At 38.4% G+C, this 72,089-nt stretch overlaps 1 protein-coding gene across 1 annotated transcript; it reads left to right on the top strand.

The window, feature by feature from the left end:
• Positions 1-43,438: 43,438 nt before the first annotated feature.
• Positions 43,439-43,948, top strand: LOC149250417 (uncharacterized). Its single transcript, XM_089453642.1, has one exon. The coding sequence runs from the start codon at positions 43,439-43,441 to the stop codon at positions 43,946-43,948; it is 510 nt and encodes a 169-aa protein (XP_089309768.1).
• Positions 43,949-72,089: the final 28,141 nt, after the last annotated feature.

The raw sequence follows: 72,089 nt of genomic DNA, 5'->3' as shown, positions 1-72,089 counted from the left end.
TATTGTGAAGAGGACTGTTTGGTTGGGAGACATCACGGCTCTGTGGTTGGGATCATAATTTGCATGGCACTGATGTATTATGTCAGGGAAAACATGAATAGAGGGGAGAAAGTATATTGGGAGATTGGATTCCCACAGTCCTATGGCATCATAGCCATTCAAGTGGTTATCTCATCATTGGCAAAAAACTTTCAAATGGTCTTTATCAGTGATTAGGTCTTTTATTTCAAAATCCTTATTTGCCAGGGGCAGATAGTCTAAATCACGGTGAGGGGTGGTAATGGGTGCAATATAAGGGCTACCAGGGTTTCCATACTGGTTCTCATGGATTCAGAAAGGAAACTGAGGTTTATTAGGTGAAAATGATGAAATGACAGGTCCGGGAACTTGAATTTCAAGTATGGCCACTGGATTATGGTGAATTTCAATTAAATCTGCGGTGAAAGCAAGTATTCAGAGGGTTTCTTGACGGGAATTGGTAAATACCTGCTTTAGGGATGGGCAACGGTATGTAGGTACACTGGGTGTGAATGGAGGACTTTGAGCAGTGTCGACTGCAAATTTTGAAGTAGGTTGGCTACTGGGATCATGAGCTGGTTGACCTCATTGTTCTATTTGCAAGGATGTACAGGTTCACAGAAAACAACGACGAAATGGTTTGTTTTTTTTTTATACAAAGTCAAGAATTTGGCGGGTTTCAGTATTTGGACGGGTAGGGTCAGTGGAAGGAATCGATGTTTTTTCATTTAGTGGGAGGTGGTAAGCAGTTTTTATCGCACCGCTTATGGTGGGGGGTATTTGAGCTCATTTGCGCGATACCATAGGATGAATGACGCGTGGCAAGGGCACTGTTCACAAAACCGCTCCATGATCACACGCTAACATTCGGTCACGAAGGGCCGTGTGATATGCATGACAGTCGTCGGATCTAGGAGGGTTGATCGAACGGTTTTCGAGGATGCGAGGTGACGGGAATTTAAGGAGGGCAGGCTCGATGTAATTAAAGGTTTTTTAATCACAATGGGAGCAACAGGATTGGTTATTGAAGTTGTTAATTAACCATGAAGGTTAATCAATCCTTTTTAATGCAGTGAGGGGTCAGGTTTCTTCATAAGTTATGGATTAACTAATTAATTCCCATTATTAATGTATTATGGTTATATTTTAACCAAAGGGGTGGGATATTAAGATTTCGGGGTTTTTACATAGTTAAAGTAATACGGGAATGGGTACATTTTGATAGGGGATTTATATAATATAGGTTAGTAGTTAATATGACATAATGCAATGAAAAGCGCTAAGTCTAAAACATTTTGATGTGTGTATTTAAGACTTAGGCTAAAGTGAAAATGAGGGTTTTATGGAAAATGTTGTAATTTTCCTAAGTAAAATAGGATTAGGAAAAACTTTATGAAGGGAATGGATGTTTCATGAAGCGGTGTGGTTATTTTTATGAATGGGCTTAAATACTTAGAAATTATAAACTATTGGGTCGAGGGTCCGGTCCCTCCAAAAGTCAGAGAAATACTCTGAGCCCCTCTAATTTGATAGATACCTTGGCACTTAGGGAAAATTAGTGAATTTTTAGGGGAAATGAGTAGGGAAGTTAATTATTTTGACTTTGCTTGCTTTATTTGTCTTCCATGTGATGTATGCCTTTGTATTGTGATGAAAATAAAATATTTACACATTTAAACTTATTCATTCACCACATATTATTCTGAAACCATCATCTACCTACCCTAACTACTTAACCTAGCATTTTTACTTCTTTATTAGAGAGCACTTAGACTGGAAAACCCTTATCAATCTTTCTTTTCTTTTACATGATAATGCCTATTTAAGTCTACACTTATTACATCCAAGGGCTCAGATTAAATTGTTGAGCTCCTTTTATTCACTCTACCTATCTACTTATCTGCCAAGATTAAACTGATTGGTCAGATCTTTATTCTCTATTTCTACAACATGAAATTGAAAATATGAACTAGTCAAGTTTAAATTGTTTTGACTATTCATGAATTGTGGCATAAGTGACAGGCTACACACAATTGTTTATTATACAAAAGTGAAAAAGTAGTGGCATTTAGACTTGCCCACTTTCTTGGTCTTTCTTTTTGTTGGGGTTCATTTTCTTTCATTTTTTGACCATCCTTTTATTCTTTTTACCCTTTGATTTTTCTTTTAGAGTATACCCTCTTCACATTTTTTTAAATTTTTTTGATTTTTCACAAATATGGAAAACCTTTGTAACAAGTAAAGGTATGAACATATTACATATCTCATTAATTAATCATGATATATGACACCTATTGGTATAGGGGCATAACACCAACATCCATGACTTAGCTTCAAAAGACCCTGATGCATTTTATTTATTTATTTTATGCTTTGTGCCGAGGATATGAATACACCATTGATCCATAGAAACTAAATTTGTTTCATTCTACCTTAAAGGGAGCATCTTTATGATGTTGTATGGGACTAGGAGGTGGCACTATTAATTCTTAGGATGAGATGAAGGAAGCCTTCTTAAAGAAATTCTAGTATTATTATTGATCCAGGGACTTAAAAGAAGAAATATTTAAAATGACATACAAAGAGGACGAAACTTTAGAAGAATATATAGAGAGATTTCAATATAATATGTAAGGGTCACCATACATTATTCTTCCTAAATAAGTATTAAAAATTTCTCTCATTAGAGGTATGAAAGATGAATTGATAGAAATACTTAATTTAATGGAGTAGGGAGATATTTCTAATAAAGCATATGATTATATTGTAAAATTGTTTATCAGGTGCTCCCATGGAAGTGCAAGGACTAAGCATATGATACGAGACCCCCTGAACAAATCTACTAAGACCACAAGCAGAGGAGTCACTCGAGAAGAAATCGGGAATCTGTTAGAGAATTTCAAAACTAATATCTTGAGTACCTTGACTACACAACTTGATGCTTTGCAGATAAAATAGAAACAAGTAGAACAAGAACATGCATTGGAAATTTTTTGTCCAAGTTGCCATCGGAAACATGGCCATTGGTATAGACCATTTTTTCACACTTGCCGCATGTGTCACACTTGTCGCACTTTTTCTATTATTTCACACTTGGGTTACTTGGCATACTTGAGTTATACTATTATGTTGGACCTAATGGCCTATAAACTAGGTTAATTGTCATCCTTTATCAGCTTGCAATCATCCCCACAAAGCTTTAATCATTCTCTTTCTAGATGTACAAGACAAAATGGAAAATGAGGTCAAAATCCTTGGTTCTGGGGCCATCATAGGTACCATCATTGTGCCCCTTCACCCCAAAGAATTTGGAGAACTAAGAAAAGGCATTGCTAGCAGAATATCCTTGTTACTGCATGTGTGATGCTTCTGGATTTTCAGGAAAGGTGATATTTTATCTTGAAGATTCCACTTATAGAATCTTCTATAGCAGTTTCAACAATTTACAATAAAAAATGACCTCGAACTCCTATGATCATGGGATTACCTTCATCTCTTAAGCATTCTGTAAATTTATGCTCTTCTAAGAGCTCAGGGTTGGCTTTGGAGGACCTTACTTGCATCCTTATGTTGTTGGATTGAGCTTAAAGACATATCACTTACTTTCTTTGGGTGGAGGATTGGAGATTTCCTTCAAACAAATGGAGGAATACATTAACTTGGGGAGACATCTACAATTCAATGATCAATGGGTTGTAACTTCTCCTAATCTGTTTAATGCAACGTTATCTTGTTTCCTTATACACTTCTACCATATATGATTACAATTTCATTTCAATGTTTATGATTCAATGAATGGAGGAATTGGCATAAATCTACTTGTTTGTGTAGTGTTTTCTTGTCTTGCTTATCTTGTAGGTGTAGATCAAAGCACTTGGAGTGGGAGGAAAAGAGTTCAAGTGAGGAGAAAAAAAACTTTGAAATCCAAGTCCTCCTTATTCTTCATGTTAATTTCTCTAAAGGAATACAAGTGTGCTTTTCCTCCTTATTATTACTAGGCTAGCCACTAGGTCTAGGGTGTTTTCCTCTGTCCACAGAGGAGAATCTTCGGTATAACAACTTGGCAACCATACTGGGGATCATAAGCTCTATTAGTGGTTTCCTTTGTTTTTCTTATTTTCTCTGCAATTCTCTACTCATTAGTATTGTTCATACAATCATTGGATATTGGTAGATGTGTGTCAAAGCTTGGAAGGCCCTCTTGTTTGTGTTTTCATCCATTTCAAGCCCAATGTACTTTCTGTAACTAACAACAGTTTCTCCATTAGCAACTTGTGATTTCATTTCTTTTTCTACCTTTATAACCTTCACCTCATCGCTCTATCTCTCTTTCATATCCTATGTTGATCCTTGTTTGAGTGCTAATCATTGTATTTTTGTGTTGTTTTGACTTTTTGCTTTGTTTTCAATCCCTCCTTTGACCTTGTAAACATACTAGTGTGTCTTTGAAGCAAATACAACACTTGATTTTGTGTGAAATTGAGTGAATTTTCCTTTGGTCATTACCTAGAGGTTTGCTTCATTTTCTTAACAATTTTTTAGTGTTTTTTCTTTGAGTGTCATCATCTTTTTGATAAGATTTTGTTTCGTTATTTCTTTCCTCTTGTAAATTAGGGTTTGTATGCATAGATTGATTGTTGAATTTGAAAAGTAACTTTTACATTACAGTTAAAGTTTGTTTTGTTTATTTTCATCAGCAATCAAGTTCCATTCATATGTTTCTTTTTATTTGAAACATTAAAATAAAAGAAAAGAAAAACCATTATTTGCATTGCATATAAGGCTTTGATTTTGATTGGAATAGTGAAGTTGAGGAGATCGATTATTGCATCACTTGTTTGTTGCATTGTTGATTGATTTCTTCTTCCCCTACTTAGTTAGGCCTTTCATTGTTAAAAGGAAACAAAAAGAGTTACTTTTTGCATATTAGTTTCATCATAGGTTTGTTCAGGTGACATCAAGTTTTGAGCCTTGAAATTGAAACATAATTCAAGATAAAATCTAGAATTCACTCAATTAACCTAAGGAGAATTTGAAACTTAACGACACACATAGAGCTCTATGCTAGAGAAATGTTCCGATATCTTTAAACGTAGGAGTTGACGTTACTTGTTAATTTTACATTCCATGGGTGATATCATGTTCCACGTACATCAAGTATATCAGATCATTCTCCACGTACCTTCTGGTATATTGGACAATGCTCCATGTACTCTGAGTATGATTCGAACTTAAATAGGAACACAAAAAATTACCAATATAACCATAAATACAGAGATGCAACAGAAATAACACTTCATTTCATTAATATCAAATATTGAAATATGCTTACAAACAGACTGGAAATAAAACTAGCTCGGGAAATGGTAGGTTATCTGTTAGCACCTAAATCTACCCTAGGCTGAAGGAAGGCAAAATTCAGGGTAACCACAAACCACGCTCAGTCTAGTAGCTAGCCCTACCAGAATAGGAGAGGGCTCTCTCCGAGTCACGCTCAGTGAATGGATAAACGAAACGGTCTGAGATGACTTACAGTGAAATATTTATCTTAGGCTAGTAAGTGAATATGGATACAAGAAACAATTTTTATGAATGACTGAGCTTCTGGGATGTTATGGGACCAACAGACAACAATGAACAGAGAATTTAATACAAAGGCACAGATTACTCCGTGAGGCAAGATAGGCGGAAAGTGTAGCAATTTAGTTCGAAATAACGCAGAATGGAGAGATTGCTTAGGAGAGTGAAAAGGGCATAAGTACATGAATCCTTTTCAATAGAAGAAGAACACTGAACATAAAATTTTCCCACAGGCAGGGAAATAAAATTGAATTCTACCTTATCTAACTCAGAAAATTTCACTGGAAATGAATATGAATTGAACTATGAACATCAAAAAATACATATGAAACATAAGAGACACATTTACTACACTCACAACCACATGAATCTCATGAAACAGAGCCGCTGCCTTTCATTAATTCTCTGTCAAAAATATATAGTGAAGAAACAGAGTTTCTTTCCCATAGTCTCCCAGAAGTTACAAGCCAACCAACCCTTCGCAAATAGTTTTCATACAATATATAGAATGTTCCATGAAGAGATAGAACGCCCAGGGTTTGGGGAGTTACTCGAATCATTACAAAATGGAGGTGGAAAGCCGACCATTAGCTACAGGTGCAGCGTTACAAACATGACAAATGGCTTGGGTAACTATTTGCCTTCCTTTGCCACTTGGATAGAAACCAATCTCAAGTGAAAATACTTTAAATGCCACCTTAGGTGCCAAAAAACTGAAATGTAGATGAGCGGGCCCACTTGGAGAAGTCGCGAATCGAAATTTTGCGAAACAGAGGTAAAATTGGGCTTTTTTCCTATATGCGCCGCCCCACTTTGGAGCCTATTTTGAGGCAGTTGCAGGAGTCCAAAAGGTGCCCAAGTGTGATTTTTGGAAATCCTATCCTATCTATTTTCTAACCCAAGTGGAATTTCTGAATTTGGTGCTCATTTGTCCCTCCAAATCTTCATTCTCCCAAGACTACTTCCTGTGTGTCAAAATAGGGGCAGAGAGGTCATTTTTTGGGTGTTTTTGACCTCCTGGAGACTCATATCTTGCCCAAATTTGTTGTCCAAGAACCAGTAGTCGTGATTTTTCATTCTGAATCCAAAAATGCAAACCATTCTTCATTTTGAGATTCCAATTTTTAGCGCTGCACCACTGGGAGAAAAAACCTATGTTTTGCCCAAAAATTTGTCATGTGACCAAAATTTCCCAAAATTTCTTGAAATTTGGGCTGTAGGTCCTCTATGAAGTGCTATGCTGTGCCAAGGAAGCTTCAGCCAAGATTCAAAGCTGATCTTGCTCTTTTGCCTCTTTTGCTCTTTTGTTGCTTTGCTCAATTTTGCCTTCAAGCTCTTTATCAGGGCCCTTGCACTCATGTTTCGTGCCCTATAATGGAAAGTCATGTGTCTCAGTAAGGCATGGTCCTTGTTGGCCTTGTCCAGCAGCCTCTCCAAGTGCATGTTAACTCTCTCTAGATTGGCCTCCCAATCCTCATTGATCTCTTGCTCCAATGACGTGAGCTCAACTCTTCTTCTTTGTGCAGCTTGGCAATGCTCACAAATGTTTTGTAGCTCCATGATCGCCCACTGATCCTCCAGCTATTTGTTCCTCTGCTCCAGGTATTTCATGTTCCACTTAGCCCTCTCCAAGTCAAGGGATAAGGCCTCAATCACTGATTGTTGTTCCTCGAGGATCTCTCTAAGCTGTGCATTTGTCGGTTCTGGATTTGTCTCATCATCATGAAGGAGAACAAATTATGTCTCTCGTTCACCTGAAGGCCCCTCATCATGCATTGGCTCCTTACCTCTATCCTATTCCTGTGTTGTCGATGTAGGAAGCAAGGCCCCTTCCACCCCGGGTGGAGATAACACTCGCTTTGCCGCTGCAAACAAATGTCTATTGCCTCTCTGATAGGTGATGAATATTAGCATAGTAGCGGTCTCATGGCACTCATACTAATGAGAAGGACCACCTACCTCATGCTCTGCCTCTGATACTACCTGTGGATTGCTGAAGAAGTCACGGGAGATGAAGTCCTCCCAAGCAATGCCCTGCAATCCCAACTGATGATCCACCAAAATCTGGATAAGAGCAAAGTGATAAACATTGTTAAGTTGCTGCTGAGGGGTCGTATGCTGCATGAAATTGTTCATCCTCTCTATGTTCCTGTAAATGAAAAATGGGAGATTCATCATCCGCACCGTGGTAAAGTGCATGAGCAACTTGATGTGATAGGCATATAGGCGAGAGAATCTCCCCTCACAACTGAAGTACTTCATGATAAACCTCATGAGTGGAGCATATTCATCTTTCAAATATCTGAATAAGAAGACTCTTGCGAGGTGCCTCAAACAACTGACCTTAATGTAAGGCTCATAGTATTTCCTACCACCTTCTTCTTCTTATGCCACTATTCTCCAACATTTGGTATGCCTGTTGCCACTGAGATAGTTTCGGGTGTCAATGTGAAGATGACCCCGGCCAAGATAGACTGACCTCCATGTAGGTGAAGCACAAAAAGACTGGCCAACTCATCATGAACTCTAACATTAGCCACCCTTTGACAAAATTCAAAACATCCTAGGTGCTGGAAACATGACATAGCAAGAGGGCATGCCTGCAATTCAGTGAGGGTGTTTGGCTCATCCCTAACATGTTTGCCACTCTTGTGATGTATCCTGGGAGCCTGTTCTCCTGAAGCTGTATCACTGTGAGTTTCCACCTCATACTCCGATGAACCCTTAGATGCCATGATTGTTGTTTATGTACTGTAATTAGGCTGCCCTTTGATGATGGTGAAGCTGGTTGTTGTTTTTGTGATATCTGCCACCAAGGGGAACAATGAAACAAAGGGAGTATTAGGAGGGGAGTAATGTGATGGGAATAGGGTTGGGAGAAATTGTTTAGGGATATGTAGGGGATTTGGGTATTTGATAGGTAGGTTTTTTGGGGTTTTAATGAGGTAGGGTTTGGTGTTTGTATTGACCAAATAGTGGAGGGATAAGGAATAGGAGTTTGGTAATATTTTATGGTAGTGATAATAGGAAAAATGGCATAGGGGGATAAGGAAAAATGGTAAGGAAGGAAAATGGAACCTTGGCATATACAACCCTAGCAATAATGACTTTTTGGCATTTTCTTGTGGTTGGTTGTATGAAATTTTTTGCATTCAATCATGGGCATAAACCACCATATCACTCATAAAATTTGATGAACAAGTGATGTTACAGAGCCTACCTGCCGATTTGATGAGCTTCACAAAAATTTTGAGGAAGTTTGGTAGTGTTTTGGCGTCCTGTTTGTGTGCGCCACGCGTAAAACCCAGTTCGTCGCGCCCTGGGTTTGCGTCACGCCCATTGGAAAATTGCACTGGGGGCCGACTCTGTGTGCACCGCGCCCCTGTTTATATGCGCCAAGCCCTGTAAACCACCTCCAACTTTGCTCCAAACACCACGATGCACACTCAAACAGTTTGCAATGTCTCCCTACGCACTTGATTTGTAAAATGACTTTGATTTTGGTTGGAACTTGTATTTAAAGACTTGAAAGTCATGGGTTAAATCTTTGCTTTTCAAAAACCCATTTTTCTAATGTTATGTTTTGAGACTTTTTCACTGACTTAAAACAACCCTGATTTTCACTTTCCCTTTGAAATTTTAGCTCAAATGATGAAATTTTCAGCACCTTTTCTAGGGATTGCATGATAGGACATTTGGCCACGGAAACCATGACTGCATCTGAAGAAATCAATTGGCGACCTTTTGAAAATTTTATCACAAATGACATTGCTTGACTTTTCTTCAAAACAGAGTTTTGAAGAACAGTCGAAGTTTATCAATATGATGATGAAACTTTGTGAATCATAACTGTGTAAGGGCCTCACTCTGGCGTGCATGGCTTTACTGGACATATTTAAAGACCAAACTGATAAATCCCTAGACCTAATGATCGAAAATGACCTTTGTCCATTAAAGGACCAGACCTTGACTGTCATGGACTTTGGTGATCATTGAAAAAATACCTAAGCCAGTAGGAGCCTGACATGAGGGGAAATGACTAGCATGACCTTTCTCTGTCAGGTTATGGCATGCCCCTAGCAGAATGCAGTTGAGTGAATGGAGCGGGACACCTAAAAATGAAATTCATAAAGAGTTTTGATCTCTGACGGAGGACTGACCAGACCGACTCTAACATTGGCTCCAATGGGGGATGGTAGCTCCTTGGAGGTGCCAAGAACAGCAAATCTCTGGAAGAGATAGGCAGTGCCTTCGTCCATTAGGCTATGGAGTCATTATTTCGACAAAAAACACAAGACTTCGACTCATTTATTGACTGAAACTTGACTTAAACCAACTTAATTATGAAACCAACATGACTGAAAAACTGACTCAATGCAAAATGAAATGACTCATGACTGACTTAACTAAAACAAGAACTGACAAAACTTATTCAATGGCAACAGTCCATCAAGATTCGATGGTTTAAAATCATGATGACAGCCACCTGTGTACTAATGCAATATGTACAATCATGTGTAATGTGTCTTCCAGTGTAACCAATCAAGTAGATGCCTCCTTGATTTATTCTTCGGATCAGATCTTTTGGTCAACAACAGATACTGGTAACTGGGCCTCCAAAATCATAATTGACCATGATCCCCTTCATCACTGAATACTGCAATAATCACCTTCACTGCTGACTGCAACAAATCTGCCATTGGATCCTAAAAAACATGAAGTCTTTCCTCCTACTGAAAAAACAAGGTATCTTTTTGTCTTGATTCTGGTCTTTCTTCATAAATAAGAGTATGCTCCTGGTCTTCAAAAAATTTTGAACAAATAGGTGAGCAGATTTCCTCTTCAAAGAACATTTCAAAACATGAGACATATGAGGAAGAGTCTGAAAGGGAATCATGAATGGTCTGGTTTGCTGAAGTCTGAATATATTGTAGGTCATCTTCATATGATATGACAGCCAGATTGTCTTTGCATTCATCAATCATGAGAAAAGAAACCTCAAATGATTCTTGAAACCCAACACAATCATTTATATCATCTACCATAAATTCACCCAGAGGAACTTTTTTACTTGCTGGAGCAATGATCTCATCTTGCTATTCATGGAGGGAATGAGTTACCTCCTCATGAAGGTCTAGTTCTGGTGAGATAAGGTCAGTTAGGTCTATACCTTTGTTTTCTCCATTTGAGGCAGCCTCAACCATGCAACTCTCTTTTTCCTCCTCCTCATCTGTCCCTTGATCTGATTTATCATCCCCATTACCTTAGATTGGAACATCATTTTCTTGCATATCATCTTTTATTTCTTCCAGATCTGAAACAAAACTTCTTCTTTCATCATTTCCAGCCATATGGAAATCTTCAACTTGCTGATCTATAAAGTTGCGCACAGGACTGTCGTCCTTTTCAGAAGAGGAAAAATTTCCACCATCACCTTCTTGACTAGGTGCACACTGCAGATATGTGTTAACTTGAGATGGAACATGACTGTTCAAGAGTTGATCTATTTCATCTTCAGACAAAGGAGATATGGCTTTTCGTTTTCTCTTGCACGAACAGTAATTTTCTTCAATATTTTCAAGTGGAGGAGTGCACAAATTTTCCTCAGACTGCTGATCCATTTCATGTAATTCCTGTTGACTGTCAAAATGCAAAATTCCTTCATCTTCCACCGTACTACAATCTTGATTCTGCTGCAAAATTTCATGATCATCTTGATGGGACTCCTTTAGTTTCTCTTCATGTTTCTGAAATGGATTCTCGTACAAGGCTTCCATGATCTCATCATCCATAAAATTATCATCCTCATAATATTTTTCAAGGCTTTCAATAAAAGTAGAAGCATGTTTGCAACAGTCATGAACTAGATTTAATGATGGATAATATTCTTGATATCTTTCAATGAACAGGGCATGAAAATCCTTTAAACAGTAAATACAAGCAGGTGGCAAACTTTCATACCAAGATTGGGCTTCACCTTCTAGAGTGGCCAGGAATATCTTCATTAAGCAATCTCCATGAAAATCAACCTTCAACTTGCGAATATGCATGTGAAATCGAACTAGATGTAAAGCAGCGTCCTTCTTACCATCATCTTTAAACGTAGGCAAATTCCTTGACCAATCTACTTTCGGAATCTTATTTGAAAAGCCTGAAATGTGATCTCGGCTCATGGGAGCGTATCTTCTTGCAATCCTCTCCATTTAAAAAAAATCTCAAAGCTATTGATCCCTCTGTAGTGGAGTCACCATGAAGCACTGGTTGTTGGATTCTTCAGTGAATGGAGTCACCAGGTGAATGATTTCAGTCGTCTTCTTATGTCTGATCGTTGTTCACCATCAATAATCAGCTTTGAACTTGAGATATGTACTGGGGAAAAACAATCTACAAGCAAACCACTTTCTTCCCTAGTAGAGTCGCCACTATGTTAGCACCTAAATCTGCCCTAGGCTGAAGGAAGGAAAAATTCAGGGTAACCACAAACCATGCTCAGTCTAGTAGCTAGCCCTACCAGAACAGGAGAGGGCTCTCTCCGCATCATGCTTAGTGAATGGATAAATGAAACGGTCTGAGATGACTTACAGTGAAATATTTATCTTAGGCTAGTAAGTGAATATGGATACAAGAAACAATTTTTATGAATGACTGAGCTTCTAGGATGTTATGGGACCAATGGACAGCAATGAACAGAGAATTTAATACAAAGGCACAGATTACTCCGTGAGGTAGGACAGGCGGAAAGTGTAGCAATTTAGTTCGAAATAACGCGGAATGGAGAGATTGCTTAGGAGAGTGAAAAGGGCATAAGTACATGAATCCTTTTCAACAGAAGAAGAACACTGAACATGAAATTTTCCCACAGGCAGAGCAATAAAATTGAATTCTACCTTTTCTAACTCAGAAAATTTCACTGGAAATGAATATGAATTGAACTATGAACATCCAAAAATACATATGAAACATAAGAGACACATTTACTACACTCACAACCACATGAATCTCATGAAATAGGGTCGTTGCCTTCCATTAATTCTCTGTCAAAAATATACAGTGAAGAAACAAAGTTTCTTTCCCACAGTCTCCCAGAAGCTACAAGCCAACCAACCCTTCGCAAATAGTTTGCATACAATATATAGAATGTGCCATGAAGAGATAGAATGCCCAGGGGTTGGGGAGTTACTCGAATCATTACAAAATGGAGGTGGAAAGCCAACCATTAGCTACGGGTGCAACGTTACAAACATGACAAATGGCTTGGGTGACTATTTGCCTTCCTTTGCCACTGGATAGAAACCAATCTCGAGTGAAAATACTTTAAATGCCACCTTAGGTGCAAAAAAACTGAAATGTATATGAGCGGGCCCACTTGGAGAAGTCGCGAATCAAAATTTCGCAAAACGGAGGTAAAATTAGGCTTTTTTCCTATATGCATCGCGCCCCTTTCTGTATGCACCGCACCACTTTGGAGCCTATTTTGAGGCACTTGCAGGATTCCAAAAGGTGCCCAAGTGTTCTTGTTGGAAAGCCTGTCGTATCTATTTTCTAACCCAAGTGGAATTTCTGAATTTGATGCTCATTTGTCCCTCCAAATCTTCATTCTCCCAAGACTGCTTCCTGTGTGTCAAAACAGGGGTAGAGAGGTCATTTTTTGGGTGTTTTTGACCTCCTAGAGACTCAGATCTTTCCCAAATTTCTTGTCCAAGCACCAGTAGTTGTGATTTTTCATGCTAAATTCAAAAATGCAAACCATTCTTCATTTGAAGCTCCCAATTTTTAGCGCCGCGCCAGTGGCTCGACGCACAGGGAGAAAAAACCTGTGCTTTGCCCAAAAATTTGTCATGTGATCAAAATTTCCCAAAATTTCTTGAAATTTGGGCTGGAGGTCCTCTATGAAGTGCTATGCTGTGCCAAGGAAGCTTCAACCAAGATTTGAAGCTGATCTTGCTCTTTTGCCTCTTTTGTTGCTTTGCTCAATTTTTCCTTCAAGCTCTTTATCCAGGCCCTTGCACTCATGTTTCGTGCCCTGTAATGGAAAGCCATGTGTCTTAGTAAGGCATGGTCTTTGTTCGCCTTGTCCAGCAACATCTTCAAGTGCATGTTAACTCTCTCTAGATTGGCCTCCCGATCCTCATTGATCTCTTGCTCCAATGATGTGAGCTCAACTCTTCTTCTTTGTGCAGCTTGGCGATGCTCACGAATGTTTTGTAGCTCCATGATCGCCAGCTGATCCTCCAGCTGTTTGTTCCTCTGCTCCAGGTATTTCATGTTCCACTTAGCCCTCTCCAAGTCAAGGGATAAGGCCTCAATCACTGATTGTTGCTCCTTGATGATCTCTCTAAGCTGTGCATTTGTCGGTTTTGTATCTGTCTCATCATCATGAAGGAGAACGAATTCTGTATCTCATTCACCTGATGGCTCACCTGAAGGCCCGTCATCATGCATTGGATCCTTACCTCTATCCTGTTCCTGTGTCGTCAATGTAGGAAGCGAGGCCCCTTCCACCCCGGGTGGAGATAACACTCGCTTTGCCGCTGCAAACAAATGTCTACTGCCTCTCTGATAGGTGATGAATACTTGCATAGTAGTGGTCTCATGGTGCTCATACTGATGAGAAGGACCACCTATCTCATGCTCTGCCTTTGATATTGCCTGTGCAGTGCTGAAGAAGTCATGGGAGATGAAGTCCTCCCAAGCAATGCCCTGTAATCCCAACTGATGATCCACCAAAATCCGGATAAGAGCAAAGTGATAAACACTGTTAATCTATTGCTGAGGGGTCTTGTGCTGCATGAAACTGTTCATCCTCTCTATGTTCATGCAAATGAAAAATGGGAGGTTCATCATCCGCACCCTGGTAAAGTGCATGAGCAACCTGATGTGATAGGCATATAGGCGAGAGAATCTTCCCTCACAACTGAAGTACTTCATGATCAACCTCATGAGTGGAGCATATTCATCTTTCAAATATCTGAATGGGAAGACTCTTGTGAGGTGCCTCAAACAACTGGCCTTAATGTAAGGCTCATAGTATTGCCTATCCACCTTCTTCTTCTTATGTTGATGTTCTCCAACATTTGGTATGCCTGTTGCCATTGAGATAGTTTCGGGTGTCAATGTGAAGGTGACCCTGGCCAAGATAGACTGACCTCCATGTAGGTGAAGCACAAAAAGACGGGCCAACTCATGATGAACTCTAACATTAGCCACCCTTTGACAAAATTCAAAACATGCTAGGTGTTGGAAACATGACATAGCAAGAGGGCATGCCTGCAATTCAGTGAGGGTGTTTGGCTCGTCCCTAACATGTTTGCCACTCTTGTGATGTCTCCTGGGAGCCTGTTCTCCTGAAGCTGTATCACTGTGAGTTTCCACCTCATACTCTGATGAACCCTCAAATGCCATGACTGTTGTTTATGTACTATACTTAGGCTGCCCTTTGATGATGGTGAAGCTGGGTGTTGTTTTTGTGATATCTGCCACCAAGGTGAACAATGAAACAAAGGGAGTATTAGGAGGGGAGTAATGTGATGGGAATACAGGTTATAGGGAGAAATTGTTTAGGGATACGTAGGGGGTTTGGGTATTTGATAGGGTAGGTTTTTTGGGGTTTTAATGAGGTAGGGTTTGGTGTTTGTATTGACCAAATCGTGGAGGGATAAGGAATAGGAGTTTGGTAATATTTTAGGGTAGTGATAATAGGAAAAATGGCATAGGGGGATAAGGAAAAATGGTAAGGAAGGAAAATGGAACCTTGGCATCAACACCACAAATATACAACCCTAACAATAATGAATTTTTGGCATTTTCTTGTGGTTGGTTGTATGAAATTTGTTGCATTCAATCATGGGCATGAACCACCATATCACTCATAAAATTTGATGAACAAGTGATGTTACAGAGCCTACCTGCCGATTTGATGAGCTTCACAAAAATTTTGAGGAAGTTTGGCAGTGTTTTGGTGCTCTATCTGTGTGCGCCGCGCGCAAAACCCAGTGCGCCGCGCCCTGGGTGTGCATCGTGCCCGTTGGAAAATTGCACTATGGGCCGTCTCTGTGTGCGCTGCGCCCCTGTCTATATGCGCCGTGCCCTGTAAACCGCCTCCAACTTTGCTCCAAACACCACGATGCACACTCAAACAGTTTGCAATGTCTCCCTACGCACTTGATTTGTAAAATGATTTTGATTTTGGTGGGAACTTGTATTTAAAGACTTGAAAGTCATGGGTTAAATCTTTGCTTTTCAAAAACCCATTTTTCTAATGTTATGTTTTGACACTTTTTCAGTGACTTAAAACAACCCTGATTTTCACTTTCCCTTTGAAATTTTAGCTCAAATGATGAAATTTTCAGCACCTTTTGTAGGGATTGCATGACAGGACATTTGGCCACGGAAACCATGACTGCATCTGAAGAAATCAATTGGCGACCTTTTGAAAATTTTATCACAAATGACATTGTTTGACTTTTCTTCAAAACAGAGTTTTGAAGAATAGTCGATGTTTATCAATATGATGATGAAACTTTGTGAATCATAACTGCGTAAGGGCCTCACTCTGGCCTGCATGGCTTTACTGGACATATTTAAAGACCAAACTAATAAATCCCTAGACCTAATGATCGAAAATGACCTTTGTCCATTAAAGGACCAGACCTTGACTGTCATGGACTTTGGTGATCATTGACAAAAGACCTAAGCCAGCAGGAGCCTGACATGAGGGGAAATGACTAGCATGACCTTTCTCCATCAAATTATGGCATGCCCCTAGCGGAATGCAGCTGAGTAAATGGAGCGGGACACCTAAAAATGAAATGCATAAAGAGTTTTGATCTCTGACGGAGGACTAACCAGACCGACTCTAACATTATCTATGTGAAGAGATGTGGTGGTTACATTCCTCTTAAATGTGTTACAATGAGGCTCAAAGGCCTATTTATTATCAATAATCAATGGAAAACCCTCAACATCCAGAAACCTATCCCTAGGAGATGAAGCGCTAAAATGGTGGGCCCCGTTTTGATAAATTGGTACATCAACTTCCCAGGGTCGTAACTTTGGCATACGATCTTTGTTTGGCTATCATAATACCTCATTTTGAATATCTCAAAGAGAAGGCCAAAAAAATAGCCAAAACTAGTTTATGACTTTTTTGGTCTCTCTATTTTCCATAAAAACATCTTTTAGTCCCTTAAAATGGCTTCGAAAGTTTAGGACATGAAAAATTGCCAAAAATAGTAAGTTGAGCTATAATTAAGGAAATTGAAAAAAAACAACGATGGGGATCCAACTAGAATAGGCAGGTGACCACAAATATCCACCTAGATCAGTCCTCCCCCGTTAGGAAGCAATGCTCCCCATCGCTTTGTCTGCCTCCATGAGATGGGGAGACTTTTACTGAACTTGGTCCTTGGTGAGCCACTTTCCTTGGTACAGGAATTGGCCAACTTTGAAAACCCAATACCATCGGAACTTATGTTGGTGAGTGTTCTTGATCTATGTGTCCATGATCTGATTAGTTATGGCATATTCCATGTAGTTTGGGTTTAGCTCTGTTGGTGTGAGTTGTTCTGCAATGTCGGATGTGGCCAACAATGGTGGAAAGTATGGACGAAGGTGGTATACATTGAAAACTAAGTGAAAACCAAGGAAAGGTGGAATGTTGAGCTCGAAGGCATTGTCCCCTACATCCTTGATGATGGTGTATGACCCATATTGGAGTGGGTGAAGCTTGCGGTGGGGTTCACCGAGGCACTCCTTCTGTAAATGTAGCCAAACTTTGTCACCCACCTAGAACTTGTGTGGCATCAGATGCTGATCATGGCGTTGCTTATACTTAGCATTGGCTCTATCCAATATATCATGGAACTGCTGGCAGAAGTGTTGAATGGGCTTGATGAATTTGTTAGCCCTGTTGGTTTCAGAATGAACGTGAGACGAATCTGCCTAAGTGGTTGCACATTGTATGCCCACATCAATGGGACATAATGGATAAAATCCCAGCCCTACCTGAAGGGGTTGTGGCATGTTAATTTATGGAGAGCTTTGTTATAGCTGTGTTGGAGATAGGGGAGGATTTCATCCCATGTGTGTGGATTCTTCAAGTTGTACATGCACAGAATGTGTATGATCATCTTGTTGACGACCTCTATTTGGCCATCAGTTTGGGGATGGAAAGCCATGGACTTAGTAAGTTTGGTATCCAGCATAGATCAGAGACTTGACTAAAATGCACTTAGGAATTTGTTATCCTGATATAATACAATGGAATGTGGGATCCCAAAGTGTACCCACACTCGCTCAAAGAAGAGCTTAGCAGTGGCCTCTATTGTGATACTCTTCTTGCAGGCTGCCATAGTGACCATATTAGAGAATCTTTCGATGACCATAAAAACACAATGGTTGATGTGCTTAATAGAAGGAAGGCCTGAAATGTAATCCATGGAGATGGATTCCCAAGGTTGACTAGGAGTAGGTAGAGGAGTATATAGGCCTTGCTTCTTGATGGTTGGTTTGGTGATAGCACAAGAAGTGCAAGATCGAATGTACTTCCCAACATCTTAATGAAGGTTCGGCCAATAAAAATACTTCTGCAATATTGCCATGGTTTTCTTTACTCCGAAATGTCTAGCGACCCAACAGTAGTGTGCCTCCCAAATCATCTTGGCACACTCACTTGAAGGAACACAAATGTGTCCCAGGTGGCATAACAGTGCATCCTGGAGGTGAAAATTTAGAACTTTCTTATCTTCTAGGAGTGTGTGGTATGTGCTACCGAATTTTGGATTACTCTTGTAAGGATGCGATCACCCCGAAGTCTCGTACCCAGAGGAGTTGAGAATAGTGATTAGCACCATGATTGGTGGCCAGATGAGGCAATCTACAACATTATTGGTGCCTCCCTTCTTGTAGTTAATGTTAAAATGGAATTGTTGGAGGTATGTGGACCATTTCTGATTGTGGTTGTTTTGCAACTTCCCTTGTGTATGTATGAACTTCAAGGGTTGGTGGTCTGTGTGGATGACCGTTTCCTTCCTCATAATGTAATGTTTCCATTGAGTCTGACAAACTTGCATAATGGAATACATTTATTTTTCATAAGTGGGATATTTTTGGACTATTTATGAAGGTGTATCACCGTGGTAAGCCACTAGATGCCCATGTTGAGTAATACTTACACCAATAGCATAGTAGGAGGCATTTTTCTCAATCTCAAATGGTTGCTACAAGTCTGGTATTGTGAGCATTGGTGCAAAGCAGAGGTGATGCTTCAACTCGAAAAAACACCTTTTGTTGGGTTTCATACAAAAAAAACTTTAGTTACGCTCCGCCCTTGGAAACTTCACTTAAAGGCTAAGTGATATGAGAGAACCCCAACTCGAACCTGCAGTAGAAATTGGCAAGAACCAAAAATCTACAGAGCTCTGTTAGAGTAGTTGGGGCTGGCCAATCTAGAATGACTTGTATCTTGGCTGGGTCCACATTTGAACCCTTCTCATCAATGATGTACCCCAGATATTGAACCTGGTTCATGCCAAAAGTGTATTTCTCCAAATTGGCACACAGCTTGTGTTGTTGCAGGGTTTGGAGGGCCTGTTGAATATGGTGGAAGTGCTCTTCCTAACTCTGGCTGAAGATCAAGATGTCATCTAAATACAGCACTATGAATTCATTGGTGAAGGTTCGCAAGATGTCGTCCATCAATCTCATGAAGGTTGTGGGTGCATTCATTAACCCAAAAGGCATGACCAACCATTCGAAAAGGCCCTCCTTAGATTTGAAGGAAATTTTCCACACATCGAAGGGTTTGATAGGCACCTGGTGATAACCAAAATTCAAATCAATCTTGTTGAAATATTTACCCCCCTTGAGCTGGTCCAAAAGGTCATCAATTCATGGGATTCGGTACCTATTCTGTACAATGATATTTTTCAGCCCCCGATAGTCAATAAAGAGTCTTTAGATCCCATCCTTCTTTTGTACCAATACACTCAGGCTCCCATAGGGTGATGAGATTGGCCTGATGTGCCCCTTCTGTAACAACTCATGGATCTGCCTCTTGATCTCATCGTTCTCTAGAACAGAGCGTCGATAGATTAGTCCATTGGGTAGCAACGCGCCTGGGGTTAGATCAATGGAGTGCGTGACCTGACAGTGTAGAGTCACCCCCGTAGGTGAGGAGAAAATTTCCCTGTACTCCTCCACGACCTTATCTGTATGTTGTTGTTGTGTGGAGGAGCCATGTCTGGAAGTCACGGCCATAATCTTCTTCATGCCTTGAGGGCGAATCATAAGGAAAATAAATATTCTATTCTGTGAAATGATCTTACTGCATTTCTTTGTAGTGATCAAAGAGATGGTGGTAGGTGGGGCTACCTCTGGTATCCTATACAACTTATTTCCCAAAGTAATAATCACAGAGTGAGGCCTAGACACATATACATCATGTCACTTCCATAAGTACGGTTGTTGTAATACAAAGGGGCTTCATTGGGGGAGAAATACCATACCACGTGCATTCATATTGGGGGATATATATTGAGGGAAAATGGCATAATATATTGAGCATATAATATGGGGTAAAGGGTTTTTATATTAGTAGGTATAAAAAATGGAGCTCAAAGTTAATGAAAAAATATAAAGGGGTATAAAAAATGTTAATGACAAAATGGATACCTACAATGTGTAGTGAAAATAGGAGTTTTTAAATTGGGAAGGTGTATTGGGTTCATATTGGTAGGGGGTTAAATAATGTGATTTTTAGAGGTATTTTCCAATGTGTATTCAAATTAAGGGTATTGTTTAGTATGCCACGAACGCACGTGCTATGTCACAAGTCCATTGAGTGAAGCCCCCATGTCCTAATAGTACATCACAAACTTCAAGAGGGGCAACATCTCATAATACCTCATACATGGAGGGCTTGATGTTGTAGGGAAGGTGGCACTGATGGCTAAGTTGGAGATCTCATCCTTGGTGAAGCCACTCATTGGTGTACGACTGTGGATGTGTTGTAGTCGGTAGGCCCAACCACTTCATGACCTCTGCTGAAATGAGGTTATTTTAGCTCTCACTATTGATAATGAACTACAACAAATAACCCTTCACCCACATCTGTGAGTGGAAGAGCCATTACCCCTCCTATGGATCTTCGTGTTCATTCTTCTGGATCTTGGTTGTGGCCGCAGTGGAAGTGGTCTCCGCATCAATGATGTGTTTCCCTTTTTTATTCACCTTGTTGGGTTCTGACTCAAAGTCGGAACATGCCTCTGATTCATAAGACTTCAGTTTGGCCACCAGTGACTGCTTGGCCCAAAACTCACTCGTATTGTGAGTGGAGCTCTTATGGTACTCACGCCATTCTCCCATGTTCTTCTTTTTCTTTGTGGTGTTATTTTTTGATTGCGGCTTCGGTGGGTTTTCCTGGGTCACCTAGCCTTGGCTTTATCCTTTTCTTTGTAGTTTGGGAGTGCCTTTCCCTTGCTTCGGATTCGCAGATCCAATGTATCACTTCTTCTGTTTAAAATTTTACTCAATCTTGACAGCGTATCAATACATCGTGTCGAGTGAGGAGATGTCCAAGAAATCCATCTTGTCTTGGATGTACCTGTGTAGGCAATCACGGTACATGAGTACCAAATGTCACTCAGAGTCCTTGATACCTAACTTCATGCAAAGGGTATGAAAAGAATTGGTAAACTTTGGCACATCTTGGTCCCTTCCCTGCAGCGGCGTGGCCCACTTTATGTATTTATCCTCATATCTCTCGATAGGGTAGTACTACTCCTTGATGGCATCCCGAAACAAATTCCAAGTGGGTGTGGCTGAAAGTAGTGAGGGTGTACTTTTGTCCTTCTTCTCACAGTAGGTTTCCCACCAATCCTTGACGTGGGGGGCGACTTTGAGAAGTGCAAAACTGATCTTTTCCCACTTGGAAAAATCAAGAACATAAAAATATCCTTATATCAGATTTAACCATGTATCTATGGAATTTGCATCTATCTATCCTTTAAATATGGGGATTTCAAAGTTAAGTTGTACCTTAAAGGGTGTGGCGCTTCCAGAGTAGTTGCTGGAAGAAGAAGTGTCGCCTTTGGGTAGCTGCTAAAGGATCTGGGAAAATTTGTCCATCATAGCGTTCCTCTGTTGCTCGAGGGCTTCTTCGAGCAAGATTTTGAAAGGATATCATGCCCCCTCATCTTTCTTCTCTGTCGCCATGGTAAGCATTCGGGATTTGCGAGGCTAGTCTTGTAAAGGTTCGACCAGTTTGAGCCTTAACTCCTTATATCCTGACCTCGTTGGGGACATGCAAATAAAAATAGAGAAAGAGCAGACCACTCTGATACCACTGATACGAACTTAAACAGGAATGCAAAAAATTACTGATATAACCATAAATACAGAGATGTAGTAGAAATAACACTTCATTTCATTAATATCAAATACTGAAATATTATTACAAACAGAATGGAAATAAAACTAGCTCGGGCGATGGTAGCTTATCTATGAGAAGAGACATGGTGACTACATGCCTCTGAACTGTGTTACAATGAGGCTCAAAGTACTATTTATTATTAAGAAACAATGGAAAACCATAAACATCTAAAAACCTAACCCTAGGAGAGGAAGCACCAAAACTGTGGGCCCCATTTGGGTAAATTGGGCATACATCAACTTCCCGAGGTCATAACTTTGACATACAATCTCCGTTTAGCTATTATAATACCTCATTTTTAAGATCTCAAAGAGGAGGCTAGAGTAAAAATGGGTAAAATTATGGGGGACTTTTCTGATCTCTCTATTTTCCCTAAAAACTTCTTTTAGTCCCTTAAAATGGTTCCGGAACTTTAGGACCCAAAAAACTGCCAAAAATTGTAAGTTGTGCTACGATTAAGGAAACTGAAAGAAAAAACGGTGGGGGTCTAAGTAGAATAGGCGGGTGGCCACCAATATCCACCTAGATCAGAGTATATCAGAATGCTCTCATCGAATGGTTACACATTGGACAACACTAATACAAACTACACTTCCACATACCTCTAGGTATATTTTGGAAGTCCACCATAGGATGCAAGCCAACCTTAGGAATCTGAGTCGGCTGCCTTATCACTCATGATACATTGAACATAGCATTCAGGGATATTTCCTGCACGTACGTAAATCATTGGTTTACCAAGGTTGTATATCCAAGTTCATAGTGACCTCATAATCCTTATCTGCCTAGTTACCCCTTTGTTTTATTTTGTGTCTTTAATTTCTAAAATCAATTAATTGACCATGGAACAACATCCTCATCGTGGAACACATCCTTATTACATCTTAGGTTGAGACTAATGGCAACAGTTTCTGAGTCCACCAGTCAAGGAAACACCTTTGATGAGAATCCTGATCCTTTTCCTCCTTTTGGAAATATTGGTGCTCTTTATATGGCAACGCTATCCCTTCTCAGATTTACCATCAGTTTACCAGTTTGGTTATTTTCTACCTCCTTGGTTCTGAATGTCCAAATATATTCTCAACTATGTAGTCCTCCACCTCAACAACATCAACCTTGAGTTGATCCTTTAATTGACCCTTCTACTTCTTCACCTATTGTTTCTTCATACATTTCTTCCTCCTCGCTTGGTGAAATTCTTGATTTTAGTAACCAGGAATCTAAGAAGAAGAAAAGAATGAAGAAGAAGCCAAATAAGCAAGGGGAAACCAAGAAACCATTGCTACGAATGCAACTAGTTTGGAGAAACCTTCCAATCAACCTTGTAAAGTTAAATTCCCTTGCAATTTATGTAAGGGTTACCACCTTCTTAGAGATTATCTTGGTATTCCCAAGTTATTAGAAGTGTGGTCCATAGGTTCTCATCAACCTTTATCATTAGCTTTTGTAGATCATGACGATGACAAAAAATCAACTAGTGATCATAAGGTTCATAAGAAGAAGGGTAAAGTTAAGTTTCCTTGTAAGTTATGCAAAAGGAACCATCCAATTCATATTTTCCCATATATGGATGAAGCAGCCAAATTGTTGGGAATTCTTACTATTTCTCAACTGCAACTTTTGGCTAGCTGCTGAAAGCTTTCCCCTAATCCTCCACTATTGATGAAGTGATTGACCAGAATATGTCTTTAGTCAATCACACTCTCTCTAAACATGAATCCCATGAATCTGTTCCTGACCAACCATCGGTTGAGAAAATTTTCAACTCGACTCCAACCTTCAGTTGATCATACCTTTCCTGTAGATAGTGAACTTCATACTGCTCGATTTCTTCTTGTTTCTTCAGATTCGAACGACACATGGGGACAATCCTCCCATTCCCATGACATAGGGGGACAATCTTCCCATTCCCACAACACAGGGGGGAAATCCTCTCGTTCCCATAGCACAGGGAAGTAGTTATCCCATTCCCATAGCACAAGGGGGCAGTTCTCCCGTTCCCATGGCACCCCTTCCAAGTAGTATGGTCACTTCCTTTGATTAGAGTTGACTGGAAGGATATTATCTTCCTCCTTATGTGCCCCTCCAAATCATAGTATAGGATTATAATTTGGTCGTACTTGGAATAGTCATAGATGGAGGCACTTCTATTAGTATTTTTTCCTCAATTGCTTGGAAATTTTTCGGTTCTCCACGGCTTTTGCTTGTTACCTGGAATCTATTGGCTTTTAAAATAGGAACCAGTTAACCATTAGGGATCCTTACTTAGTTTCTTATTACTTTGGGAGGAAATATTTTCTATATTGATGTGATGGTATTCCAAGGCCCTTTGTATTTTAATTTACTCCTTAGGCGTGATTATGTTTATGACATGGGAACTATTATCTCTTCACTCTTTCGTATGATGTGTTTCCGCATGAAGGAAGAATCATGACCATTGACCAACTTTCTTTCATTAGTCCTTATTTGACTCCCAATCAACCAGATTCTCTAAATGGTCCTTATATGCAAGTGGTATCTCCCCTACCACATATTAATTATGTGGAAACCTATTCTATGCCCATGTCTACTGATGATCTAGTAGGTGATGTAGTGCATCCTGTATTGGGAGCACTGGTGCCTAATCTTTCCATTGGATCCTTTGATATGTATCCCTTCTAGAACATTGGTTTCCTATATCATGAGAGCCTCTTGGAAGCCATGGTATCTTGGGAGCCATAATTAATATAAACATGTTCCTGCAGCAGAGTTCCTTTTCTTATGTCAAGGTCATTAAAAAATGAAACAAGGTGTAGAAGAAAAGTTCCTTTTGTTGTGTAAAGCTTATTAAAAAATGAAACAAGGTGTTAGAGAAGAGTTCCTTTTCTTGTGTCAAGCTCGTTAAAAAATGAAACAAGGTGTCAGAGAAAAGTCCCTTTTCTGATGTAAAGCTCGTTAAAAAATGAAACAAGGTCTATGAGAATAGATCTCTTTTCTTGTGTCAAGTTCGTTAAGAAATGAAATAGATCCCCTTCTAATTTGAGTCTTTGATTAGATCTGGTAAATTCCCCGTCAAGCATTTCACCTGATCTCATAAATGAACCTTCATTCCATCCACCCAGTAACCAGTAGTCTACTCAGGTGAATGAAATGAAGCTTGGGGGGCATGTGCCCATAGTTGAGTCATTATGTTGGGAGCATGCAAAATTATTTACAACATATTTTTTCTTTGCTTCAAGCTTGTGTAAAAATTAAACCATTTTCATTGTACTTCTCATGATTTCCATTTTTATCAGCCTATTTCTGCAAGATGAGCCTTGGTTTTCTCATTCCATTGTCATCATTTTCTTGGTTGATTATTCACTTCCACTTGGTTGTTTTACCCTTTATCGAGGAATCATTGTGATGAGTGGTATCATTAGCCAACCTCTTAACCTCTATATATTTTGAGAAATTCCATCATGACCGGAACCAATCGCTACCCTTGATACCACTCATTCCTCCAAGGGGATTCCTCTTTGAGCTCTTTTCAAACTCTCAAAACGTGAATATTTCTGAGCACTTGTCTTTTCGAACTCGTTAAAGTAAATTAAAAGACATCTACTCAGTACAAGTTTAACCCTTTTCGGACCAGGATAGACTATTTACAAAAACATATATTTTAGTAGAACATGACTAAAAAGTTCTCCTGAGTATGGTTTTATGTCTTTTTAGGCCTAGGAGACTAAATTTACGAAAAGGAGCCTTTGGAGTTTTCTTTTTTTCCTCTTTTTCAAACTCTCTAAACATGAAAAAGAAGTCGAGTTACACCTTCAATGGACTCGTAAAAGCATCAAACAATGTTTCACCTATCGAAAATGACGAGACCGAACCACTCTTTCTCAAGGTTTGTTAAAATTACTCAAAAGGATTCATACAAAGGATAAAATTATAGACCAAGAATATGTGATCCTCTTCAAGCTTGTTTAAAAATAAAGAGGTACTGGTAACCCATTTATGGCAGTGAGTTGCTCTTGAACATGATACTCTCTCACTTTATATCTGTGACTACTTTTATTTGGGTAATATGCTTACCTCTTCTGTTAATCATACCTCGTGAAAACCCTCCATCATTGGTTTTTGAGTCAATGTTTCCAATTCCATTCAGTTTCATTGATATGTTCAAGATATTTCCTTTAGTTGATATCTACTATAATACTCTTGAGCCTTATTTCATGTCTATCATTCCTGAACCAACTTTTCATCAACATTATTCTGTCTCAAAATCTTGATACATGTTTCGTATCGTTGATGGGGGGATAAATAAATCCCCTCTTGCGATGGGTCACTTCTTGTTAACATAATCTCATTATCCAGGAAGTTGACTTAGGAACACCTTTTGTACCTTGGAGCTTGCATACATAAATGACAAGCTTTCCTCACTCTCAGCGACAGGTCCTCATCACTATCCTTCGACCAAAATATTTTGTGTGGTGTTCGACTTCATCTCATCCATTCACACCACATATATTGTACTATAGTACCTTGAGAGACATTAACATCATCGATGGTTTCTCTCACATTTGTTAATGGCTTACATGATTGGTCGATAATCATATGGTGTCTCCCATGTTTGACTTCAACTCATTTGTTTGCATGGTTAGACTTGTACTATCGAGTGACGAGGTAAAAACCTCAAATCTAGTTCTATCCATCTGGGATGAGATTTTAGGATCATACAAAGTATGGTGGATATGATCATTCTGATAGACATCCGAACTTGGATCCACAATCAATCATCATTAGAGAAGAATTATTAATCATTGTACATGTATACTGGCTTATATGTTGAGTATAGGTATGCCACCCTTAGCAATGATATCATGATGTAATATGTATTGTAACATATGATGATCTCGACCTTGCTACTTGTGCTCTAGACTTATCTCATGGAAAATCACTTCAATCCTCAATTGTGATTTTTGACTTTGTACTTTAGGGGGAAATCTATTATTATTAGATAATTTTATCACACTTTCTCTATTATGTCGCACTTGGATTACTTGGCATACTTGAGTTATACTGTTATGCTAGACCTAGTGGCCTATACATTGGTTTAATCATCATCCTTTATCAGCTTGCAATCATCCACCACAAAGATTTAATCATTCTCTTTTTGGAAGTACAAAACAAACTAGAAACTGAGGTCAAAATCCTTGATTCTAGGGCCAGCGCAGGTACCATCATTGTGCCCTGCACCCCAAAACAACTGCAGACTGAGAAAATGTGTTGCCATTGCAGTCTCCAAGTTACTGTAGGTTCGTTGGTTCATGATTTCTGGGAAAGGAAATATTTGATGTCGAAGATTCTACTTCTAGAATATTCTGAATCAGTTTCAACCATTTACTATCAAAATTGACCTTGAACTCCTATGACTATGGCATTACCTTCATATCTTAAGTTGATTTCCCACCTTTCATGGATCTCAAGCCTAGATTGGTAAAACCTAAAACTACCATTTAATCCTATAAATTTATCTTCTTCTAAGAGCTCAGGGTTGGATTTGGAGGACCTTACTTGCATCCTTATGCTACTCGATTGAGCTTAAAGACATATCACTTATGCTCTTTGGGTGGAGGATTGGAGATTTCCTTGAGGCAAAGTAAGGAGTACATTAACTTGGCAAGAAATCTGCAATTCATTGATCACTGGGTTGTAACTTCTCCTAATCCATTTAATGCAAAGTTCTCTTGTTTCCTTATACACTTGTACCATATATGATTACAATTGTATTTCAATGTTTATGATTCATTGAATGGGAGAATTAGCATAGATCTACTTGTTTTTGTAATGTTTTCTTGTCTTTCTTTCATTGTAGGTGTAGATCGAAGCACTTGAAGCAGGAGAAAAAGAGTTCAAGCAAGGGGAAAGAGACTTCAAAATTCAAGTAAGTCCTCCTTCTCCTTCAAGTTAATTTCTCTAATGGAATACATGTGTGCTTTTCCCCCTTTTTGTTACTAGGCTAGCCACTAGGTCTAGGTTGTTTTCCTCTATCTATAGAGGAAAATTTTTTGTATAACAGTCACACAGAGTGCTCGTTAGATGCAATTGAAGTATGCACTATTTGGGTGAAGGACCATTCAAGTGATCTTTTTCCAAACCTCCTAGGATTAAAATTCATTTTGAAGGAAACCAGTGAGGAGTCTAAACCAGCCTACCTTGCGGCCCAATAATGAAAATGGCAGTCTCACCCTCCATGTATGCCTCAATATTCTTCTATGTTTTTCTCTGGTCAACAACAATATCCTAGACTAACTTCGCAGAATCAAAAAAATCCTGGCACATATTGGAAAAAACAACAATGTACCATCTTGGCTAAATAAACCATACCCTAGACCCACATGGAAAACCCAAAAATATTTTGGGCCTCTTTGGGAGAGTCTACAAAATACACAATATCCTTCCCAACAAGTGAATCAACCCACTCAAGGGCTAGTATATCTTCATAGTTGGCAACACCTTTCTAGTCCTATTAGTCAATCATTAGGGGCATTACCTCAGTCACAACCACCATCATCGCAACCACAACTCCAGTTACCTTTGAACACTTCACCACCATTACGCCCACAATTATTTGTAGAACCATATCCCAACCTAAATAATAGGCCTATAAAACTTGTGGAAATATTAGATACTTCTTATTATTATTCTTATTAGAATGTAATGAAATTCAATTGAGATCAAGGCAGACAATTTCCATAGAAAACCCTCAAATAAATTCTAAGCAACTAAAAAATGAAAAACATAATAAAGAGCAGAACCAATCTAAAAAATATTCAATATCTACAACTCATGGTGGTATGGAATTATCCCCTGAATCCACCAAAAATCAGGAAATAACTAAAGTTACAACTACTACTCCCCCATTTCCAGAAAGATTGATTGTACTCAAGCAATTGATATATTTCGAATTTTATCTAATAGGGGAATTGAAAAATCTTTGTGTTAAGATCCCTCATTTACAGGTTATCAAAGACGTGACTATTTTTGCAAAAATCATTAAGGAATTGTGTGTCAAGAAGCCTGGAAGGAAACCTAAGGACCCACCCACTATTCATGTGATTGGAAAATTGTTTGATTTGTTCTTAGGGAAACAGATTCCCACAAAATATGATGATCATGGAAACCTTGTAGTCAACATTTATGTGTGAGGAATTACTTCCCAAATACTCTAGTGGACCTGGGATCTACTATTAATATCATAACACTAAAATATTGTGCTCTTCTCAGATTGCATGAGCCGAGACCAACACCCAATATGTTGTAAGTAGTCGATAGATTTGTAATCAAACGAGAATATATCCTTAAGGATATTATTGTTTCAAGGACTCTTGGGAGTACCCTGTTGATTTCTTAGTTCTCAATCTTAAAGAAAAATTAGAAGGAAATCCTCTTATATTAGGTAGGCCTTTGCTTTCCACTGTTGGTGCATATATCGGGTATCAAACTAGGAATATGAAAATTACTAGGGGAACCACCATTAAGAGTCTCACTCTTTATCCACTTGCTAAACCCAGTATAGAATTTGGTAACCAAACATGGTTTTCTCCTAATTATGAAGAAGAAAAACTACGTCTTATCGTCACTATTGAGAAATCCATTAGCTTTAAATAACATACTGAGGGTGATACCATCAATAGCTTTATTAGTCAATCATCTTCCATAGAACACCCGATATGCCAAAAATTGGAAGTTGTGTTGGGTAATGAAGCCCATGTTGATCCTATGGAGGATTCCATGAGTGATTACATTCCCACGATAGTGGTTCATAACAAAATTCCCATTGAAATCAAGCTTGGAAAAATATTAAATATTAATGCCAACTTAACTGATTCCCAACGGGAACGATTGTTGAAATTTCTCCAAAAACATAAACACGCTTTCACCTGGGATTACACAAACATGAACAGTATCAACTATGAACTTTGTACACATCATATTTATTTAAAAAAATATGTTCTTCCTTTTCATCAACCGTAGAGGAGACTAAACCCACACCTTAGGGATGTATTTAAACAAGAACTTCAGAAATTACTTCATGCCAAATTCATATATCCTATAGTAGATAGTCAGTAGGTTTCACCATTAGTTGTTGTCCGTAAAAGGAATGGGAAATGGCATATTTGCGTAGATTATAGGGAATTAAAAAATTCCACACAAAAACACCACCTCCCTCTTTTGTTTGTTGATCAAGTCCTTGACACTCTTGCTAGAAAGAAATATTTTTCTTTCCTAGATGAATTTAACAGATACAACCAAATTCACATCGCTCCAAAATCTCAAGACAAAACCATGTTTCCTTGCCCCTAGGGAACATTTGCATATTGTATTCTTCCATTTAGCCTTTGCAACACAACCGCAACCTTTCTGTAATGCCCCCTAATAATAATAAATAAATGAAATAATATTAATATATAAGTTTTTTCCTCGAGGAAAAATCGTAATCTTTCATTAATATAGAAAAATTACATGTAGTAGATGCTTGTATGGCATAGTATGTTTTTCCATAGCCATAAAAAATATATAAGTCTGTACATAATTTACCATGTTGGGTATACTGAAAAGTTTATAAAAAGAATATATACAATGCAAAAGCTAGTACTTATATAAATCATTGCTATATACTACAAAAATTAGGGCCTATTGGCCCACTGATATGTCCAATCTATATAGGTACAATGATAGTACTGGTAATGTTCATCTCCTTGCTGCTCTTGTATTAACCACATTCTTTTGGGATGTGTCATGGCCTCCTTGGAAAGTTGGCCAACAGTCGTATAACCTTCCCTGTAAATATGTTGACAATAAATATAATTAAATTGAGCTTTTAAGATCATGATTTCATCCATTATGTTCCTGAGAGAGTGCATATGACATGCAGATATGTTGTTGAACCAATTGATGATGATTTTAGAATCACCAAAAATCTGAATGTGATTGCATGCATGTGCGAGACAAAAATGGAGATGTCTAAGAGAGATCAATTCTGCAAAATTGTTTGTCCCCATCCTTAAACCCATCTAAATTTTGTAGAGATGATTTTCAGTTTTATGAAATATAATACACCCCCCCCCCCCCCTCCACAACACTGTGCTTGTGCTGCTCCATCAAAAAATGCCTAGGGTATATTGTGATCAATGATTGATACAACGCGGCCAGCTAGGGTATGATTCTCTTTCGGTATTTCATGATATGCATAAAATTTTTTGGCAATGGAAGACTGCCATCAAACAATTTTATCTCTGAAAATGATCCCATTTCTAGTGAGCCAAATAGTCCAACAGATAAGCAGTAGAAGGCAATGGACTTTTGGGTTCACGGTCGCAGCTCACCAAAGATCGCAGGCTTCTGTTACAATGAGTCTGTGCCATATGAAGGTAATGGATAGAGCAGCAAGGATCTATTCCCAAATGTGAATCACCATTGGGCATAACAAGAAAAGGTGATTGTTTTTTTCCTCTTCTTGATGACAGAGCACGCACCAGGAGGGACTAGAGAAAGATTGTTTCATTAAATTTCTTCCTGTTGGTGTCTTCTTTCGTAAGACATTCCACATGAATAGCTTAGTACATGGAGGCACTTTTAATTTCAATAGCCTGCCCCACCAATCCAATAGCTCAGGTGGCCTGTGGGTAGTGTGAATGATGGGATAACTGCCCTTAGGGGAATAAGTGACATGTTCAGCAAGGGCCCAGATGAGTTCATCAGCACCATCCTTGATATGGACATGTGATTCTGTCAACACAGTAATATAGCCCTCCAAATCTTGCTTCCATTGAATAGGAATACCTAGGTACTCCGCTGAAGTCCATGCCTGTGAAAATACTGTGTTATTCCCAGGGTCAACAATATGGGCAATCATATTAATATCTTTGTGTTTGAGAAATTGTATGAGATTAGGAGGAAGTCGAAACATGTTACCACAACCCATCCAGGGATCGATTCCAATTTGCACTGATAAACCATCATTAATTCTCTAGGTGAGTCCATTCCTGATGGTGGGCATGGTATGTAGAATTGCTCGCCAAACCATGGATGTCCTAGTTCACTACCATGTGGGCAAGCGAATCCAATCCATAATCTGATGTGGCCAGATGTATTTGTAGTAGATCACTTCAGTCCAAAGGTTGTGGGAGGTGAGGATAAGCCATTCCATCTTTGCAGCTAGTGCATGAGCAAAGGAGGATAGGTATTTCAATCCCCAACCACTCCATTTCTTTGGGATTGCAATGAGATTCCATCCCACCTAGGCAAAATGTTTTCCCTCCTTATAGCCATTCCAAAGGAATCTGTAGCATAGTTTTTGTATCCGGGATAAAATTCCTTTAGGAATCCATGCTAGAGACATCCAATAAATAGGTGTAGCCTCCAAGACAGTTTTAATAAGCACTAATTGACCTGCCTTGGAGAGGAATCAATGATTCCAGTTGAGCAATCGTTTCTCAATCTTGAACACAAGCCATATCTAGTCAACAATCTTGTAGCAGTGTGGCTTGATCCAGAAGCCAAGATATTTGTGTCCATCCTCCAGTTGATGGCTCTTGAAAGGAATTTTTGATGTGGAACCCAAGCTTCTAGTGGGGTGCAGGCTAATAGAGTGATGGTGGATTTAAGTTGATTAGGTTCCATACCTGTGGTCGAAGATAAAAGAAGTAATATGTCATAGAATGCAGCGGTGTCCCGAATGCCTCCATTGAGAAATACGAGCACATAATCGACGAAGAGGAGGTGAGTGAAAATACATTGGTCTGTTATATTTAGTCCCTGTAATCATCCCTCTCTCTTGGATGAGGCTATAAGTCTACTAAGTCCCTCCATGACTAGTCAAAAGAGGAGCGGGGAGAGGGGGCAACCTTGTCTGAGTCCACGTTCTGCATGAAAAAAGCTGGAAGCAGGTCCATTTATCATGACACTGAAGGAGGCCATAGTGATGTAGCACATAACCCAATTAATGTATGAAGGAGGAAAGCCCAGATGGGTGAGGAGCATTTTGAGATAGAGCTAGCTTACTTGATCAAAAGCTTTGAATAGGTCAATTTTGAGAATGGCACCTTTAAGCTTTTTAGTTTTAATGGAGCGGAGGGCTTCCTGAGCAATACGAATAGCCTCATGGATTTTTCTATTATGGAGGAAAGAAAATTGTTTCGGAGAAATATGACAAGAAAGAATAGGCTTAAGTCTATTGGAAATAATTTTGGCAATGATCTTGTAAAGGCATTTGCAGAGAGAAATAGGTCTGAAATCATTGAAAGATGTAGGGGAGTCAGATTTGGGGATGAGGGTGATGAAGGTTGAGTTGATGGCTTCGTACATTCTCCCTAAAATCCTACAGTCCTCCACCACCTTTAGAAGATCGTGTCCAATAATTTCATAAAAGGCTAGATAAAACTCGATAGCCCATGCATTCGGCCCCATACTTCTATCTTTTTTGAACCATTTCACCGTACTTTTCAATTCTCCCATCATGACAGGATTTGTAAGCTCCTCCGCCTTTACCAAATCAACAAATCGATGGAAGAGACTAGCAATCTGGACTATTTCAGTGAGGGTGGCCCTAGGGGGGCCTAGAATAGCTTCTGGAAATGAGAGTTTCCCTAGTGTGTCAACTGATTAAAAGATGTTTCTAGATGACCATCCTTAGATGGCATGTGCTAGATGATGTTGCTAACTTTCCTTCCTTTTGCATAATTGCGGAAAATCTTTGTATTATCTTCTCCAGCCTGTAGCCAAATAGCCTGACTACGCAAGCGCCATGTTTCTTCTCGGTCTTTAAGGATTTTGGATCTTTGTGTCTCCAGATCAATAAGATGGGATTTAGCCTCCATGGATGCAAATCCTCGCCCAAACTCATCTGGGAGATTGGCTAGATTGGACGCAATGTTAATGAGGGTCAGTTCATCCCGATCTCTTTTGTCTTTTTCCCATCTAATAGATAATCTCTTAATTTCTTGTAGGTTATGATAGAAACCCTCAGCAATGGTTCTCCCCAATGAAGGTGGATTAGAGCGCCAGAAATCCATGACCAGATTGATGTAACTGGGATCCTTTAGCTAGGTGGAATTGAATTTGAAAGGAGCCCTAGGCTTCTGGAAGGGACCCGGTAGCTCCATGAAGATGGGGGTGTGATCGGATATGCCTCCAGATCCAACCCATTGTCTATAATTTGAAAGAGTTCTCACAAGAGGTTCCTTAATGAGGAACCTATCCAATCGCCTGGCTAGTGCAACATTCCCAATTCTTCTATTGCGCCATGTGGGTTGTGATTTGATCATAAGAATATCAATCAAGAGGTGATGTTCAAGGAGCTGCTCCATAGAGTCAGATAAGGGATCTACCTATGCATTTCTTCCCCAGGATTCCCCATATCCAATGGAGAAATTCATATCTCCTACCAAAATAATATTGTCTAAACTAACAAATGATAGATTGAGGAGGTGATTCCAAAATTCATCTTTGTTTTGACAAGGGGCATATACATTGATAATCTTGATATCCATGCCCAATTCCAAGGAAAAGATGCCCATATCTAAGAAATCAGATCCTCCCTAGGAGGCCTTGAGATGGATAGTATGAGGGTTTATGCCTAGGGCAAGACCTCTGGATCATCTAATGACGTCAAGTTCATGGAAGGTCCAGCCTGACTTCAAGAATTGCAGCCCAGGGATGATTTGGTTAGCCAAACCAAGTGTTTCTTGAAGGAAAATAATATCAACAAGCTCATATTCAAATAATCTTCTGAGGGATAGTATTTTGGGAGGGCTAGCTAATCCTATGCAGTTAAAGGAGAGCCACTTCATGGGGGTGGATGAGGAAGGGTATTCAGTGCTCTAAGTACCCAATCAAGTGTGAATTATCTGCCATGTGCCACTACTACCCCAGCCTACAAGATGGCCTTAGAAATTTGTGATTTTCGTCCCTTGGTGGACTTCGAAGATCGAGGAGGGGAGGCCAAGCCAATACCAAAATTCTCAGGAGGTTGAGACACTCCGGAACAAAGGTTGTATGAATGGAGTGACCTGAGATGTTTGAGTGTTCTGAAGGAAGGGGTGAGTGAACCAAACCAGGGATAGTAGGGGGAGTATTCAAGATAACCGGATGGTGAAAGTCTAGGGGACAGGTAATAGTAGTAGAGGTGATGTCTGCAATAGATGCAAATGTAGAATGTAAATGCTGAACAGAGCAATTAAAAGAAGCATCGGAAACAGAAAAAAGGAGGAATACCCGATTATCGAGCGGTTGTAGCAGCAGCTTTGGATCTCGTCATAGGTGAGGAGGGAGGACAGGGGGAGGCCAAAGTTGGTAGCTGAGTCGTTCCGCCCACTTTTGCCAGAGGTACATTGAACTGAGGAGTTTGTCCAACAGCTGAAGTGGGTACAGTAGGAGCAACATCCTTTGCTTCTTTGGTAGGAGTGGCATCCGAACAAACCAGAGGGAATTCCTTGTAAAGATTCCCAACCTTATGACACCTTCAGCACCTGAACGACACTCCTTCATAATCCAAGATTTGTATGTGGGCGAAGTTCTTCCACTGCAGAGTAATTTTCTCTTCCAACCCTTCTCTAGTATCCAAATAAACCAGAATACATGCCATAGACTGATTGCCAGAGCTGATGTATGATTTTTCATAATCGAGATAGGATCCAAGCGCATTGTCGATGTGGATGAAAATGTATTTAGACAAAAAATGGAGGGGTAATTCTGGCAACTTGACCCATAGTGGTCCAGCGACAATTTATTCTTGTTCTGTATTGAATAATGGGCTCCAATGCTTAAGCAATATCGAGGCCATCTCAATATGCCAGTACCTGGAGAGTGCCCAATTGGTGTATTCCTCCTACTAGAAGTAGAGCGCAAACCATCCCTGAGCCAACATTTATACATCCGGGAGTTCCTTCAAAATGTTCCCCCATATTTCCTTGACCCAGAGGCGAAGACATTCGACAGAATATGCACGACCTCTGACTCTTCCCGCTAAAACTCTGCTCATTGTGTCAACAACTTCCCCCATTTGGACCCCTTCCCCAAATTTTAGAGTTAGGTCCTTGCTTGTAGCCTTAACACACTTTAACTTTTTCTTACCAGTACGTAATGCCGTTGGGTGATCCTACAAGGGATCCTGTGTTCCCTGACGATCCTGCTCAGGTTGCGAGGTGTTATTTCAGATTTTTATTGCTGGAGTTTCGAAGTAGCCCAAAGGGGAGGAGGAGGAAACTAGCTCAGATTCAAGGGAAGCATGCGTAATGAATGACTGATGGGGAGGGCCTACCACAGTATCAAACCCTACGGAGGAGGGGAGATCAAGGGGAGTCTGATGAGGCAAAATACCTGAAGACAACGGGTCAAACAAGGGAGAGGGCGACGTGCAAGAGGCAAGAAGGTGGAGGGTAGCCGATGATAGGGGTGGGCAGTCAAGCCCCGGGGAGTCGATAGAGAGGGCAACGAACAGAAGGTAGGATGAGGAAGGACTGCGGTTTGAACGGGAGGGTGGGATAACGGAAAAATGCAAGAAAGACGAAAACTAAACCCCTGCATTCGTAGCCTCCGGCAGAGCATTAGGGATCATCTAGATAGGGCCGCTCATAAGGGTTAGGGTTAGCAGAATAGTCCACCTCGTCCACTTCCATGTCCGACATCCTACAAGTAATCCCGACGACTGCGAAGGGTGTTTTGTTGACAACAAAACCGAAGTGCTAATGTCGACTGTGATGGTGAGAATGACAATGTGACTGCAAAGATATCATGCAGAGGGTGTGTAGCTGCAAGTGGTGAGGAGGAAACCCTAACCATGCTCTTAGTGTTGAATAGGCTCGAGCTCCCGGCCGCCCATCCTCTTCACTCTTTTTTGATATATGTTTTACGTATAACTATTATTTGTGCTTCTAATGTCATTAAATCCTTCTTTTGTGCTTCTTTTGTTAATATATAAGTTAATAAATAGGAAAGAAAAGATAATATTAAATAAATAATAAACAATGAAGAAAATATAATAATAATAAACAAATTAAATAGTAAGTAATAAGTTGGAGTTCTAAATATATATATATATAATTAAATTATAAAAATAGTAAAAATAAGTAAAGTTAACAAAAAATAAAAATGAATAAAATAAGAAAGAGTTAAATTAAGAGAAATATTGAATTAAGTAAAACTTAAAAACAAAGAAATAAAAGTTGCATGTTGATACATGGATTGTGTGCATGCGGATCCCTTTCTAATTCCCTTTCATTTTTGGAACAATTGATTCTATTTAATGGATGAAGAGAGAACGACGTGATTAATTTTCGGGAGAAGAGTGTTGTGAGACAAAGGCTTCCGTGACAGTAGTACGTTTATTGAGGGCTCAGGGGTGGCTAGTTGTAAAAATATTATGTGCAGCCGAGTCTATAGTTGGGTGGAGAGTCATCTCCAAAACTTTGTTACGGTTAGCGGGATTCAAATAGCATTCAACTCTGGAACCACAAGTAAGTGATATCGTCACTACAGGTAAGTTGTCTATGCTCGGAGTTTTCAAAAATTCCATGTTAATTAGTTGAATAATTTATATGTTGGTTATTAATCACATAATTTATATAATTAATTTTTTTTTTTTTTTAATTTTTGGGTTGTTATATTTGATATCAAAGCATGGCCCTGACATGCATGTCTAAGTTATTAAGTTTATCATATAAACTGGATTGTTAACTCTTAGTCCTAAATAAATTCATTTAAGTGTTAATCGTTTTTAACAATGCCATGTAGTATTATTTAGTTACTTGGTATATGAAGATTTATATGGAAATAGATGCTTTTATACGAGAAATTGGGAGGTGTCCAACTAAATATTGTAAGGAAATCTAGATTCCTGATAGCTTAGGATAATTTAAATTGAAATTAACCTCCCAAATGAAGTCGATTGATTAACTAATGAGCTTGGGATTTTCCAATCAGCATCGTGGGAGGACTGAACAAAAGAGGGAGATGGTATCATAAGTTGCTCATACATTTTGAATAAAGCTTTTCACTCTCACTAATAAGAACATGGTCATTCTGCTATAGCACACCATTAAGTAAATTTCTTGTTAACATATTAATATATGAAAGCACTGGGCTTAAATTCCAAAGTCGAAATCTCGAAAAATAAAATAAAATAATAAACAAAATAAATCCGTCCAACTGATTAGAAACAAGAAAGGTAAAAGACAAGAATCCTGAGAAAAACGACAAAAATCTATCCTGAGAAAAACTGCGGACCTTGAGCATACACACGGTGTTTCAACAAATTCAATAACAGGGCCATGTACATTATTGGGGAGTGAATGCAATTTAACTAATGGAAATGTTAACTAAAAGACTAGTAACTATATTAAATCCTTAATGTAAAAGTCATCTTCTAAGAAGATGACCTTTCTCATTCATATTTTATTGGATAATAGCATATGTTGACATTTTATCACTTTCTTCCATATTTGTTGACTTCATATGTAAATTATTTAAAAAAAGGAAAATTAATTAAATTATGATTAGAATGGCACAACAATTGTTTAAAGAATAATATGTACAAGTAAGTAACAAAATTTATATAATTCTGTATGAAAATTCTTTATATTGATAAGTTCCCATATATGTGGAAGGAAAAATAAAATATTATAAATTAATATATTATAATTTTTCTATTTTGAGCAGAATTTTATAATTAATAAATTAAAAGAAATATGAGAAAAATTAACAAAAAATTATTAAAAAAAAACTAATAAAAAAATTATTTATTTTTTTATAAATTTTAGGTTGATTTATATTATTTTGAGTGATGTTTGAATATAATTGGTAATAATATTTTGTATGTATAGTAGTTAGTGATAAAATTTGATAAAGAAGTTTGATTGTATATTGAGTATAAAAGTAGAGTATTTTATTTATCTTTGTGGAAAAGTAAATTAGCTAATTTGTTTTTACAATGTGAATTAGCTAATTTATATAGAAACAAATTGAACTGTAGTTATTATTAGAAGCATTTTGAAACATTGGCTATTTTTAACTTTATTGGTTATTGATATTTTTAGAGATGATTCTCATATTTATGATATTATGGTAAGAAGTTAGGGTTTCAGTTATTCTTTATTCTTTATGTTAACATGGAAATGTTGAAGTATAATTGGGTGATGATGTTTCATAATTTGATGTTATGTGGTAATTTGGCATAATGCTTATGAGAGTTAATGATGTATATGTCATGCTTATTTATTTTTTATTTTTGTTAGGATAACGATGTTGTATGCTCATGACGGATATGATATGCAAAATGCGGCATAAGGATTATGACGTTATGATATGAGGTTATATTGGCATGTGCTTCATTTATTATGTGATGTCATGATATATCTTTGTTGTAGCTTATGAGGATATTTTGTGATGTGAAGCATGTGGTAGTTTCATGCATATTTTATGACATGCATGAGCATGCAGTGTTTTAGTATTTAGAATATTGTGATTAATATTGATGTTATGTCTCAAGATGACATGCAAGACTTGGCATGTGAATTATTTTCTATGATATTATGATGTTATAACTAATGCATTGGTTACATGTTTAGATGTGGTGATTGACAAGAAAAAAAAGTCCATAAGCATTTGAGCGACACTTAAGAGAAAAAAAAAAAAATTGCACCCCCCTTGGGGGGAGGGGGGTACATTTTATTTTTCTCTTAAAGTGTTGCTCAAATGCGTATGGACTTTTTCTCATGTTACTACTTCGCTATCAGTCACCCAGGAGTATTTAGCCTTGCAAGGTTGTCCTTGCTGATTCACACGGGATTAGTTCACTCTCTCCATTTCTTATTGATATACGAGCAGCTCGCATGGAGACGTTTCACTTGCCTTCCACAAATGGGTTGAGAGGGAAGGTTATTTTATCATCTAATGGGAACCCATACATACGAGGGAGAATATGAAACACCATAGGAGCTAGGGACATACTCAATCAACACTACATCTACTAGTGGTTCCTTTGTCTTGTATAGATATTCATGGATAGCTCTTGAGGGGCTATGAGACCATATTAAGGAGGTTGAGTGCCTGATATTGGATTGGGATGCTAAAGTCTATTGGGGTGTAAGGACTTAGATGCTTGGGGATGTGCACCTTAGTGAGTGTGGAGGTAGTGGGCCAACCTTTCGAGATTCTTAAAGTACTACTGCATGTAGTACTTAGTCGGGTGCCTGTCTTGGGGCAGATGAGGCCTGAGCCTTGGGCCCAACCATGGGTTATGGTACAAATTGATGAGGCTTTATGCCTTGTTATGAAAGTCAGGAAAAAAGACAGAGATTCCTTGGGATTTCCCAGGTGTTGTGGAAACTTTTGATGTTTGTTGGTTATAGTAGTTCAGTAGAGGATGGAGAGAAAACGTGAAGTAATAAATAACTAAATAAGATAAAATGTTAATGATTCAACTTAACTTCGGGATGAAGTTCCTTTAACAAGGGAGTATATAATGCCCTCTAATAATAATAAAAATAATAATAAATAAATAATATAATGTTAATAAAAATATATATATAAGTAAATGAATAATAAATAAGAAAGAAAAGGCAATACTGTTAAATAAATAATGAATAAAATATAATAACAGTAAATAATAAACTGGAGTTCTAAATAAATAAATATATATATATATATATAAAGTAAATTATAAAAATAGTAAAAATAAGTAAAGTTAACAAAAAATAAAAAGGAATAAAATAAAAAAGAGTTAAAGTAAGAGAAATATTGAATTAAGTAAAACTTTAAAGCAAAGAATTAAAAATTGCATATTGACACATGGATTGTGTGCATGCGGATCTCTTTCCAATTCTCTTCCATTTTTGGAATAGTTGGTTCTATTTAATGGATGAAGAGAGAATGAGATTATCATTATTCGAGAGAAGAGTGTTGTGAGACAAAAGATTCCCTGGCAATAGTATGTCGAGTGAGGGCTCGGGGGTGGATAGCTATAGAAATATTATGTGCAGTTGAGCCTACAGTTGGGTGGAGACTCGTCCCCAAAACTTTGTTATGGTTAGCGGGATTCAAATAGCGTTCAACTCCATAATCACAAATAAGGAATATTGTCGCTATAGGTAATTTGTCTTTGCTCATGTTTTTGAAAAATTATACACTAATTAGTTGAATATTTTGTATGTTTATTATTAATCGCATAATTGATAAAATTAGTTTTTTTTTTTTTCAAATTTTGGGGTTGTTACACTTTCAAAGAGTAGTTTTGAGTATATTTTTTGATCTGATTAATGAAGGACTTAAACTCTACATGGATTATTTCATTCAATTTGGTGATGAATTTGACAAAGCATTGAGTAATCTGGAAAAAAACCTCATTAGATGAATAGCAACTAGTTTATGCCTTAACAATGAAAAGTGTCACATATTGATGACAAAATGTTGATTTTAAATGTACCTTGGACAAGTGGTTTCCCATCGGTTCATCTCTACCTAGGGAAAAGTGTCCAAAATAATTATTTTCCTAAGTGTGACTTTATAAAGTGAAAGTGACTTTATAAGTGGTAAAGTCAATGTTAAATTATAAAGTGAAAAGGTGACATTAGACATAAAGTACAATGTGGGTACTTTATTTAATGGGCGAGTTAAAAAATAGAAAGTGAGAATTAAATGCACATTTATTCTCATCCCTTGATCTAAATGAATCTGAGCTGTTAGATCTTAGGGTTGCCCAAAATTCATTTAGGGAAACAAAAGGGGGAAAAGAAAATTGAGACTGCATTCATTCTTCATGATAAGAATGGAGAACGGAGGCGGAGAGCTGGAGAAAAGTTTCGAAGGAGAAATTTCTTGCAGCAAGCTGATGGAGTGATTTTTGGGCAAAGCTGGGCATGGAAATCAAGGCATAGAAGACAGCAGAAGGTACAATATGAACCACATTAAATGTTGTGAGTTGCACGTCATTTGAGAGAAGTTTTTGAAAAAAAAATGAAAAAAATCTCTACAATCCGTACAGTCGTATCCGTACAATACATATTTTCAGCTTCAATTGGGCATAGAAATCGAGGCAAAGTGAGCATGGTTTTCAAGGAGTTTGGGTTGAAGAGATAAGTCGTATTTTGTTGTTTTGTTTTGTACACAATTTTATTTTTCCTGAACTTGAAAGATAAATAAATTTGAAGAGCTCTCTAACAAGTTTTCCCCAGAGAAGATTGAAGGGGTTTTTCCTAGGTCTAAGTTGACCAAAAATATGTGTATTTTTATGTGTGTTGTTGGTCTGGTTATGTCCATATTTAGTTTCTACATGTGTTGACAATCCCATGTGTTTTAATCTGAAAATTTCATTTCCAGAATTCTATATGTTGAATGTATGTTTATGGGAAAGGGAATTTAACTAAATGGGAGTTATAAGGTGAAATTAAAACTGGGTTGGGATCACAGTAAAAAAAAAAAAAAAAATCATCAAATTTCAACATGGTAATAGAGTTATAGGTTGAAAATTGCAGTATGAACAATAGATAGTAGTTTGGGACAACAAACAGTGGTTTGGACAACAAACTAAATTTTTGGACATCAAACTGATATTTTAGGACAGCAAGGTGAAATTTTACACAGACTGAACTTTTGGGATAACAAGGTGTGCTGGAAAGTTCATTTCTCCATTTTTTTGGTTTTTTAAATTTTTGATAGCAGTCATGGACATGTTCTTAAGGATAGAGGACAAACTGGAAGGGATATCCAATTATGTTGTTTGGAAGGACAAAATTCAGACAGTGTTTGAGGGAGCAGCAGTTTGGGACATAGTGTGGCAAGTGGTTGTACCTCCTACTGTTGTAGATGAACTTGTTGAATTCAAAAAAAATAATGCAAAGGAAAAAAGGATTTTGATGGACAGTCTAAAGGATCATGTGGTTCCTCGGGTGAGAGGAAACACATATGCATATCAAATGTGGACAGCTCTAACCACTCTCTATTAGAGTACCAATGAGAGCAAGAAGATGGTACTCAAAGAACAATTGAAGAACATCAAGATGACAAAGTTTTAAAGTGTAGTTCATTATCTTGGCAGGGTCAAATAGGTATGTGATGTTGATTGCTATTGGTGAGGAAGTTGCACCCACTGAGTTAGTCAGGATAACTGTAGTGGGACTTCCTGAGCCTTGGGAGTCTTTGGAGATGTTGTTACCTCTAGGGAGAATGTTCCCAATTGGGATAGAATCTGGGATGATTATGTGTAGCATGAGATACAGAAGGCTGGAAGTGGTGGGGTGAAGATAGCAGATAAGGAGGATGTAACCTTGGCAGTCAAGGGAAAGAACAAAGGGAAGGCCAAGAAAGGGGCCTCATTAGATGGGGCTAAGGGAAAGGAGAAGAAGAAGAAGAAATATATATATATCTAAAGTTAAATGTTGGGCATGTCATAAGATGGGCCACTATGCTACTACGTGTCTTGAGAGGGAGAACAAGGGGAAGAATGGTACTGCATCTTTAGCAGAGGTGGAGCAGTTTGCTTTACAGTTTGACCAGAAATTTTCATTTATTACTTCTACATCTAGTAGGAGTACATCATGTGGTGTGTGGTACATAAACAGTGGGGCTTCTCGCCATATGACAGGTGCACGTGAGTTATTTTCAGAGCTTGCAGTGAGGGCACTTGATATTGAGATTATACTAGGAGATGACTGCACTATGAGAGATGTTGGTGTGTGGATTGTGACATTTAAGAGGGAGGCTTTGCCTCCTTTAAATGTCATGGATGTTTTGTATGTTCCAGGGATGAAGAAGTACTTGATTTCAGTGTCTGCTATGGAGGACAAAGGGCTTGACGTCACTTTCTTAGGAAGGCAGGTATTGATGCATCCCAAGGGAGCTTCCATTACTTTGGACAAAGTGATTGGAGTCCACTCTGGGAAACTATACATGTTCAATTTTTAGTCGGTAGGAGCATTGGTGAGTAGCACATCTTGTAGCACTCACACTAGTACCACCATCTGTAGAGACTTATGTTAGTTATGGCACCGGAGGATGATGCATATTCATCACAAAGCTTTGATAGTACTGAGGGAGGTCACTACTGGAGTTCTTGATTTTACTGTCGAGCATTATGAGGTCTGCAGAGGGTGTGCTTTGCGTAAGTACACCAAGTTTCCATTTCGAGTGAGCGACAACAAATCTATAGTTATACTAGACTTGATTCATACTGATGTTAGTGGACATATGTCTCATGTGTCTTTGGGTGGTTATGAGTATTATATTATATTCATTGATGACTACTCTAGGAGGACTTGGATATATTTCCTGAAGACCAAGGGTGAGGTCTTTAGTCGCTTTAAATATTTCAAAGCTCTTTTGGAAAAGAAGAAAGGTAGGAAGATTCAAGTCTTGAGGTCAGACAATGTTGGTGAGTACACCAATTATGGGTTTTATGACGTCTATGCATAGGAGGGCATTAGGAGAGAGTTCACGGTTCCTTACAAACACCAGCAGAATGGGGTGTCTGAAAGGAAGAACAAAGCTATTGTTGGGGTTTCTAGATAGATGATTCATGATCAGGGGTTGCCTTTGTTTTTGTGGGCTAAGGCCTACAATACTGTCTATTTATCTTCATAACAAGAGTCCTGACAGAGTATTAGGGAATATGACTCTGGAGGAGGCTTTCACTAGAGAGAAGCCTCATGTGGGACATCTTCATATCTTTGGATGTCTCACATATTCTTATATCCCCAAGGAGTAGAGGACGAAGCTGGAACCCATGGCAGAGAAGGGTATCTTTATAGGTTACAAAGAGACTTCTAAGGGCCATTGGATCTTCATTACTTCTAAATGGTGAGTGGTGATTATGAGGGATGCGAATTTCGAGGAGGAGAGGGCCTATCGGAGATAATGGGAGTATGATGAGAGAGAGTCACAAACTTCTCCTTAGCATGGAGATCAGGTACAGGGAGCAGGACCTCAAGGTTCTGGATCAATTGGTACAGGAGGTACTTTAGTGTCAGTGACATCTGGGGCACCAATGGTCACTTCACCAAGCACTTATTTAGGGAGTCCACTAGTACATAGTACACATGGCACTTCAACTGACACAAGCACAGGTGTCAGTAAAGGTTCTTTGAGAATAGGTGATGGTACAGGCACACCAGGGTCAGTTGGCATTCCTTTAGGTTCACCAAAATGGGGAGCAGAGGATGAGCTTCCCTATGGGGAAGCTTCTTCAGGGAAGAGGAGGCCCAATTGACTTCAAGATACCTTGAAGGAAGCAGAGTCTATTGGTCCTCTAAAGAGGGTGAACAGGGAGAGTTTGCCACTTGAGCGATTTTGCAATTATGTAGCCAAGGCTACCAACATTGTTGACTCCGAGCCTACTAGCTATGAGGAGGCTGCCAGCTAGGAGGTATGAAGAGAGGATATGGTGGAGGAGTATGCGTATATCATTAGAACAATGTCTGGGAAGTGGTGTCTAGGTAATGCAGGGGCACCCCTGCTTTACCCACAATATGCATATACAAATGCATAATCACATTTGCCCTAGGAATTTAACTCTCTAAGGAGTAAAATATTCAACCATCAATGGTTAATGCCCCTTTATCAGTTTTAATGTTGAATGATTTGCTAAAACCCAGCATACCTTTTTTTCCAAACATAAGCCTTTAAAAGACTCGGCCCATGCACTTTATAGAATACAAAGGAAATACACTAAAGTTTTGCTCCGAACCATATAAGCGGATCTCAAAATTTATACGTCCGCACTTATATTTATCGTCAGGTCCGCCACACTTCTGCTACGCTGCTCCCCCTCCTATTCTCGATTGTCGATGCCTCCGATCTATCGCATCTCCAATATACCCGATCTCTGATTAGCCTCATCGCTCATCGACGATATCGCAATATCGCTATCAGATATTGCTATCGTTCCATCCCTCTACTTCTAACTTTTGCGATATGTGATTACACCTCAACCGTCGATCAGGCTCGCGATCTGATGGTTGGAAATTAATAGCATGATTGTAATCGCTTATTCCCTTCGGCCATCTGACAACACTTGAAGGGTTTCCACAGATGCGATATTCCTCTGTCTCCTCTACGATTGGATCTGGTCCGTTGATTTTAAATATCCAACGGTTGCTGTTCAACGATACTTCATTCTTTCATCCGCCTCTTTACTTGGTTTTCATCGTTTCTTCAATGTTTATTGTGGTTATTTGGGTTTTCTTCATCTTCTGATCCCTTGGTTGTTTCACTGCACACTTCCTCTTGAGATTTGGCTTTGATCCTTCTAATGGTTCAACGATCCATTACGCTCCTCTATCTCTTCTCCTCCTATGTGGATTTTTCTCGACTTTTTCTGCACATATTTGTTTTACGCAAATCTCCGATAACATGTAATTCATCATCTAACACATGAAATACACATTTATACAGATTCGAATCAATCTCTGGGTCTATAAACATAAACAATGATTACATAATGAAATCTATGTCTCTCGGGCCTGATTCTTCTTTACAATGGCCTCTGTTTTCACACTCTACATGCAGACTTACAATCACACTCTCCCTGGCTGGCTGGCTTCTCTTGGCTAACTAACCTCTCCAACCTTTTTCTTTTTTTCTTTTCAATACATCATTAGAAGTTTCTTTACAGTTGAGAAACTGTTCCTCAGTTACTTTTCGGTTGTTCCATAGTTTCTTCAAACTAATTTCTAACTAATCCTAATCCTCTCATGTTCTCCTACATTCGAGAACATTTACAAATATGTCTCACAATATCTATTTAATTCCTATTCTCATTAAAATCACTCAAAGGCCTAAATATTTACATTAAGTCAATACTTAAACCAACTTCCTTAAAACATAAGACCCCCTATGTCTACTAAAATACAATGATATTGTTGGGCTGAATGCTCCTACTTCAAACTCCCAAGGTAGAAAATATTCATGATCTCTTGATCATGTGTCTTCATATGTTGTTAGAAAAGAAAAAAAACTCCAGGGTCCCAAACTTTAGTTTGCAACCACCCAAATGCTTTTCTCATTTGTTGCTACTGCATGTCTGTTGTATTTTTCTTTATCTTTCTCTCCTTGTCAATCATGTTCATGCTCTGATTGATCATCCTTTCAGTCATCAGCTTCCTCCATCTGAGCTACTTCATCATTAGCTTCCACATTTCTTCTATATCTAAGTCCAGCACATCTTTGGTCTTGTACACATCTTCTCTTTTTCTGGTCTTCATATTATTGTTGCTTTTCTCCAACTTCTGCATCTTCATGCTTTTCTCTTCCATGGCTTCTTATTCTTGTATCAAATCTTCCTCAACATCTGCACCTAAACCTGCACTCATAAAATAATTATTAAAATAGAAAACATAAGGCCTCAGTGCCTCTTCTTCCTTTGGCAACACATCAATATGCTGCTCTGTTTTCTACTCCTCTATCAACACATTTGTGTGTTGTTTTGAATTCTCAGCAAAATTCACGAGATTGTCAGCTAGTCCCTCTTCCACATCATCTGCTCCAATGATGTCTTCCTATTTTTGTTCATTGTAGTGAACTTCTTCATTCTCATTTAGTTCTAATTTTACAATCTGAACTCTTAGCTTTTGGTATTTTAGCCTTTCTTCCAAAAGACTTAACTCATGCCACAAATTTTCCATCTCACTTGGAATTTCTCCCAAAAGTTTTATACAATCCTCACTATCTTCTTCTTTGTCACAACCATAACTTACTGGTGACACTATTTCTTCATTCGAAGGAGAGTCATCATCATGCTCTGCTTGGCAACTTTCAGCTTCATTTCGGACAATTCTATAGGATGGTTTGTCTTTTGTAATACCTACATTCACACACAATTTGTCAATTTTAAACCCATGATATTTCACGATCTCATTTGATGATTCAATCATCAAACCCTCCTATTGTTTCAAGTCCTCTACATGACTTAAAAACACTTTGATGGTCTTCTCCTCAATCTCATCAAGTCCTTTACTTTATTTCTTGATATCCTTCTATACTTATTCTTTTAGAACATAATTTAGATTCTGCCTATCTTCTTCCTTCTTTATGAAAATATTAGAAAATTGTCCTTCTTCATGTGTTCCACCTAAAACCATACACAAGTTATCAGATTTAAAGTCATGTGACCTTTTAGTCTCACTTTAAGTTTCAGTCTTCACCTAGAACTTCACCCTGTTCTGGTTCACAAATAGATTCTTCCTTTTCCAACTCAGCCTCTCTGAGTTCTTCCACCTGCGAATTTACTTGCTTCTGTTGTAGTCTTCTATGTAGCTTACACCACTTCACTGCCTTTTTCCTCAAGGCCCAACCTTGTCTTTGGTTTTCCTCAAGTATCATCCTTAATCCATTGAGTTGTTCTTTTATCTCTGCAATTTCCTTGTCAAGCTCCTCTTAACTCATCCTCTTGCCATTTGCCTTGGCAACCTCTTTCTTCATATTTCTTCTGTTGTGGTCTTCCTCAGAACCTCTGCTATGACTATCAGTAGTCATCTTCTTCTCCACATCTATGATTTCCTCATTCATTCACTATGAGTTGTATTAAAGCCTCTACAACAAGTCCTCCTGTTGCAACTTACCTCACCAAGCTTTCCTCTATACTTGGTATTTTGGCAAGTAATTAGTTCGCTATCTATGGAACCTCCTTTGAGCACTTCTCTCTACTCCTTCTAGGCTTCAACTCACCTACACCTTTTAAGAACACCATTGTCCTCTTGTATTTCAATCACAATGAAACACTTTGTTCTGACCACCTCTTATTTCATTTAGAAAGTCTTACCAACTTCTTTCATCCCTTAGCAATTCTACCCACATTCTCTGTGGAATTGCCTTTGTGAGCTACAACAATACCTTCCTCCTTGCTACATATGCCCCACTAAGTTTCTCTCCTCTGAGCTCAGTCTATTAGCATTACTTTGGTTCTTTCCACTTGAACCAATTGGGTACTTCTCGCTCTAGATTGCTACAACCTTCTCACCTTTTTATGTTGTTACCTGTGTATTAGTGTAAAAACACACATTCTCCAATATTCAAATCAATTTAAAACAAAACATGTCATCTCACCTTTAATATCTTTGTATGATCTTGTTCCACCATTCTCCTTCACTTTGAATGGTTTGCCCTCTATCTTCTTGCATCTGCAAGTTCTGCTACACATCACCTTCAGTGTGCTTACTGTTTTTCAGATTAAAATCTGATCTCCATTGCCTGCATAAACATCTTAAAACATAACTTTGTTCTATGTTTTCTCAAATAGCTTTAACTTGCTCTGATACTAATTAATGCAGAGGCACCCCTACTTTACCCACAGTATGCATATACAAATGCATAATCACATTTGCCCTAGGAATTTAACTCTCTAAGGAGTCAAATATTCAACCATCAATGGTTAAGGCCCCTTTATTAGTTTTAATGCTGAATGGTTTGCTAAAACCCAACATACCTTTTTGGCCAAGCATAAGCCTTTAAAAGACTCGGCCCATGCACTTTATAGAATACAAAGGAAATACACTAAAGTTCCACTCTGAACCATATAAGTGGATCTCAAAATTTATATGTCCGCACTTATATTTATCACTGGGTCCGCCACACTTTCGTTGTGTTGCTCCCCCTCCGATTCCCGATCACTGATGCCTCTGATCTATCGCATCTCTGATCTGCCCGATCTCTGATCGACCTCATCACTCATTGACGATATCACAATATCGCTATCAGCTATCGCTATCGCTCCATCCCTCTGCTCCTAACTTTTACGATATGTGATTACACCTCAACCATCGATCAGGCTCACGATCCAACGATTGACGATTAATCGCATGATCACAGTTGCTTATTCCCTTTGGCCATCCAACAACACTTGAAGGGTTTCCGCCGATGTGATATTCCTCCATCTCCTTTGCGATTGGATCTGGTCCGTTGATCTTAAAGATCCAACGGTTGCTGTTCAATGATACTTCATTCTTTTGTCTGCCTCTTTACTTGGTTTTCGCCGTTTCTTCAATGTTTATCGTGGTTCTTGGGGTTTTCTTCAGGTTCTGATCCCTTGGCTGTTTCACTACGCACTTCCTCCTGAGCTTTGGCTTTGATCCTTCTAATGGATTCAACAATCCATTATGCTCCTCTGTCTCTTCTCCTCCTCTGTGGATTTTTCTCGACTCTGCATGCACATATTTGTATTACGAAAATCTATGATAACACGTAATTCATCATCTAACACATGAAATACACATTTATACAAATTCGAATCAATCTCTGGGTCTATAAACATAAACAACAATTACATAATGAAATCTCTATCTCTCGAGCCTGATTCTTCTTTACAGTGGCCTTTGTTTTCACACTCTGCCCACAGGCTTACAATCACACTCTCCCTGGCTGGCTGGCTTCTCTTGGCTAACTAACCTCTCCAACCTTTTTCTTTTTTTCTTTTCAATACATCATTAGAAGTTTCTTTACAGTTGAGGAATTGTTCCTCAGTTACTTTTCAGTGGTTCAATAGTTTCTTCAAACTAATTTCTAACTAATCCTAATCCTCTCATGTTCTCCTACATTCGAGAACATTTACAAATATGTCTCACAATATCTAATTAATTCCTATTCTCATTAAAATCACTCAAACACCTAAATATTTACATTAATTCAATACTTAGGAAAGCAACTTCCTTGAAACACAATACCCCCTATGTCTACTAAAATACAATGATATTGTTGGGTTGAATGCTTTTGCATCACTAGGCCTGAGGGCAAGTCAGTTGTGACTTCCACATGGCTCTACATGATCAATCATGTTGCGGATTGCAGCATTGAGAAGTTCAAGGTGAGGTTTGTGGCTAGAGGGTTCTCACAGATAGAGGGAGTTGACTATGATGAGACCTTCGCTCCCATAGCTCGGTACACTTCTATCCGGTCCCTTATTTATATTGCTGCAGAAATGGGTTCGCAGATCCATCAAATGGATGTGAAGACCCCATTTCTAAATGGATTTATAGAGGAGGGGGTGTATGTTGAGCAGCCATAGGGATTTGAGGTACTTGGGTGGGAGACCCATGTATGCTGGTTGAGGCGAGCACTCTACGTACTTAAGAAAGCTGCGATAGCTTGGTATTCGAGGATTCATTCTTACTTGCAGCAGATGGGTTTCACGAAGAGTGATGCAGATTTGAACCTATACTACATTGTTGTAGGGGATGATCTGCTCATTCTTGTGTTGTATGTTGATGAATTTTTCATTACTAGGGCATATAGACTGATTAGTGGTTGCAAGGAGGATCTTGCCATAGAGTTCAAGATGAAGGACATTGAGCTGATGCATTATTTTTTGGGGCTTGAAGTGTGGCAGGAGGAGGGGCATATCTTTCTGGGGCAGGGGTAGTATGTTGTGGATGTGTTGAGCATATTTCACATGGAAGACTATCGACCCATGTCTACACCTATGATCACCAACTGGAAGAAGCTTCATGCTTCAAATTCTAGTTTGGTGGATCCCACATTGTATAGGTAGCTTATTGGGTCCTTGATGTATCTGGTCAAAACTAGGCCAGATATATGCTTTGCAGTGAACACTTAGCTAGTTCATGGTTGAGCCCAGAAAGGTGCACTAGGTAGATGCGGAGCACATTCTTCGCTACGTGTAGGGGACTGTTGATTATGGCATGGACTATATGCAGGGATATGGAGTTAGGTTGGCAGGTTACACAGATTTAGATTGGGCAGGTTGTGCTTCTGACAGGAAAAGCACTTTAGGGTGTTGCTTCAGATTGGGTTCGATAGTCGTGTCGTGGTTCAGTCAAAAGTAAAATTTAGTTGCTTTGAAATCTTCTAAGGCTGACTATATGGCTACTAGTCAGGCTAGTTGTGAGGCCATTTGGCTTCACAAGTTTTTGTATGGCCTATTTGATCAGGATTTGAGACCGGTGATTATTCACTATGATAATCAGAGTTGCATTAAACTCACGGAAAATCCATTGTTTCATGATAGGTAAAAACACATTGACATCAGATATCATTTCATCAGGGGCTATGATCAGAAGGGGGTAGTGAAGCTGGAGTATATATCAATAGATGAGAAGGTGGCCGATGTTCTCATGAAGTCCTTACCAAGAAGCAAGCATGTCCGTTTTAGGGACAAAATGGGTGTGGTGAGAAACAATTTCCTTAGTAAAAGGGAATGTTAATTTTTAATGTACCTTGGACAAGTGGTTTCCCATGGGTTAGTCTCTACCTAGGAAAATGTGTCCAAAATAATTATTTTCCTAAGTGTGACTTTATAAAGTGAAAGTGACTTTATAAGTGGTAAAGTCAATGTTAAATTATAAAGTGAAAAGTGACTTTAGACATAAAGTACAATGTGGGTACTTTATTTAATGGGTTAGTTAAAAATTAAGTGAGAATCAAATGCACATTTATTCTCATCCCTTGATCTAAATGAATGTGAACCATTAAATATTAGGGTTGTCCAAATGTCGTTTAGGAAGACAAAAGGGGAAAAGAAAAGAGAGATTGCATTCATTCTTCATGAGCATATTGGAGAAAGGAAGCTGAAAACTGGAGAAAAGTTCTGAAGGAGAAATTTGTTGCAGAAAATTGAAGGACTGATTTCTGGGAAAATTTGGGCATGGAAATCAAGGCGTAGAAGACAACATAAGGTACAGTATGAAAAACATTGAATGTTGTGAGTTGCACTCCGTTCAAGAGAAGTGTTTGAAAAAAAAAATCCATATAGTCATACAGTCCATACGGTGTCCATACAATACAATCCGTATGGAGTCCGTATAGTCGTATCCGTACAATACATATTTTCAACTTCAAGTGGGCATGGAAATTGAGGCAAAGTGGGCACGACTTTTAAGGAGTTTTGGGATGAAGAGGTAAGTTGTATTTTTTTGTTTTGTTTTGTCTGCAAATGTATTTTTCTTGAACTTGAAAGATAAATAAATTTGAAGAGATCTCTAATAGGTTTTCCCCAGAGAAGATTGAAGGGGTTTTCCTTGGGTCTAAGTCGACCAAAAATCTGTGTGTATTTTTATGTGTGTTGTTGGTTTGGTTATGTCCATATTTATTTTCAGCATGTGTTGACAGTCCCATTTGTTTTAATCTAAAAATTTCATTTCCAGAATTCTATATGTTGAATGTATGTTTATGGGAAAGGGCATTTAACTGAATGGGTGTGATAAGGTGAAACTAAAACTGGGTTGGGATTGCAAGAAACGTTTTTTTTCATCAAATTTCAACACATAAGACATGGTTTGGGACATTTTATCTCTATCGCAAGCATCCAGGTGGACCCAACAAAAATTGAGGTAATTCTTAAACTTCATGTTCCTCAGACACGGAAAGAGGTACATAGTTTTCTTGGTTATGCTAGTTATTATCACTGCTTCATAACTCATTTCTCAAATATTGCAGCACCATTGTAGGTATTAACAGGATGTGGAATTTGAATGGACTAACAAATGTGATAATGTGTTTACAAATTTTTTTAATCTATTGTCAATGACTTCAATATTACGAGGCCCTAATTAGAAATTATCATTCCACATATCTTCATATGCATATAACACGACTAGAGGAGTAGTATTAGGGGAAGAAGAAGACAAGAAGCCTTACGCTATTTATTACATTAGAAAAAGCTTGACACTTGTAGAGCTAAATTATACTATGAATGAGAAATAGTTTTTGGTTATTGTCTATGTTGTTAATAAATCCCGTGACTATATTATGAGTTATCTTGTCCTTTTATATACCAATCCCTCTACTATTCAATATCTAACTAATAAACCAGTTACTAATGGTAGGGTGACTAGTTGGTTGCTTTTGTTAATAGATTTCGACATCACAATTAAAGATCAACCAAGCAAAGAGAATTTCATTGCATATTTCCTATCCAAGATTCTTTTTACAATTGATTCCTCTCATGTAGAAGACAAGTTTCCATGAGAACATTTATTCGCAGTATCTGCTAAAACATTGTGGTATCCAGATGTGCAAATTACCTTACAATGGGGAAAATGTCGTCATGTTTGTCACCTTGAGAGAAGAACCATATTATTCATTTAAATTCTCAAGTTTCCTAGATATATGGTTATATTTTCGACATAGGAGTAGACCTTCAAATTCACAGGTGTATTAGGGAATATGAGGTTTATGATATCCTTAAATCCTTCCATGATGAGCCCTGCAAATTTCATTTAATTGATCATAGAACTGGGCATAAAGTGTTGCAGATTGGCTACTTTTGGCCCACAATATTTAAGGATTCCAAGAAGTACGTACAGAGTTGCAATGACTGCCAAAGAAAGGGGCATCCCATTTAGTCCAATGAAATGTCTCTTCAGACACAATTTGTGCTAGATCCATTTGAAAGGTGGGCTATGGATTTTGTAGGCCCCATTAATACTTCTCCAAATAAAAAATACTATATTCTAGTTTGTACAAACTATGTGATGAAATGGATAGAAGGAATAGCTGTTTCAAAAGCCACAAAGGAGGTAGTTATAAATTTCTTCTTTGAGCTCTTTGTCTGATATGGTCTACCTACAGAACTCGTCACTGATGGAGGATCATAGTTTACATCTGAAAATATTTCTGCAGCTCTACATAAATATCATATTAAACAAAAGGTTTCTCTATTGTATCATTCGAAAGCGAATGGTCAAGTTGAGAGCATAAATAAAGTTCTAGAAAATATTATAAGAGTGGTTGTTAATCATCGAGATTGGGCATCTAAATTTCCTAAATCCTTATGGGCTTATCGTATGGCCTGGTGTAACACCATTGGCTTCTCACCTTACCAGCTTGTTTATGGTATATTCCAATTTTTTTTATTGAGTTTGAAATCAAGACTCTGAATATTTCCCGAGAGGTCGGCCTGGATCTTACATAAGCACAGAAGCAGTGCCTGCAAAAGATTAATGAGTTAGACAAAATGTGCCATGTTTCCCTTCAACAAACATCTATAATTCAATAGTAAAGAGTTAAATGGAATGATCTCCTCATTAAAAGAAAAACCTTTTAGAAATGCAATTGGGAATTGTTATATGATTCCAGGTTTCAAGACTTCCCAGGGAAGCTTCAAACAAGATGGTTAGGCCCTTACGAGGTTAGTGAAGTGTATGACAATGGAACTATGTACCTCACTACCATTGATGAATTTGAAATCTCTTTTCTTGCTAATGGCCATCGATTGTGCCTTCACCATGAATTGGTCACAAACGGAGTCTTTGTTTCATGAAGTTATGCATGACGTTGATTTTTAGATTATAGAGAGACATGGGAATGTCCCCACCGTTGCGACTAGATAAATTATTTATTTTTGTAGTTTTCCTTAATAATTTATATAGAGTAAGTTTTTCTATTTGATTAATTATGTTTTTAATGCTTTATGTATATATTTGTTCTTTTTTATTTTAATAATTTGTTCTATTTCGAGTCCTAAGTGTTGTTACTCAAGTCATGATTGTTGTTACTCAAGATATAGGTGTTGTTACTCAAGTCACAATTGTTGTTACTTAAGATATAGTTGTTGTTACTCAAGTTCCTATTGCCAAAACCTTAACTCACAATAGTTATTGTTGTTACCTAAGCCATACCTAAGCCATAATTGTTGTCCCTTAAGTCGTGATTGTTATTTCTTGAGTTATAGCCATTCAAAATGAAGCGAAAATAATGCCACTTGAATACAAGTAATATTTTTTGTTTTAATGATCTTTTGATCTCCATTTTAAATAATCATGCTTAATTGAAGAGTTTTCCCTATTTTCCCTAGTACTTGTTAATTAGTTGGGAGAAATAAGGGTGGGGAAGTTAATTATTTTTTTAATTCAAACTACACTACTCCTTCATGTTAGTTATTCTTTTTAGTACCCTTTTTTGAGCAATTTCCATTAATCCTCCTAAGGGGTGGTGTCATAGCTTTCTATGGAGGCCCACTTCCATAAATTATTTATATTAAACATCAACAATAATATCAAGGCATTAATCATTATGTGGAAGTTTTGTGTTATTCCTTGGAATGCACCATCTTATTTCACATTAAAATAGCCACGATGGAGGGCCTATGATGAAAGATGTGCTCAATAATCCAACCCAAGAGATAAAACAATAAGTTCTAAAAATAACCACTTGTACCATCCATCTTCCACAAAAAAAAGTATCATATAAGCTAAATATTTAATAGTAAGTTGGAAATACAAGTAAACCTGCTAAGTTATTGAATAGACCTACTGACTGTAGGGCTATGTGTAATAACCCTCATGAAAATTCCATGTAATAAAATTTAATAAAGGAAAAATAATAACCACGGTTATGGGACACTTATTCCAATCTGAATGTTGGGAAAAACATCCTAGTGTGGGTGTTAATTTTGGTTATTATGGCTAAGGAAATTGGCAAAGGCAATGGAAAAGGCTTTGGAAAGGCAAAATGGAATTTTGGGCAATTTATTTATGAAAATAATGGAAATTAGGAGAAAAAATAGGTGAAATTTCATAGGTTGCATGTGAGGAGGAAGATGAAAGAAAATAATGGAAAATGAAGAAAATAGAGGCCACATTAATAAAAAGGCTTATGAGGATTAGTTCATGGCTTTTGGTCAGTTCAGTTTTGGAGTTCTCTATCTATTCTCTCTCACTCACACTCTTGGACACTTAGATTTTTCTTGGAGCACCTCAACATTGGATCAAGAAAGGAAAAGAAGGAAAAGAGGAAGTAAAGATCAAGCAATAAAGAGAAGGATCAAGCAGCTACAACTAGTTTAATTGCAGGTATCAATTTAAATGTGTGATTTTCTTGCTAGACATGGCATGCATGATTATGCATGTGTGTTCTTGGTTTTCTTGTTGTCATGGCCATGGTTTTGTTAGCGCTCGAATCTGCCTCAGGCTGAGGAAGGAAAAACTCAAGGCAACATCAACCAAGCTCAGCCTCGTAGCTAGCCCTACGAGGACAGGAGAGGGCTCTCTCCAGTCAATCTCGATAAAATGAACAATAGGGTGCGAGATTACTTAAAATGGGAACTAGTTTTAGGCTAGTAAATAGATATGAAATGAGGTTTTTAATAAATGATTGGGTTTTCTGGGCTGCATGGGGCAAAGACAGCAAGAGCAGAGATTTAATCAAAGGCGCAGGTTATTCCATAAGGTGAGGTAGGAGTGAAGTTTAGCAATTAACTTTGAAATAATATGGGATGAAAAGACTATTTAAAGAGTTGAAAAGGGCATTAATCAATGAGTCCTTTACAGACAGAAGACAATTACACAAATACTGAAATGCTCTTTTGAGGCAGAGCAAATAAATTGGGTTCTACCTCCCACACCATAAAGCATTCAGCTGGAAATGATAATGAATGAAACTATGAAACATTACAAAGACATATGAAATAGAAGAAAAACATATGCTAAACTTTCACACCACAAGAATCTTACAAATCAGAGCTGCGCCATTTAATTATTTTCTCTGTCAGTCGACTGTACAATAAAACTCTGTATTTCTCCTCCACCAGCTTTCATAAATCTCTAACCCTTTACAAAATGATTTTTCATACAATAAATAGACTCCTGAATGAGAAAACAGATCGTCCAAAAATGAGGGAGTTGTTTCAAACTAAAATCATGAAGATAGCAAAGGAGTTGTCCATCTGTTCTGAAAAGGGGCAGTGTTACATATAAAATCCAATGATAATCAATGCAGAGGCGACAACTATAGTTGTATATCCTTTCTAAATCGTAACTGAAGCCAGGAATAGACCGTCTACTCCTATTTCGATGTTTTTGTGGCATTCGGTCTTTGACTATTCACCTTCCCTTGCCATTGAATAAAAACCAATTCTTAATAAAAATGGTTTAAATTGAGATAATGACACATGTTCGATAGGAGTTTAGCTTCTCCAAGTAATCGCATATTATGGCCCTTCCTAACTCAGCAACTTTAATTTCACTTCACATTGTTGATATCGTTGGAAGTTCACCGATCTTTTCAACAATAGAGATATCTTGTGAAATAACTAAAGCGAAAACTGTGTATTTTCTATCCCGTCCATCATGATTTGCAAGACTGATGAAGAAAACAGGCCCACCATCAATCCAAGCTACCAAACCTCTCTTGATACTTGGACAAGCTTCCTTAGGCACCTCTACAAAATCTGCACCTCGAGTTTCAAGTGTGCCCTGCAACAAGGCATACAATAGACCAGGTGGACACTGAAAAAGGTGATCTCCCGTTATATCCCAGTTCTTACCTCATTTCTCTGCTATGACAGATGTCTCTATTTATTTTTGGCTTTTGGTAGGTGTCGATGTCTCTAAAAGCGTTTCATTTCGCTTGCATTCATGGCTAAAAATGCTTCCTTTCCAATACCATTAACGCGCAATGTCCATGTATACGGAAATTACTTTCTTGTCATTTGAAATGGGATTATATGTTGCACCCTTGTCCATGCAAAATAGATTTGCATGCTTCACAATCAATAATCTAGTAATTGCATTAGAAGCGATAGAATCAATAATCTTGTAATCTACTATCATCACCCCAGCTGATAGAAGTGGCTGAAAAATAAATTGAATGGTGGATGGAAAACATAAATTACAGCAGAATACCGAATTTGGCATCAATTACCTCGCACAACTCCTGTAACAATCACCATTGATTTGGAGAGGAACCAGAAGTACATACCAATTGCAATAATGACTAATAGTTCCAGAAAGTATTTGGGTGGAGCATGAATAAAATGCACTGGACGACTGTGCAACAATTTTTTCTCAGATTTTCTTCTCAGAATAGTTGATTGCTTCACCTTCTCCACTATAAATGAAATACCATTCCATCTCCTCTCGCTTGTGTATGGTTTGCTGCTTTCGCCCTTTTCGAAATCAAAGCCGATCCATTTCGGAGAGAGCCAGTAAATGTTTCATTTTGGAAATTTGCAATCAAATCTGACTCTCCATCTTTGTATCTCTTCACTCCACTTTCTGAATTTTGTAGCTTCCCTCCAAGGTGTTGGCCAATGGAAATAAACCAGGAATTCCAACTTTGATACTTGTTGGAATATTTTCTCAGCGCTTTCACTTTATCAGCATTACTAGCAACTCCATCCTCCCAATCATGAAAACCATTTCCAATATTTCCATTCCTGCGATCAAAGTCCATTCTCTTGGGATTTTTTGATGAAAAGGAGCGATTTACAGATATAAGCAGTCTATCATCGATTACAGGACTTTTCAATTCTGGACTAGAAACAGAGATACTCACTTTGCCTTCGAAATCATACAGTTGTGACCCAAAAACTAGACTTTGACGAAGTTCATCCACCATTGATGTTTGTGCACCTTCTTGAATGTCCCTGTTCAATGACACACTGTATTCACGAGTCAAAGGCCTTGGCCGTTCTTGTCATAAGAATGAACATTTCCTCCTTCAGTTTGGCATTGACTTTGAGAGCATCATCGACTGCATCGCACATCAATCTCTCCGGATACATACTACCCACCCATTCAATCAACGAACTTGACTTGGAACTTGAGCTCTACTCTAACATTGGATTTCATAATAATGACTCTATTTGAGAAGCTAACTGCGCTACCTTCTCCATTCATACATCTGCCAATTTCAACTTTGTTTTACTTGTTTTATCTCGGATGTTTTAGCTGAAATGATGAAACTCTTTGTTTGTTTGCAGGAATGATTGGTGGATCAGGAAAGCTGCACATGAAACATCATTAGCTAAAAAACTTGAATAATTACGAGTTTAATGCTTTCTTCTTCAAAAGAAGGTTTTGAAGAAGAAATATTCTCAAGCCTTTGTTGATGATAAATGACTGAAACATTGTTTTGGATAAGTTTTGATGACTTTAGCGGTCAGACAGATGCTATCAGATAAGGGAAAGAGCCTTCCAACAGATAATTTATGTTTTTTTTAACGAAATACAACCGGACTGGACAAATGAGACCCCTAATAATGAAATGTAAAAGAGAAATTTTGATTGCTGACGAAGGGCTGACGAGACTGAGTCTAACATTGGCTCCAATGGGGATGGCAGCTGCCGCTCCGTGGAGGTGCCAAGAACTGCAGATCTTTGGGAGAGCAGACAGTGCCTTCATCCATTGGGCTATGGAATCATTATTTGACAAATCGACATGACTCTTGACTCAATTTTTAAACTGAAACTGAACTGACTTAACAAACTTCAAACTAAAGCTGCAATGAAACTGGAACAAGATGCTTCCCTTTGGCTACTTATTTATCTACCCTACTTTGTTGCAGAGTCCATGGATCAAGTAATGTTGTAATGCCAGGTCAACCATTCAAGTAAATCTGAGAAGAATGCTGCTTGAGAGTGCTTCAACCAAATCACATATGCAATTGCTGGCAGCCCTACACGCACATAATGAGTCTGACCATGTAAAAGACAGTTTGATTTGTCAGTCAAAATGAAAAACATCTCCATGTACATCGCAATAGGATCACAAAAGCCAGACTCCGTTTGATGCCCCAACTCTGCAATACATACCTCCAGCTGCACACTGTCAATGTAAACATCTGTAGGCAGCTCTATTGTTTCTTGTTTTGAAGGAGGAAGAGTTTCCAAGAACTTTTTGGGATCTCAGAAATCATATGATTGGATCTGATCATTTAAACACTGAATCTCCTTCTCAATTATTTCAACAATTAACTCACAGACACCCGTTTTAGCTTCAAGAGGAAACTTCGGAGATTTTAAACATTGAAGCACGACACTAAAAAATCTTTCATCAATTCCAAAATCTACTAACTGATCTCTAATTTCTTTTACAACTTCACAAAGTGCAGGGTTTGCCACATACCCTACCATCGCATGAATGGATCAGTGCACACTAGAATCTCTGGATCAAGCTAGAGTCTCTAGGTGAATGTCTCAGCCTTCATATGTGTCTGACTGTTGTCCACCATCAGCATCAGATCTGAACTATGTTATCCTTTACCAGGGAGGATTCCCCAGTATGGTTGCCACTATGTTAGCGCTCGAATCTGCCTCAGGCTGAGGAAGGCAAAACTCAAGGCAACATCAAACCAAGCTTAGCCTGGTAGCTAGCCCTACGAGGACAGGAGAGGGCTCTCTCCAGTCAATCTCGATAAAATGAACAATAGGGTGCGAGATGACTTAAAATGGGAACTGATTTTAGGCTAGTAAATAGATATGAAATGAGGTTTTTAATAAATGATTGGGTTTTCTGGGCTGCATGGGGCAAAGACAGCAAGAGCAGAGATTTAATCAAAGGCACAGATTATTCCATAAGGCGAGGTAGGAGTGAAGTTTAGCAATTAACTTTGAAATAATATGGGATGAAAAGACTATTTAAAGAGCTGAAAAGGGCATTAATCAATGAGTCCTTTACAGACAGAAGACAATTACACAAATACTGAAACGCTCTTTCGAGGCAGAGCAAATAAATTGGGTTCTACCTCCCACACTGTAAAGCATTCAGCTGGAAATGATAATGAATGAAACTATGAAACATTACAAAGACATATGAAACAGAAGAAAAACATATGCTAAACTTTCACACCACAAGAATCTTACAAATCAGAGCTGCGCCATTTAATTATTTTCTCTGTCAGTCGACTGTACAATAAAACTCTGTATTTCTCCTCCACTAGCTTTCAGAAATCTCTAACCCTTTACAAAATGATTTTTCATACAATAAATAGACTCCTGAATGAGAAAAGAGATCGTCCAAAAATGAGGGAGCTGTTTCAAACTAAAATCATGAAGATAGCAAAGGAGCTGTCCATCTGTTCTGAAAAGGGGCAGCGTTACATATAAAATCTGATGATAATCAATGCAGAGGCGACAACTATAGCTGTGTATCCTTTCTGAATCGTAACTGAAGCCAGGAATAGACCGTCTACTCCTATTTTGATGTTTTTGTGGCATTCGGTCTTTGACTATTCACCTTCCCTTGTCGTTGAATAAAAACCAATTCTTAATAAAAATAGTTTAAATTGAGATAACGACACATGTTCGATAGGAGTTTAGCTTCTCCAAGTAATCGCATATTATGGCCCTTCCTAACTCAGCAACTTTAATTTCACTTCACATTGCTGATATCGTTGGAAGTTCACCGATATTTTTAACAATAGACATATCTTGTGAAATAACTGAAGCGAAAACTGTGTATTTTCTATCCCATCCATCATGATTGGCAATACTGATGAAGAAAACAGGCCCACCATCAATCCAAGTTACCGAACCTCTCTTGATACTTGGACAAGCTTCCTTAGGCACCTCTACAAAATCTGCACCTCGAGTTTCAAGTGTGCCCTGCAACAAGGCATACGATAGACCAGGTGGACACTGAAAAAGGCGATCTCCCATTATATCCCAGTTCTTACCTCATTTCTCTGCTATGACATATGTCTCTATTTATTTTTGGCTTTTGGTAGGTGTCGATGTGTCTAAAAGCATTTCATTTCGCTTGCATTCATGGCAAAAAATGCTTCCTTTCCAATACCATTAACGCGCAATGTCCATGTACACGGAAATTACTTTCTTGTCATTTGAAATGGGATCATATGTTGCACCCTTGTCCATGCAAAATAGATTTGCATGCTTCACAGTCAATAATCTAGTAATTGCATTAGAAGCGATAGAAGCAATAGAATCAATAATCTTGTAATCTACTATCATCACCCCAGCTGATAGAAGTGACTAAAAAATAAATTGAATGGTGGATGGAAAACATAAATTATAGCAGAATATCGAATTTGGCATCAATTACCTCGCACAACTCCTGTAACAATCACCATTGATTTGAAGAGGAACCAGAAGTACATACCAATTGCAATAATGACTAATAGTGCCAGAAAGTATTTGGGTGGAGCATGAATAAAATGCGCTGGACGACTGTGCAACAATTTTTGCTCAGATTTTCTTCTCAGAATAATTGATTGTTTCACCTTCTCCACTATAAATGAAATATCGTTCCATCTCCTCTCGCTTGTGTATGGTTTGCTGCTTTTGCCCTTTTCGAAATCAAAGCCGATCCATTTCGGAGAGAGCTGGTAAATGTTTCATTTTGGAAATTTGCAATCAAATCTGACTCTCCATCTTTGTATCTCTTAACTCCACTTTTTGAATGTTGCAGCTTCCCTCCAAGGTGTTGGCCAATGGAAATAAACCAGGAATTCCAACTTTGATACTTGTTGGAATATTTTCTCAGCTCTTTCACTTTATCAACATTACTAGCAACTCCATCCTCCCAATCAAGCAAACCATTTCCAATATTTCCATTCCTGCGATCAAAGTCCATTCTCTTGGGATTTTTTGATGAAAAGGAGCGATTTACAGATATAAGCAATCTATCATTGATTACAGGGCTTTTCAATCCTAGACTAGAAACAAAGATACTCGCTTTGCCTTCGAAATCATACAATTGTGACCCAAAAACTGGACTTTGATGAAGTTCATCCACCATTGATGTTTGTGCACCTTCTTGAATGTCCCTGTTCAATGACACACTGTATTCATGAGTCAAAGGCCCTAGCCGTTCTTGTCATAAGAATGAACATTTCCTCCTTCATTTTGGCATTGACTTTGAGAGCATCATCGACTGCATCGCACATCAGTCCCTCCGGATACATACTACCCACCCATTCAATCAACGAACTTGACTTGGAACTTGAGCTCTACTCTAACATTGGATGTCATAATAATGACTCTATTTGAGAAGCTAACTGCGCTACCTTGTCCATTCACACATCTGCCAATTTCAACTCTGTTTTACTTGTTTTATCTTGGATGTTTTAGCTGAAATGATGAAACTCTTTGTTTGTTTGCAGGAATGATTGGTGGATCAGGAAAGTTGCACATGAAACATCCTTAGCTGAAAAACTTGAATAATTACGAGTTTAATGCTTTCTTCTTCAAAAGAAGGTTTTGAAGAAGAAACATTCTCAAGCCTTTGTTGATGATAAATGACTGAAACATTGTTTTGGATAAGTTTTGATGAACTTTAGCGGTCAGACACATGCTAGAAGATAAGGGAAAGAGCCTTCCGACAGATAATTTATGTTTTTTTTAACAGAATACAACCGGAATGGACAAATGAGACTCCTAATAATGAAATGTAAAAGAGAAATTTTGATTGCTAACGAAGGGCTGACGAGACTGAGTCTAACAGGTTTTTCTAGGTGTGATAGTGTTTTTCAGCCTAGCCTTGCCATTTCTAGATAGCCATGGTGAGATGGGGTTCTCATGTTTTGGTTGAGCTGGATTGCTAGATGGATTGGAAGTTGAGTGAGGTGAATATTTGAATGAAAGAACACATGGTCTAGTGATCCTTGAACAAGACTATGGATTGTGATAATCCACAGGCCTAGTAACCCTTGAACTAGACTATGGGTTGTATTAAAGCCAGGCATTGTGTGCCTTGGTGGGCCTAGGAATCCTCGATCGGTGAATGGTGGGATATATAGTAAATCCTAGAGGTGTTTTCCCTTGATCAGGCCTAGGAATACTTGTTGGTGAATGGTCAGATATACGGCAAAGCCTGGAGGGTGGTGTCTCGATTATGGCCTAGTGCTCCCTGGATTGGAATGTGGATTGCGGTAAATCCTAGAGACTAGGATATAGGAAAATTCCTCACAGTGTAGGTGGAGAAATGTAGTGGCATCCATGCTTCTTGATGGCCTAGTGATCCAGTGTGGATTGTGGTAAAGCCTAATTCTATTGATGAGGATGAGGTGGTTTAACCTCAAGAAGCCCTGGTTGGTTCTTTTGGTTTGATTCCCACAATCATGCTTGGAATATGGCATAGGGGTGATTGGCTGAAGAGAGACTTGGCTCAACCAATTTATAGTCAGGTAGAACATGGTAGTCCCATACTGGGTTGGATTTTGCATTCGTTAATAAGAGTTCATTTCCTTGGTATTTTTTGTGTAAAAGTATTGGATTATATGTGGCATTTATGGTTGTTGTATCCTAATTATTTATGTTGTTTATATGATGGTTATGAATATGTTTCATGACAATGAAAATGTATTGTTCTCATCATGTTTTGATATGTAAATGATTGAGCAATTAATCTATGACCTAATAGAGGATAATGCAACTAATGTAATACGACATCAATGCTTGTTAGTGATTCTTAGATAAGTATAAGACCCTTATACTCATATATGTTGTTTAAACCTGTAGAATGCATATTTGTGACATATTTGACAAAATGCCTATCATGGCTAGTAGGGGTCCGGTCAAGTCTTTGTTCAAGAATTTGCATTGGCATCATTGTCTCTATTTTGCTTTCCATTTCTATAAATTCCATGAAGTTCTGGGTAGTGACCGGGTCCTAGCCCTAGAATTTAGCCTTAAATATCATAGTCGTTGGCATAGCACTGGCAGAAAAGGGCTATAATTGCACTCAATCAAGATCATGGGAGCAACCGGGACCCTCAGTCGCTTAGAGGGCTTGGCAAGGGAGTGACTGGGGCTCTAGGTCCTTGAACTGTTGAGGTTTCGTAGGGGATGGTCACCTGGAAAGGTGTGGTAGCTCTTGTAGGTTTTGTATGATGTGTGGATGGTAAGTTTGGTTGTGTTTTATCAGTTCCACTTCCTTAATGTGACCTAAGAGGTTGAATCATATCACAGTATCCTCTCGTCATATGTTTACCCCGATTGGACGGTTACTTAGGTAGATGTGGCAGGAGGGTGTTTTTTATGTTTGATGTATATATTTGTTCTTTTTTATTTTAATAATTTGTTCTATTTCAAATCCTAAGTGTTGTTACTCAAGTCATGATTGTTGTTAATCAAGATATATGTGTTGTTACTCAAGTCATGATTATTCTTACTTAAGATAGAGTTGTTGTTACTCAAATTCCAATTGCCACAACCTTAATTCACAATAGCTATTGTTGTTACCTAAGCCGTAATTGTTGTCCATTAAGTCATGATTGTTGTTTCTTGAGTTATGGCCATTCAAAATGAAACCAAAATAACGCCACTTGAATACTAGCAATATTTTTTGTTTTAATGATCTTTTGATCTCCATTTTAAATAATGTTTAATTGAAGAGTTTCCCTCTTTTCCCTACTACTTGTTAATTAGTTGGGAGAAAGAAGGATAGGGATGTTAATTTTTTCATTGATTCAAACAACACCACTCCATGTTATTTATTCATTTTAGTAATTCGTTTTAGCAATTTCCATTAATCCTCCTAAGGAGTGGTGTCATAGATGTCTGTGGACCACATAAAATGAACCCCATCTTTTGTCTTCTAGGGAATTGCTCGAAATCTCCTGTAAAACTAATTCTTTTATGTTACATTAAATTTGGCTACTATGAAATGTGGGACCCTTAGAAGTTATTGCACCTTGCTCATTAAAGTGGGATTTATTATAATCTTTCTACAACAAAAGGGAAATATTTATTATAACTATGTTGATGGGGTATGTTGCTCAAATATAGTTTTCCCATATTAAATTCATTTATTCGCGCTCTCCAAGTAGAATTTATTATTTTTATAAATGGTTATCAAATGCATTACTCATTACACCAAATATTTCTCTTTTCAAGGATGCCCTCTTCTCCCCATGCATCGTTTTTTGTGGAAGTTATATTATCCTTTAATGTGGCACAAGTCTACCCAATACCTTTATATTACTTTCAATCATTGTTTGAATGACATTTACTACCATAATTAGTATGATTTACGGATGTGGATGACCCTTAATTTCATTGGGGGGTGGGGATGCAATGAACACGCTTTCCGTTTTTTTGTCCCTTCTATAATTGTTGCATGATGTGTTACTATTTACTTATTGTTACATAGCGTTGTATTATTTGTTGTGTCTATATGTTGTTACCATAATTCTAAGAATAGGAAATTGGCAAGGCTAACCTTATTTTTATGTAGAGTTTGTGGTATTTCTATAATCACATCTTGTAGCAATGGGAGGATATAATATTTTCCATGAACCTAGCCATCTACGTGCTACAAATGAAGCATGCAGTACCCTAAATAATGTTAGATGGTTGGAATAATTCAGGAAAGGGTTTGACAAAGAAGAAGCATTGGATTTCATGCAAAATCTGAATGAATGGATGACAACCATAAGGAATTTATAAGTTCCAGTTAATGAAGAAACCATGGTTGAAGTTACAGGACTCATACCCAAAGGAGAAAAATGGCACTCAAATTACATACCTCATTACATAATGTAGCTCTTTTATTCATAAACAATGGAGAAGAAATGATAAGGAGAGGAAAGGGGTATAATATTAGTTTATTTTCAAAACCATGGAAGGAATTGGTAGGAATTATTCAAATATATATTACATGTGGTGGAAGACATGATGTTGTATGAGATTGCCACCTGAAGTTGTTGGCATACTTAATGCAAAAGGTATCCCTAAATATCCCTTTCTTTTTTAAATCCAATTTGAATGACACTACATATAGAGTTAAAAAGTATAAGGATCCTCCTACAGTTGCAAGTCATCACAGATTAATCAAATTTTTGGTTGTAACAAGTTTAATCCAAGTCCACCAAACTTGGGAGAAATTTGTAGGAGAACCCATGACCAAACAAGAAACGCTTTCAGAAAATATATTAGAGAATGTTAAAGCTTTCAATACTGAAGTAACTTTTATTGATATTGGGAACCTTTAAACTCCAACTAGTACTTAAAACCAAGAAGCTAGAATTGAAGACCCAAATATTGAAGTAAATCCTAAAACTACCCCTGTAGAAACTATTCAAAATGAAGATCCTTTCTCTAAAAATATTTCACAAGAAGTCTTACAAACTAAAACCCCGGTCTTTCAGAAACCCAGTAGGATGGAAAAAGAAATCACATCATTCTTGGCTTCTTTACCTTGAGGATGAAGAAGATTAGCCTGACTAACTAAATTACAGTAGGGGAAAAATTCATTCCCCCTTGTTTCCTTGGGTAATTTAGTTACTCCTACGGTAGAGATAAAGTTAACTAAGGAGAATTGTAGAAAAGAGGAAGTATCGAACTTTGAGGAGGTTCAGAAATCACATGAAAGGGGTATGGACCAAGACACTCATAATATTGAGAATACGTAGGAGATATAAAGTATGGATTTATATCAAGAAGTTCCTAATGTGGAAGTGGCCCAAACATTGGAGAATGTGGAAAATTTACTTGAAACCATGGATATGGGAGTTGGGACAATTATTGTGTCTCAAGAATGTTTTGATGATCTGCCAGCTGACACAGTTTAGGAAATACCTATTGGTTCTATAGCAATAGGGGACCAAACCTCTCCCATTAATTCTCTAATGACCACAATTTTGGAGCCATCTTCCAACTCTGTTTCTATTGTTCAAGAATTTTCCCTAGATTTTGTGACCATAATTTTAGAACCTTCATCTCTGAATGACTTAGTTCAACAACCCTCTATTGATTTCCCAACAAGTACAGTTAAAGACCATGTTGATAATCCATCAACAACATTGGCAAAATAATTTCAAGACAATTCTTCAATTTTTGACTTTATAACCAATAAGGTTTGTGATTTGCCCATGGATTCTTTAGCAACTGACTTTTCAGTTACTTAGATACAAAAGGCCATTACTTTCACTCCTTCTAATGATACTTTAACAATCTATCCTTAAAGAAATGGATACAAATTTAAGAGCCCTGTGATTAAAAGGAATTAAAAAATGAATGGGAATTTTAAGAAAATTATTACTCTGAAAAAGAGAAAACGCCACTCTTAATATAAGGGTCTACGCATTGGAGAATCTACTCAAATGGGTCCTAAGAGGAAGGCAATAAGACAATCTAGGGTTCATAAAAGGAGTAAAATTTATGAACATCACACAATAAAGGCCCAAACTAAGGGGCCATTTTTGGCCAAAACAAGAGTATGAATTGTGATCACAATTCAAGTTCATCACGAGTTCATCTCTCTTCCCGCACTTAGCCATTTTTACAAAATATTTTTGATTGGGAAACTTAGCTTCGCGAGGCACTGACTGAGTTTCACACTACATAGTCTTATACCTCATGGATGTGACACTGCTAACTAGAATTGTGCAGTGTGCAGTCCCTACCTTTCAGGGTTATTGTTCCGTGTAATTCCTTAGTCCAGCAACCTCCCTTGACCTCCAAAATTCGTAGTTGTGCGTCCTAGTTTACCTTGAAATTCACACTTGACATCTTCAACCCTCAATCCTTTTCCTTGAATGTTGGAACTACACAGTGCGTAGAAATATCAGCCTCCCTTGGCTTCCCAAATTGCGCAGATGTTTTCTCTAGTTTCCTTCCCTCAATTAGAGCTCAATACCTCCAAAAATTATGCAGTTATGCTCTCCAAGCCTCCCAGCTACCCGATCCCCCCTTGCCTCTTGAAACTGTGCAGTCTATCCTCCAAGGGCTCCATACCATAGCCTCCGCTGCCTACTTGAACTACACAAATTTGTCACTCAGTGGGCACTACACAATTTTTCTCCTCAGTCAGGACTGTGCAGAAATATCCTTCAATCTAGCCTGAGTTGTGATCTGTGTATTCTCAATGATTAGACTCTCTCTCTATCTCTTGGAACTGTGCAATGCGTATTCACTGGGCCCTTTCTCCCAGTCTGTGACTTGTCTTGGGCTCATTTCATGGATAATAATGCATCATCTTAGAATAGAGGTTTTCTGGATTGACATCCCATCATGAGTGAATTGGAGGAACAGGTACACTATCAAGTCATGGCAAGATGAAGAAGAAGGAGAAGGTGGAGGGAAGCATGCTATTGGGTGTGGGATCCCCCAAGGGAAGTTTTGGGGCTTAGAGCCCAGATTTTGGTCAATTTTGTAATTTTGATGAAAAGATTCCGCATTTTGTGGGCGCGGAGCGCATAGCTTGTTAAAGAGTCATAGGGTTGTCCGCCCTTAATTTTTTATTGTAATGTCGACTGTAGAGATCTACCCATGGTCCACGGACCATGGGATTGTATAAATAGAGTGAGGCTCTAAGTAGTAAAAGAAAAGAATCTAGAAGAAGAAATGATGAAGGATTAAGTCATAATTGTGGAGTAAAGTCTAGTTTTGGGTTGTAGAGTAGGAGAAGGCTCTGCAGCTGAGTGCGCAAAGGCCTAGTAGTCCACAGTTGAGTGTGCGGACCCCTGTAGCTGAGTGCACAGGGCAAGTCGAGTCTGTAACCAGTTGAAGTATTAATAAAGAGAAGTTTTCTATCAATTCTGCATATTTATTTCCTGTTTTATGCATCTGTTATATTGGGTTTGAAATTCACTTCTAATACTTATATGATGCGCGAATGTGTATAATTGTGTTGATTAAGTGAATGCAAGATAGAATATCTATTTACGCGAAGTTAACTAAGATCAGTTAAAGAAGATAAGTAAGATATTCAGTCTATGTTAGGAAATAGCGCAAATCACTGCCATAGTAGTGCAAAAGCATTTCAGCCCCTGGTTAGGGCTGCGCGAAAGACGATTGTGCCAATTTGTGAGGGCACTGAAGGTTGGAATAGTACACGAAGAAACCTATGTGAAGGCAGGTCTAATTGGGCTAAATCGACATCACATACATCTCATGGGTGTGGAAACTTGGTTCCAGGATCCCCCAATACTGCTTCGAGTGAGACTTCAGTCTGCGCTCCGCGGGTTGATGCTGAAAGGTCCAGTAGTGTAGGGATTTGTTTGGCTAATGAACTCTAAACCTAGGTTAGGCCCCCATAAGCCAACAAATGGTTACGTTGTCAGGACCGGAATCTGCATAGATATGTTTGACGTCATATCATTAGAATCCAACTAAGAAATAAATTGAAGGCTAGTTGGATAGAAGAATTCACGATTTCGCAGCGTAGGAGAATAGAAACCCATGACTGTCAAAAGAAGAGTGGTTAGAAAACTACCTGTATAAGGAGATCCACAAAATCTTCTTTGCGTCCTTCCCTACTGAGCTATATGAGTGGATCGCGAAGCTATCAAATAGCCAAGGAAGGTGGAAACTTAACGGTCCTATTGTGTGGACCCCAGAGTTAGTGCGAAGGTTGGAAGCATCGGAGGATAATATCATGTGCATTGTTGATCAGTGGCTCGATCGTATTATAAGAGGATTTGTTACTGAGTTCGTGGTTGCTACCTCAATCAGCTACAAGGAGGCAGAGTGACGCTTTCTCAAAGGACTACGAGGTAAGTACGTAAATTCTTTGAATACTTGGATTAAAATGCTATTGTGCGAAAAGAGGGTTATGCAGTTACCTTGATGTTCGGGGCTACACAAAGTGGAAAGGTTTACAATAATGAAGGAAATAAGGGTCCAGAAAATAGCCCCTTTATTTCACCTCGGCAAGGAGACGAAGAAGAGCTCGCAAAGGTCTCTCTGTGAAGTGCCATTCATCTGATAAGGCAAATAATTCCACGAATACCACCTCCACCCACACCACCACCGGCTTCACCGCCATCACCTCCATCTTCACCCGTACCAACTCCACCACCACCGGCTTCACCTCCATCTTCACCCATACCAACTCCACCACCACCATGATTCAATATGGCAAGCACAGTGAAGTTGCATGTGTTCAAAGGTTTGGGAAATGAGGATCCAGACCAATTTTGGTTCGTTGTAAGGGCTATATGGGAAGTGCAAGGTGTTACAGATGACCATATAAAGAAGGCAATGTTGGTTAGCACCCTGCAAGATCATGTGCTGACTTGATATATTAATTACTCCAATGATAACCTGAATGCGAGAGTCACAGATATCCCAGCAGCGCTAAATAGAGAATTTAGCAGGCCTAAATCTGAAGCACAGTCGATCATTGGATTTAAATATATTATGATGCTACCAGGCAAGACTCCTTGGGAGCTGGATCAGAGGTTGAAATGTACAATTCGCGAAGCTAGTATGAACCTGACAAATGGACGTCATTGCGAGAGGTTTGTAGCTTTGGTACTACCACATTTAAGGAGTGTGCTATCGCAGCAGAAGATAACGACTCAGGCAGAGGCCTTAGAGATTGCTATGAGGCTACATGAGACCCCAATGCAAGACCCTAACCTAGGAGTTCAACAGATCCATGCAGAGCTGAAGAATCTGTGCCTTGAGATGGAGAGTCT

This window comes from Pinus tabuliformis, chromosome 7 (genome assembly GCF_031772625.1).
Source record: "Pinus tabuliformis cultivar Carrire ecotype Pingquan chromosome 7, CPIR1, whole genome shotgun sequence".
NCBI lineage: Eukaryota > Viridiplantae > Streptophyta > Pinopsida > Pinales > Pinaceae > Pinus > Pinus tabuliformis.
The sequence above is the reverse complement of the archived record's forward strand: the minus strand, read 5'-3'. Positions and strand labels throughout refer to the sequence as shown.

What these genes read in the sequence shown, in the direction of transcription:
- LOC149250417 (XM_089453642.1), top strand. Translation starts at nt 43,439, where the DNA reads ATGGGCCACTATGCTACTACGTGTCTTGAGAGGGAGAACAAGGGGAAG.